Source organism: Triturus cristatus, chromosome 1_1 (genome assembly GCF_964204655.1).
Source record: "Triturus cristatus chromosome 1_1, aTriCri1.1, whole genome shotgun sequence".
Classification (NCBI taxonomy): Eukaryota; Metazoa; Chordata; class Amphibia; order Caudata; family Salamandridae; genus Triturus; species Triturus cristatus.
In genome coordinates this window covers 545,607,766-545,673,505 of record NC_140579.1, presented here as the reverse complement: position 1 = coordinate 545,673,505, position 65,740 = coordinate 545,607,766, and positions in this window count along the sequence as shown.

Genomic DNA, 65,740 nt, shown 5'->3' with positions numbered 1-65,740 from the left:
GGGCAGTGTAGAGGGTCGTGCTGGGGCTGGTGTTTCAGGGTTTAGGGCAGTGCAGTGGTGTTCAGGCAGTGTAGGGGGTCTGGCTGAGGGTGGTGTTTCAGGGTTTAAGGCAGTGCAGTGGTGTTTGGGCAGTGTAGGGGGTCACGCGGGGGTGGTGTTTCAGGGTTTAGGGCAGTGTAGTGGTGTTCAGGCAGTATAGGGGGTCATGCTGGGGGTGGTGTTTCAGGGTTTAGGGCTGTGCAGTGGTGTTCAGGCAGTGTAGGGGGTCGTGCTTGGGGTGGTGGTAAAGGGTTTAGGGCAGTGCAGTGGTGTTTGGGCAGTGTAGGGGGTCATGCTGGGGCTGGTGTTTTAGGGTTTAGGGCAGTGCGGTGGTGTTCAGGCAGTGTAGGGGGTCATGCTGGGGCTGGTGTTTCAGGGTTTAGGGCAGTATGGTTGTGTTCGGGCAGTGTAGGGGGTCGTGCTGGGGGTGGTGTTTCAGGGTTTAGGGCAGTGCAGTGGTGTTCGGGCAGTGTAGGGGCACATGCTGGGGCTGGTGTTTCAGGGTTTAGAGCAGTGCAGTGGTGTTCGGACAGTGTAGGGGATCGTGCTGGGGCTGGTGTTTCAGGGTTTAGGGCAGTACAGTGGTGTTCGGGCAGTGTAGGGGGTCGTGCTGGGGCTGGTGTTTCAGGGTCTAGGGCAGTGCAGTGTTGTTCGGGCAGTGTAGGGGGTCTTGCTGGGGGTGATTTTTCAGGGTTTAGGGCATTGGTTTTCGGGCAGTGTAGGGGGTTGTGCTGGGGGTGGTGTTTTAGGGTTTAGGGCAGTGCAGTGGTGTTCGGGCAGTGTAGGGGGTCATGCTGGGGCTAGTGTTTCAGGGTTTAGGGCAGTGCAATGGTGTTCGGGCAGTGTAGGGGGTCTTGTTAGGGGTCGTGTTTCAGGGTTTAGGGCAGTGCAGTGGTGTTTGGGCAGCGTAGGGGGTCATGCGGGGTTGGTGTTTCAGGGTTTATTGCAGTGGAATGGTGTTCGGGCACTGTAGGGGGTCATGGGGGTGGTGTTTCAGGGTTTAGGGCAGTGCAGTGGTGTTTAGGCAGTGTAGGAGGTAGTGCTGTGGGTAGTGTTTCAGGGTTTAGGGCAGTGCAGTGGTGTGCCGGTATTGTAGGGGTCATGCTGGGGGTAGTGTTTTAGGGTTTAGGGCAGTGCAGTGGTGTACGGGCAGTGTAGGGGGTCGTGCAGGGGGTGGTGTTTCAGGGTTTAGGCAATGCAGTGGTGTTCCAGCAGAGTAGGGGGTCGTGCTGGGGCTGTTTTTTCAGGATTTAGGGCAGTGCAGTGGTGTTCGGGCAGTGTAGGGGGTCGTGCTGGGGCTGGTGTTTCAGGGTTTAGGGCAGTGCAGTGGTGTTCGGGCAGTGTAGGGGGCCGTGCTGGGGGTGGTGTTTCAGGGTTTAGGGCACTGCACTGGTGTTCGGGCAGTGTAGGGGGTCATGCTGGGGGTAGTTTTTCAGGGTTTAGGGCAGTGCAGTGGTGTTCAGGCAAGGTAGGGGGTCTGGCTGAGGGTGGTGTTTCAGGGTTTAGGGCAGTGCAGTGGTGTTCGGGCAGTGTAGGGGGCCAAGCGGGGGTGGTGTTTCAGGGTTTAGGGCAGTGTAGTGGTGTTCAGGCAGTGTAGGGGGTCATGCTGGGGGTGGTGTTTCAGGGTTTAGGGCTGTGCAGTGGTGTTCAGGCAGTGTAGGGGGTCGTGCTTGGGGTGGTGTTAAAGGATTTAGGGCAGTGCAGTGGTGTTTGGGCAGTGTAGGGGGTCATGCTGGGGCTGGTGTTTTAGGGTTTAGGGCAGTGCGGTGGTGTTTGGGCAGTGTAGGGGGTCGTGCTGGGGCTGGTGTTTCAGGGTATAGGGCAGTATGGTTGTGTTTGGGCAGTGTAGGGGGTCGTGCTGGGGCTGGTGTTTCAGGGTTTAGGGCAGTGCAGTGGTGTTCGGGCAGTGTAGGGGGTCGTGCTGGGGCGGTGTTTCAGGTTGTAGGGCAGTGGAGTTGTGTTCGGGCAGTGTAGGGGGTCGTGCTGGGGCTGGTGTTTCAGGGTTTAAGGCAGCGCAGTGGTGTTCAGGCAGTGTATGGGGGTCATGCTGGGGGTTGTGTTTCAGGGTTTAGAGCAGTGCAGTGGTGTTCGGACAGTGTAGGGGATCGTGCTGGGGCTGATGTTTCAGGGTTAAGGGCAGTGCAGTGGTGTTCGGGCAGTGTAGGGGCTCGTGCTTGGGATGGTGTTTCAGGGTTTAGGGCAGTGCAGTGGTGTTCAGGCAGTGTAGGGGGTCGTGCTTGGCTGGTGCTTGGGCAGTGCAGTGGTGTTCAGGCAGTGTAGGGGCTCATGCTGGGGCTGGTGTGTCAGGGTTTAGGGCAGTGCAGTGGTGTTGGGGCAGTGTATGGGTTCCTGATGGGGCTCGTTTTTCAGGGTTCAGTGCAGTGGTGTCCAGGCAGTGCAGGGCATCGTGCTGGGGCTGGTCTTTCTGGGTTTTCGGCAGAGCAGTGGTGTTCCGGCACTGTAGGGTATTGTGCTGGGGCTGGTGTTTCAAGGTTCAGAGCAGTGCAGTGGGGTTCGGGCAGTGTAGGAGGTTTCGCTGGGAGTGGTGTTTCAGATTTTAGGGCAGTGGGGTTTGGGCAGTGTAGGGGGTATCGCTGGGAGTGGTGTTTCAGATTTTAGGGCAGTGGTGTTTGGGCAGTGTAGGGGGACTTACTGCAGATGCTGTTTCAGGGTTTAGGGCAGTGCAGTGGTGTTTGGGCAGTGTAGGGGGTATTGCTGTGGTAGTCTTTCAGGGTTTAGGGCAGTGCAGTGGTGTTCGGGCAGTGTAGGGGGTCGTGCTGGGGGTGGTGCTTCAGGGTTTAGGGCAGTTTAGTGGTGTTCAGGCAGTGTAGGGGGTCGTGCTGGGGTGGTGTTTCAGGGTTTAGGGCAGTGTAGTGGTGTTCGGACAGTGTAGGGTGTCGAGCTGGGTCTGGTGTTTCAGGGATTAGGGCAGTGCAGTGGTGTTCGGCCAGTGTAGGGGGTCATGCTGGGGCTGGTGTTTCAGGGTTTGCGGCAGTGCAGTGGGTCGTGCTGGGGCTGGTGTTTCAGGGTTTAGGGCAGTGCAGTGGTGTACGGGCAGTGTAGGGGGTCATGCTGGGGCTGGTGTTTAAGGGTTTAAGGGAGCGCAGTGGTGTTCGGGCAGTGTAGGGGGTCAGGCTGGGGGTGGTGTTTGAGGGTTTAGGGCATTGCAGTGGTGTTTGGGCAGTGTAGGGGGTCGTGATGGGGGTGGTGATTCAGGGTTTAGGGTAGTGCAGTGGTGTTCGGGCAGTGTAGGGGCGTGCTGGAGTGGTCTTTCAGGGTTTAGGGCATTTCTGTGGTGTTCGGGCAGTGTAGGGGCACATGCTGAAGCTGGTGTTTCAGGGTTTAGAGCAGTGCAGTGGTGTACGGGCAGTGTAGGGGGTCTTGCTGGGGGTGATGTTTCAGGGTTTAGGGCATTGGTTTTCGGGCAGTGTAGGGGGTTGTGCTGGGGTGGGGTTTTAGGGTTTAGGGCAATGCAGTGGTGTTCGGGCAGTGTAGAGGGTCGTGCTGGGGCTGGTGTTTCAGGGTTTAGGGCAGTGCAGTGGTGTTCAGGCAGTGTAGGGGGTCTGGCTGAGGGTGGTGTTTCAGGGTTTAAGGCAGTGCAGTGGTGTTTGGGCAGTGTAGGGGGTCACGCGGGGGTGGTGTTTCAGGGTTTAGGGCAGTGTAGTGGTGTTCAGGCAGTATAGGGGGTCATGCTGGGGGTGGTGTTTCAGGGTTTAGGGCTGTGCAGTGGTGTTCAGGCAGTGTAGGGGGTCGTGCTTGGGGTGGTGGTAAAGGGTTTAGGGCAGTGCAGTGGTGTTTGGGCAGTGTAGGGGGTCATGCTGGGGCTGGTGTTTTAGGGTTTAGGGCAGTGCGGTGGTGTTCAGGCAGTGTAGGGGGTCATGCTGGGGCTGGTGTTTCAGGGTTTAGGGCAGTATGGTTGTGTTCGGGCAGTGTAGGGGGTCGTGCTGGGGCTGGTGTTTCAGGGTTTAGGGCAGTGCAGTGGTGTTCGGGCAGTGTAGAGGGTTGTGCTGGGGCTGGTGTTTCAGGATTTATGGCAGTGCAGTGGTGTTCGAGCAGTGTAGGGGGTCGTGCTGGGGTGGTGTTTCAGGGTGTAGGGCAGTGGAGTTGTGTTCGGGCAGTGTAGGGGGTCGTGCTGAGGCTGGTGTTTCAGGGTTTAACGCAGCGCAGTGGTGTTCGGGCAGTGTATGGGGGTCGTGCTGGGGGTGGTGTTTCAGGGTTTAGGGCAGTGCAGTGGTGTTCGGGCAGTGTAGGGGGTCGTGCTGGGGGTGGTGTTTCAGGGTGTAGGGCAGTGGAGTTGTGTTCGGGCAGTGTAGGGGGTCGTGCTGAGGCTGGTGTTTCAGGGTTTAACGCAGTGCAGTGGTGTTCGGGCAGTGTATGGGGGTCGTGCTGGGGGTGGTGTTTCAGGGTTTAGGGCAGTGCAGTGGTGTTCGGGCAGTGTAGGGGGTCGTGCTGGGGGTGGTGTTTCAGGGTTTAGGGCAGTGCAGTGGTGTTCGGGCAGTGTAGGGGCACATGCTGGGGCTTGTGTTTCAGGGTTTAGAGCAGTGCAGTGGTGTTCGGACAGTGTAGGGGATCGTGCTGGGGCTGGTGTTTCAGGGTTTAGGGCAGTACAGTGGTGTTCGGGCAGTGTAGGGGGTCGTGCTGGGGCTGGTGTTTCAGGGTTTAGGGCAGTGCAGTGTTGTTCGGGCAGTGTAGGGGGTCTTGCTGGGGGTGATTTTTCAGGGTTTAGGGCATTGGTTTTCGGGCAGTGTAGGGGGTTGTGCTGGGGGTGGTGTTTTAGGGTTTAGGGCAGTGCAGTGGTGTTCGGGCAGTGTAGGGGGTCATGCTGGGGCTGGTGTTTCAGGGTTTAGGGCAGTGCAATGGTGTTCGGGCAGTGTAGGGGGTCTTGTTGGGGGTCGTGTTTCAGGGTTTAGGGCAGTGCAGTGGTGTTTGGGCAGCGTAGGGGGTCATGCGGGGTTGGTGTTTCAGGGTTTATTGCAGTGGAATGGTGTTCGGGCACTGTAGGGGGTCATGGGGGTGGTGTTTCAGGGTTTAGGGCAGTGCAGTGGTGTTTAGGCAGTGTAGGAGGTAGTGCTGTGGGTAGTGTTTCAGGGTTTAGGGCAGTGCAGTGGTGTTCGGGTATTGTAGGGGTCATGCTGGGGGTAGTGTTTTAGGGTTTAGGGCAGTGCAGTGGTGCACGGGCAGTGTAGGGGGTCGTGCAGGGGGTGGTGTTTCAGGGTTTAGGCAATGCAGTGGTGTTCCAGCAGAGTAGGGGGTCGTGCTGGGGCTGTTTTTTCAGGATTTAGGGCAGTGCAGTGGTGTTCGGGCAGTGTAGAGGGTCGTGCAGGGGCTGGTGTTTCAGGGTTTAGGGCAGTGCAGTGGTGTTCGGGCAGTGTAGGGGTTCGTGCTGGGGCTTGTGTTTCAGGGTTAAGGGCAGTGCAGTGGTGTTCGGGCAGTGTAGGGGCTCGTGCTTGGGATGGTGTTTCAGGGTTTAGGGCAGTGCAGTGGTGTTCAGGCAGTGTAGGGGGTCGTGCTTGGCTAGTGCTTGGGCAGTGCAGTGGTGTTCGTGCAGTGTAGGGGCTCATGCTGGGGCTGGTGTGTCAGGGTTTAGGGCAGTGCAGTGGTGTTGGGCAGTGTATGGGTTCCTGATGGGGCTCGTTTTTCAGGGTTCAGTGCAGTGGTGTCCAGGCAGTGCAGGGCATCGTGCTGGGGCTGGTCTTTCTGGGTTTTCGGCAGGGCAGTGGTGTTCCGGCACTGTAGGGTATTGTGCTGGGGCTGGTGTTTCAAGGTTCAGAGCAGTGCAGTGGGGTTCGGGCAGTGTAGGAGGTTTCGCTGGGAGTGGTGTTTCAGATTTTAGGGCAGTGGGGTTTGGGCAGTGTAGGGGGTATCGCTGGGAGTGGTGTTTCAGATTTTAGGGCAGTGGTGTTTGGGCAGTGTAGGGGGACTTACTGTAGATGCTGTTTCAGGGTTTAGGGCAGTGCAGTGGTGTTTGGGCAGTGTAGGGGGTATTGCTGTGGTAGTCTTTCAGGGTTTAGGGCAGTGCAGTGGTGTTCGGGCAGTGTAGGGGGTCGTGCTGGGGGTGGTGCTTCAGGGTTTAGGGCAGTTTAGTGGTGTTCAGGCAGTGTAGGGGGTCGTGCTGGGGTGGTGTTTCAGGGTTTAGGGCAGTGTAGTGGTGTTCGGGCAGTGTAGGGTGTCGAGCTGGGTCTGGTGTTTCAGGGATTAGGGCAGTGCAGTGGTGTTCGGCCAGAGTAGGGGGTCATGCTGGGGCTGGTGTTTAAGGGTTTAAGGGAGCGCATTGGTGTTCGGGCAGTGTAGGGGGTCATGCTGGGGCTGGTGTTTCAGGGTTTGCGGCAGTGCAGTGGGTCGTGCTGGGGCTGGTGTTTCAGGGTTTAGGGCAGTGCAGTGGTGTACGGGCAGTGTAGGGGGTCATGCTGGGGCTAGTGTTTAAGGGTTTAAGGGAGCGCATTGGTGTTCGGGCAGTGTAGGGGGTCAGGCTGGGGGTGGTGTTTGAGGGTTTAGGGCATTGCAGTGGTGTTTGGGCAGTGTAGGGGGTCGTGATGGGGGTGGTGATTCAGGGTTTAGGGTAGTGCAGTGGTGTTCGGGCAGTGTAGGGGCGTGCTGGAGTGGTCTTTCAGGATTTAGGGCATTTCTGTGGTGTTCGGGCAGTGTAGGGGCACATGCTGGGGCTGGTGTTTCAGGGTTTAGAGCAGTGGAGTGGTGTACGGGCAGTGTAGGGGGTCAGGCTGGGGGTGGTGTTTGAGGGTTTAGGGCATTGCAGTGGTGTTTGGGCAGTGTAGGGGGTCGTGATGGGGGTGGTGATTCAGGGTTTAGGGTAGTGCAGTGGTGTTCGGGCAGTGTAGGGGCGTGCTGGAGTGGTCTTTCAGGGTTTAGGGCATTTCTGTGGTGTTCGGGCAGTGTAGGGGCACATGCTGGGGCTGGTGTTTCAGGGTTTAGGGCAGTGATTTTCGGGCAGTGTAGGGGGTTGTGCTGGGGTGGGGTTTTAGGGTTTAGGGCAATGCAGTGGTGTTCGGGCAGTGTAGAGGGTCGTGCTGGGGCTGGTGTTTCAGGGTTTAGGGCAGTGCAGTGGTGTTCAGGCAGTGTAGGGGGTCTGGCTGAGGGTGGTGTTTCAGGGTTTAAGGCAGTGCAGTGGTGTTTGGGCAGTGTAGGGGGTCACACGGGGGTGGTGTTTCAGGGTTTAGTGCAGTGTAGTGGTGTTCAGGCAGTATAGGGGGTCATGATGGGGGTGGTGTTTCAGGGTTTAGGGCTGTGCAGTGGTGTTCAGGCAGTGTAGGGGGTCGTGCTTGGGGTGGTGGTAAAGGGTTTAGGGCAGTGCAGTGGTGTTTGGGCAGTGTAGGGGGTCATGCTGGGGCTGGTGTTTTAGGGTTTAGGGCAGTGCGGTGGTGTTCGGGCAGTGTAGGGGGTCATGCTGGGGCTGGTGTTTCAGGGTTTAGGGCAGTATGGTTGTGTTCGGGCAGTGTAGCGGGTCGTGCTGGGGCTGGTGTTTCAGGGTTTAGGGCAGTGCGGTGGTGTTCGGGCAGTGTAGAGGGTTGTGCTGGGGCTGGTGTTTCAGGATTTATGGCAGTGCAGTGGTGTTCGAGCAGTGTAGGGGGTCGTGCTGGGGCGGTGTTTCAGGGTGTAGGGCAGTGGAGTTGTGTTCGGGCAGTGTAGGGGGTCGTGCTGAGGCTGGTGTTTCAGGGTTTAACGCAGCGCAGTGGTGTTCGGGCAGTGTATGGGGGTCGTGCTGGGGGTGGTGTTTCAGGGTTTAGGGCAGTGCAGTGGTGTTCGGGCAGTGTAGGGGGTCGTGCTGGGGGTGGTGTTTCAGGGTGTAGGGCAGTGGAGTTGTGTTCGGGCAGTGTAGGGGGTCGTTCTGAGGCTGGTGTTTCAGGGTTTAACGCAGCGCAGTGGTGTTCGGGCAGTGTATGGGGGTCGTGCTGGGGGTGGTGTTTCAGGGTTTAGGGCAGTGCAGTGGTGTTCGGGCAGTGTAGGGGGTCGTGCTGGGGGTGGTGTTTCAGGGTTTAGGGCAGTGCAGTGGTGTTCGGGCAGTGTAGGGGCACATGCTGGGGCTGGTGTTTCAGGGTTTAGAGCAGTGCAGTGGTGTTCGGACAGTGTAGGGGATCGTGCTGGGGCTGGTGTTTCAGGGTTTAGGGCAGTACAGTGGTGTTCGGGCAGTGTAGGGGGTCGTGCTGGGGCTGGTGTTTCAGGGTCTAGGGCAGTGCAGTGTTGTTCGGGCAGTGTAGGGGGTCTTGCTGGGGGTGATTTTTCAGGGTTTAGGGCATTGGTTTTCGGGCAGTGTAGGGGGTTGTGCTGGGGGTGGTGTTTTAGGGTTTAGGGCAGTGCAGTGGTGTTCGGGCAGTGTAGGGGGTCATGCTGGGGCTAGTGTTTCAGGGTTTAGGGCAGTGCAATGGTGTTCGGGCAGTGTAGGGGGTCTTGTTAGGGGTCGTGTTTCAGGGTTTAGGGCAGTGCAGTGGTGTTTGGGCAGCGTAGGGGGTCATGCGGGGTTGGTGTTTCAGGGTTTATTGCAGTGGAATGGTGTTCGGGCACTGTAGGGGGTCATGGGGGTGGTGTTTCAGGGTTTAGGGCAGTGCAGTGGTGTTTAGGCAGTGTAGGAGGTAGTGCTGTGGGTAGTGTTTCAGGGTTTAGGGCAGTGCAGTGGTGTGCCGGTATTGTAGGGGTCATGCTGGGGGTAGTGTTTTAGGGTTTAGGGCAGTGCAGTGGTGTACGGGCAGTGTAGGGGGTCGTGCAGGGGGTGGTGTTTCAGGGTTTAGGCAATGCAGTGGTGTTCCAGCAGAGTAGGGGGTCGTGCTGGGGCTGTTTTTTCAGGATTTAGGGCAGTGCAGTGGTGTTCGGGCAGTGTAGGGGGTCGTGCTGGGGCTGGTGTTTCAGGGTTTAGGGCAGTGCAGTGGTGTTCGGGCAGTGTAGGGGGCCGTGCTGGGGGTGGTGTTTCAGGGTTTAGGGCACTGCACTGGTGTTCGGGCAGTGTAGGGGGTCATGCTGGGGGTAGTTTTTCAGGGTTTAGGGCAGTGCAGTGGTGTTCAGGCAAGGTAGGGGGTCTGGCTGAGGGTGGTGTTTCAGGGTTTAGGGCAGTGCAGTGGTGTTTGGGCAGTGTAGGGGGTCATGCGGGGGTGGTGTTTCAGGGTTTAGGGCAGTGTAGTGGTGTTCAGGCAGTGTAGGGGGTCATGCTGGGGGTGGTGTTTCAGGGTTTAGGGCTGTGCAGTGGTGTTCAGGCAGTGTAGGGGGTCGTGCTTGGGGTGGTGTTAAAGGGTTTAGGGCAGTGCAGTGGTGTTTGGGCAGTGTAGGGGGTCATGCTGGGGCTGGTGTTTTAGGGTTTAGGGCAGTGCGGTGGTGTTTGGGCAGTGTAGGGGGTCGTGCTGGGGCTGGTGTTTCAGGGTTTAGGGCAGTATGGTTGTGTTTGGGCAGTGTAGGGGGTCGTGCTGGGGCTGGTGTTTCAGGGTTTAGGGCAGTGCAGTGGTGTTCGGGCAGTGTAGGGGGTTGTGCTGGGGCTGGTGTTTCAGGATTTAGGGCAGTGCAGTGGTGTTCAGGCAGTGTAGGGGGTCGTGCTGGGGCGGTGTTTCAGGGTGTAGGGCAGTGGAGTTGTGTTCGGGCAGTGTAGGGGGTCGTGCTGGGGCTGGTGTTTCAGGGTTTAAGGCAGCGCAGTGGTGTTCAGGCAGTGTATGGGGGTCATGCTGGGGGTTGTGTTTCAGGGTTTAGAGCAGTGCAGTGGTGTTCGGACAGTGTAGGGGATCGTGCTGGGGCTGATGTTTCAGGGTTAAGGGCAGTGCAGTGGTGTTCGGGCAGTGTAGGGGCTCGTGCTTGGGATGGTGTTTCAGGGTTTAGGGCAGTGCAGTGGTGTTCAGGCAGTGTAGGGGGTCGTGCTTGGCTGGTGCTTGGGCAGTGCAGTGGTGTTCAGGCAGTGTAGGGGCTCATGCTGGGGCTGGTGTGTCAGGGTTTAGGGCAGTGCAGTGGTGTTGGGGCAGTGTATGGGTTCCTGATGGGGCTCGTTTTTCAGGGTTCAGTGCAGTGGTGTCCAGGCAGTGCAGGGCATCGTGCTGGGGCTGGTCTTTCTGGGTTTTCGGCAGAGCAGTGGTGTTCCGGCACTGTAGGGTATTGTGCTGGGGCTGGTGTTTCAAGGTTCAGAGCAGTGCAGTGGGGTTCGGGCAGTGTAGGAGGTTTCGCTGGGAGTGGTGTTTCAGATTTTAGGGCAGTGGGGTTTGGGCAGTGTAGGGGGTATCGCTGGGAGTGGTGTTTCAGATTTTAGGGCAGTGGTGTTTGGGCAGTGTAGGGGGACTTACTGCAGATGCTGTTTCAGGGTTTAGGGCAGTGCAGTGGTGTTTGGGCAGTGTAGGGGGTATTGCTGTGGTAGTCTTTCAGGGTTTAGGGCAGTGCAGTGGTGTTCGGGCAGTGTAGGGGGTCGTGCTGGGGGTGGTGCTTCAGGGTTTAGGGCAGTTTAGTGGTGTTCAGGCAGTGTAGGGGGTCGTGCTGGGGTGGTGTTTCAGGGTTTAGGGCAGTGTAGTGGTGTTCGGACAGTGTAGGGTGTCGAGCTGGGTCTGGTGTTTCAGGGATTAGGGCAGTGCAGTGGTGTTCGGCCAGTGTAGGGGGTCATGCTGGGGCTGGTGTTTCAGGGTTTGCGGCAGTGCAGTGGGTCGTGCTGGGGCTGGTGTTTCAGGGTTTAGGGCAGTGCAGTGGTGTACGGGCAGTGTAGGGGGTCATGCTGGGGCTGGTGTTTAAGGGTTTAAGGGAGCGCAGTGGTGTTCGGGCAGTGTAGGGGGTCAGGCTGGGGGTGGTGTTTGAGGGTTTAGGGCATTGCAGTGGTGTTTGGGCAGTGTAGGGGGTCGTGATGGGGGTGGTGATTCAGGGTTTAGGGTAGTGCAGTGGTGTTCGGGCAGTGTAGGGGCGTGCTGGAGTGGTCTTTCAGGGTTTAGGGCATTTCTGTGGTGTTCGGGCAGTGTAGGGGCACATGCTGAAGCTGGTGTTTCAGGGTTTAGAGCAGTGCAGTGGTGTACGGGCAGTGTAGGGGGTCTTGCTGGGGGTGATGTTTCAGGGTTTAGGGCAGTGGTTTTCGGGCAGTGTAGGGGGTTGTGCTGGGGTGGGGTTTTAGGGTTTAGGGCAATGCAGTGGTGTTCGGGCAGTGTAGAGGGTCGTGCTGGGGCTGGTGTTTCAGGGTTTAGGGCAGTGCAGTGGTGTTCAGGCAGTGTAGGGGGTCTGGCTGAGGGTGGTGTTTCAGGGTTTAAGGCAGTGCAGTGGTGTTTGGGCAGTGTAGGGGGTCACGCGGGGGTGGTGTTTCAGGGTTTAGGGCAGTGTAGTGGTGTTCAGGCAGTATAGGGGGTCATGCTGGGGGTGGTGTTTCAGGGTTTAGGGCTGTGCACTGGTGTTCAGGCAGTGTAGGGGGTCGAGCTTGGGGTGGTGGTTAAGGGTTTAGGGCAGTGCAGTGGTGTTTGGGCAGTGTAGGGGGTCATGCTGGGGCTGGTGTTTTAGGGTTTAGGGCAGTGCGGTGGTGTTCGGGCAGTGTAGGGGGTCATGCTGGGGCTGGTGTTTCAGGGTTTAGGGCAGTATGGTTGTGTTCGGGCAGTGTAGGGGGTCGTGCTGGGGCTGGTGTTTCAGGGTTTAGGGCAGTGCAGTGGTGTTCGGGCAGTGTAGAGGGTTGTGCTGGGGCTGGTGTTTCAGGATTTATGGCAGTGCAGTGGTGTTCGAGCAGTGTAGGGGGTCGTGCTGGGGCGGTGTTTCAGGGTGTAGGGCAGTGGAGTTGTGTTCGGGCAGTGTAGGGGGTCGTGCTGAGGCTGGTGTTTCAGGGTTTAACGCAGCGCAGTGGTGTTCGGGCAGTGTATGGGGGTCGTGCTGGGGGTGGTGTTTCAGGGTTTAGGGCAGTGCAGTGGTGTTCGGGCAGTGTAGGGGGTCGTGCTGGGGGTGGTGTTTCAGGGTGTAGGGCAGTGGAGTTGTGTTCGGGCAGTGTAGGGGGTCGTGCTGAGGCTGGTGTTTCAGGGTTTAACGCAGTGCAGTGGTGTTCGGGCAGTGTATGGGGGTCGTGCTGGGGGTGGTGTTTCAGGGTTTAGGGCAGTGCAGTGGTGTTCGGGCAGTGTAGGGGGTCGTGCTGGGGGTGGTGTTTCAGGGTTTAGGGCAGTGCAGTGGTGTTCGGGCAGTGTAGGGGCACATGCTGGGGCTGGTGTTTCAGGGTTTAGAGCAGTGCAGTGGTGTTCGGACAGTGTAGGGGATCGTGCTGGGGCTGGTGTTTCAGGGTTTAGGGCAGTACAGTGGTGTTCGGGCAGTGTAGGGGGTCGTGCTGGGGCTGGTGTTTCAGGGTTTAGGGCAGTGCAGTGTTGTTCGGGCAGTGTAGGGGGTCTTGCTGGGGGTGATTTTTCAGGGTTTAGGGCATTGGTTTTCGGGCAGTGTAGGGGGTTGTGCTGGGGGTGGTGTTTTAGGGTTTAGGGCAGTGCAGTGGTGTTCGGGCAGTGTAGGGGGTCATGCTGGGGCTGGTGTTTCAGGGTTTAGGGCAGTGCAATGGTGTTCGGGCAGTGTAGGGGGTCTTGTTGGGGGTCGTGTTTCAGGGTTTAGGGCAGTGCAGTGGTGTTTGGGCAGCGTAGGGGGTCAAGCGGGGTTGGTGTTTCAGGGTTTATTGCAGTGGAATGGTGTTCGGGCACTGTAGGGGGTCATGGGGGTGGTGTTTCAGGGTTTAGGGCAGTGCAGTGGTGTTTAGGCAGTGTAGGAGGTAGTGCTGTGGGTAGTGTTTCAGGGTTTAGGGCAGTGCAGTGGTGTTCGGGTATTGTAGGGGTCATGCTGGGGGTAGTGTTTTAGGGTTTAGGGCAGTGCAGTGGTGCACGGGCAGTGTAGGGGGTCGTGCAGGGGGTGGTGTTTCAGGGTTTAGGCAATGCAGTGGTGTTCCAGCAGAGTAGGGGGTCGTGCTGGGGCTGTTTTTTCAGGATTTAGGGCAGTGCAGTGGTGTTCGGGCAGTGTAGAGGGTCGTGCAGGGGCTGGTGTTTCAGGGTTTAGGGCAGTGCAGTGGTGTTCGGGCAGTGTAGGGGGCCGTGCTGGGGGTGGTGTTTCAGGGTTTAGGGCACTGCACTGGTGTTCGGGCAGTGTAGGGGGTCATGCTGGGGGTGGTGTTTCAGGGTTTAGGGCAGTGCAGTGGTGTTCAGGCAAGGTAGGGGGTCTGGCTGAGGGTGGTGTTTCAGGGTTTAGGGCAGTGCAGTGGTGTTTGGGCAGTGTAGGGGGTCATGCGGGGGTGGTGTTTCAGGGTTTAGGGCAGTGTAGTGGTGTTCAGGCAGTGTAGGGGGTCAGGATGGGGGTGGTGTTTCAGGGTTTAGGGCTGTGCAGTGGTGTTCAGGCAATGTAGGGGGTCGTGCTTGGGGTGGTGTTAAAGGGTTTAGGGCAGTGCAGTGGTGTTTGGGCAGTGTAGGGGGTCATGCTGGGGCTGGTGTTTTAGGGTTTAGGGCAGTGCGGTGGTGTTTGGGCAGTGTAGGGGGTCGTGCTGGGGCTGGTGTTTCAGGGTTTAGGGCAGTATGGTTGTGTTTGGGCAGTGTAGGGGGTAGTGCTGGGGCTGGTGTTTCAGGGTTTAGGGCAGTGCAGTGGTGTTCGGGCAGTGTAGGGGGTTGTGCTGGGGCTGGTGTTTCAGGATTTAGGGCAGTGCAGTGGTGTTCAGGCAGTGTAGGGGGTCGTGCTGGGGCGGTGTTTCAGGGTGTAGGGCAGTGGAGTTGTGTTCGGGAAGTGTAGGGGGTCGTGCTGGGGCTGGTGTTTCAGGGTTTAAGGCAGCGCAGTGGTGTTCAGGCAGTGTATGGGGGTCATGCTGGGGGTTGTGTTTCAGGGTTTAGAGCAGTGCAGTGGTGTTCGGACAGTGTAGGGGATCGTGCTGGGGCTGGTGTTTCAGGGTTTAGGGCAGTACAGTGGTGTTCGGGCAGTGTAGGGGGTCGTGCTGGGGCTGGTGTTTCAGGGTTTAGGGCAGTGCAGTGGTGTTCGGGCAGTGTAGGGGGTCTTGCTGGGGGTGATGTTTCAGGGTTTAGGGCATTGGTTTTCGGGCAGTGTAGGGGGTTGTGCTGGGGGTGGTGTTTTAGGGTTTAGGGCAGTGCAGTGGTGTTCGGGCAGTGTAGGGGGTCGTGCTGGGGCTGGTGTTTCAGGGTTTAGGGCAGTGCAATGGTGTTCGGGCAGTGTAGGGGGTCTTGTTGGGGGTTGTGTTTCAGGGTTTGGGGCAGTGGAATGGTGTTCGGGTACTGTAGGGGGTCATGGGGGTGGTGTTTCAGGGTTTAGGGCAGTGCAGTGGTGTTTAGGCAGTGTAGGAGGTAGTGCTGTGGGTAGTGTTTCAGGGTTTAGGGCAGTGCAGTGGTGTTCGGGTATTGTAGGGGTCATGCTGGGGGTAGTGTTTTAGGGTTTAGGGCAGTGCAGTGGTGTTTGGGCAGTGTAGGGGTCGTGCAGGGGGTGGTGATTCAGGGTTTAGGCAGTGCAGTGGTGTTCCAGCAGAGTAGGGAGTGGTGCTGGGGCTGTTTTTTCAGGATTTAGGGCAGTGCAGTGGTGTTCGGGCAGTATAGGGGGTCGTGCTGGGGCTGGTGTTTCAGGGTTTAGGGCAGCGCAGTGGTGTTCAGGCAGTGTAGGGGGCTGTGCTGGGGGTGGTGTTTCAGGGTTTAGGGCACTGCACTGGTGTTCGGGCAGTATAGGGGGTCATGCTGGGGTGGTGTTTTAGGGTTTAGGGCAGTGCAGTGGTGTTCGGGCAGTGTAGGGGGTCTTGCTGGGGCAGGTGTTTCAGGGTTTAGGGCAGTGCATTGGTATTCGGGCAGTGTAGCGGGTCGTGCTGGGGCTGGTGTAGCCGGGTTTAGGGCAGTGCAGTGGTGTTCGGGCAGTGTAGGGGTTCGTGCTGGGGCTGATGTTTCAGGGTTTAGGGCAGTGCAGTGGTGCTCGGGCAGTGTAGGTGGTTGTGCTGTGGCTGGTGTTTCAGGGTTTTGGGCAGAGCAGTTGTGTTCGAGCAGTTTAGGGGTTTGTGCTGGGGCTGGTGTTTCAGGGTTTAGGGCAGTGCAGTGGTGTTCGGTCAATGTAGGGGGTTGTGCTTGGGCTGGTGTTACAGGGTTTTTTGCACAGCAGTGGTGTTCGGGCAGTGTAGGGGGTCGTGCTGGGGCTGGTGTTTCAGGGTTTTGGGCAGTGGTGTTTTGGCAGTGTAGGTGGTCTTACTGGGGATGGTGTTTCAGGTTTTAGGGCAGTGCAGTGGTGTTCGCGCAGTGTAGGGGGTCTTGCTGGTGTAGTTTTTCACAGTTTAGGGCAGTGCAGTGGTGTTCTGGCAGTGTAGGGGGTCGTGCTGGGGGTGGTGTTTCAGGGTTTAGGGCAGTGGAGTGGTGTTCGGGCAGTGTAGGGGGTCCTGCTAGGGGTGGTGTTTCAGGGTTTAGGGCAGTGCAGTGGTGTTCGGGCAGTGTAAGGGGTCATACTGGGGTGGTGTTTCAGGGTTTAGGGCAGTGCAGTTGTGTTCAGGCAGTGTAGGGGGTCATGATGGGGGTGGGGATTCAGGGTTTAGGGTGGTGCAGTGGTGTTCGGGCAGTGTAGGGGCGTGCTGGAGTGGTCTTTCAGGGTTTAGGGCATTTCTGTGGTGTTCGGGCAGTGTAGGGGCACATGCTGGGGCTGGTGTTTCAGGGTTTAGAGCAGTGCAGTGGTATTCGGACAGTGTAGGGGATCATGCTGGGGCTGGTGTTTCAGGGTTTAGGGCAGTGCAGTGGTGTTCAGGCAGTGTAGGGGGTCATGCTGGGGCTGGTGTTTCAGTGTTTAGGGGAGTGCAGTGGTGTACGGGCAGTGTAGGGGTCTTGCTGGGGGTGAGGTTTCAGGGTTTAGGGCAGTGGTTTTCGGGCAGTGTAGAGGGTTCTGCTGGGGTGGCGTTTTAGGGTTGAGGGCAATGCAGTGGTGTTCGGGCAGTGTAGAGGGTCGTGCTGGGGCTGGTGTTTCAGGGTTTAGGGCAGTGCAGTGGTGTTCAGGCAGTGTAGGGTGTCTGGCTGAGGGTGGTGTTTCAGGGTTTAAGGCAGTGCAGTGGTGTTTGGGCAGTGTAGGGGGTCACGCGGGGGTGGTGTTTCAGGGTTTAGGGCAGTGTAGTGGTGTTCAGGCAGTATAGGGGGTCATGCTGGGGGTGGTGTTTCAGGGTTTAGGGCTGTGCAGTGGTGTTCAGGCAGTGTAGGGGGTCGAGCTTGGGGTGGTGGTTAAGGGTTTAGGGTAGTGCAGTGGTGTTTGGGCAGTGTAGGGGGTCATGCTGGGGCTGGTGTTTTAGGGTTTAGGGCAGTGCGGTGGTGTTCGGGCAGTGTAGGGGGTCATGCTGGGGCTGGTGTTTCAGGGTTTAGGGCAGTATGGTTGTGTTCGGGCAGTGTAGGGGGTCGTGCTGGGGCTGGTGTTTCAGGGTTTAGGGCAGTGCAGTGGTGTTCGGGCAGTGTAGAGGGTTGTGCTGGGGCTGGTGTTTCAGGATTTATGGCAGTGCAGTGGTGTTCGAGCAGTGTAGGGGGTCGTGCTGGGGCGGTGTTTCAGGGTGTAGGGCAGTGGAGTTGTGTTCGGGCAGTGTAGGGGGTCGTGCTGAGGCTGGTGTTTCAGGGTTTAACGCAGCGCAGTGGTGTTCGGGCAGTGTATGGGGGTCGTGCTGGGGGTGGTGTTTCAGGGTTTAGGGCAGTGCAGTGGTGTTCGGGCAGTGTAGGGGGTCGTGCTGGGGGTGGTGTTTCAGGGTGTAGGGCAGTGGAGTTGTGTTCGGGCAGTGTAGGGGGTCGTGCTGAGGCTGGTGTTTCAGGGTTTAACGCAGTGCAGTGGTGTTCGGGCAGTGTATGGGGGTCGTGCTGGGGGTGGTGTTTCAGGGTTTAGGGCAGTGCAGTGGTGTTCGGGCAGTGTAGGGGGTCGTGCTGGGGGTGGTGTTTCAGGGTTTAGGGCAGTGCAGTGGTGTTCGGGCAGTGTAGGGGCACATGCTGGGGCTGGTGTTTCAGGGTTTAGAGCAGTGCAGTGGTGTTCGGACAGTGTAGGGGATCGTGCTGGGGCTGGTGTTTCAGGGTTTAGGGCAGTACAGTGGTGTTCGGGCAGTGTAGGGGTCGTGCTGGGGCTGGTGTTTCAGGGTTTAGGGCAGTGCAGTGTTGTTCGGGCAGTGTAGGGGGTCTTGCTGGGGGTGATTTTTCAGGGTTTAGGGCATTGGTTTTCGGGCAGTGTAGGGGGTTGTGCTGGGGGTGGTGTTTTAGGGTTTAGGGCAGTGCAGTGGTGTTCGGGCAGTGTAGGGGGTCATGCTGGGGCTGGTGTTTCAGGGTTTAGGGCAGTGCAATGGTGTTCGGGCAGTGTAGGGGGTCTTGTTGGGGGTCGTGTTTCAGGGTTTAGGGCAGTGCAGTGGTGTTTGGGCAGCGTAGGGGGTCATGCGGGGTTGGTGTTTCAGGGTTTATTGCAGTGGAATGGTGTTCGGGCACTGTAGGGGGTCATGGGGGTGGTGTTTCAGGGTTTAGGGCAGTGCAGTGGTGTTTAGGCAGTGTAGGAGGTAGTGCTGTGGGTAGTGTTTCAGGGTTTAGGGCAGTGCAGTGGTGTTCGGGTATTGTAGGGGTCATGCTGGGGGTAGTGTTTTAGGGTTTAGGGCAGTGCAGTGGTGCACGGGCAGTGTAGGGGGTCGTGCAGGGGGTGGTGTTTCAGGGTTTAGGCAATGCAGTGGTGTTCCAGCAGAGTAGGGGGTCATGCTGGGGCTGTTTTTTCAGGATTTAGGGCAGTGCAGTGGTGTTCGGGCAGTGTAGAGGGTCGTGCAGGGGCTGGTGTTTCAGGGTTTAGGGCAGTGCAGTGGTGTTCGGGCAGTGTAGGGGGCCGTGCTGGGGGTGGTGTTTCAGGGTTTAGGGCACTGCACTGGTGTTCGGGCAGTGTAGGGGGTCATGCTGGGGGTGGTGTTTCAGGGTTTAGGGCAGTGCAGTGGTGTTCAGGCAAGGTAGGGGGTCTGGCTGAGGGTGGTGTTTCAGGGTTTAGGGCAGTGCAGTGGTGTTTGGGCAGTGTAGGGGGTCATGCGGGGGTGGTGTTTCAGGGTTTAGGGCAGTGTAGTGGTGTTCAGGCAGTGTAGGGGGTCATGATGGGGGTGGTGTTTCAGGGTTTAGGGCTGTGCAGTGGTGTTCAGGCAATGTAGGGGGTCGTGCTTGGGGTGGTGTTAAAGGGTTTAGGGCAGTGCAGTGGTGTTTGGGCAGTGTAGGGGGTCTTGCTGGGGGTGATGTTTCAGGGTTTAGGGCATTGGTTTTCGGGCAGTGTAGGGGGTTGTGCTGGGGGTGGTGTTTTAGGGTTTAGGGCAGTGCAGTGGTGTTCGGGCAGTGTAGGGGGTCGTGCTGGGGCTGGTGTTTCAGGGTTTAGGGCAGTGCAATGGTGTTCGGGCAGTGTAGGGGGTCTTGTTGGGGGTCGTGTTTCAGGGTTTAGGGCAGTGCAGTGGTGTTTGGGCAGCGTAGGGGGTCATGCGGGGTTGGTGTTTCAGGATTTAGGGCAGTGGAATGGTGTTCGGGCACTGTAGGGGGTCATGGGGTGGTGTTTCAGGGTTTAGGGCAGTGCAGTGGTGTTTAGGCAGTGTAGGAGGTAGTGCTGTGGGTAGTGTTTCAGGGTTTAGGGCAGTGCAGTGGTGTTCGGGTATTGTAGGGGTCATGCTGGGGGTAGTGTTTTAGGGTTTAGGGCAGTGCAGTGGTGTTCGGGCAGTGTAGGGGGTCGTGCTGGGGCTGGTGTTTCAGGGTTTAGGGCAGTGCAGTGGTGTTCGGGCAGTGTAGGGGGTCGTGCTGGGGCTGGTGTTTCAGGGTTTAGGGCAGTGCAGTGGTGTTCAGGCAATGTAGGGGGCCGTGCTGGGGGTGGTGTTTCAGGGTTTAGGGCACTGCACTGGTGTTCGGGCAGTGTAGGGGGTCATGCTGGGGGTGGTTTTTCAGGGTTTAGGGCAGTGCAGTGGTGTTCGGGCAGTGTAGGGGGTCTTGCCGGGGCAGGTGTTTCAGGGTTTAGGGCAGTGCAGTGGTATTCGGGCAGTGTAGCGGGTCGTGCTGGGGCTGGTGTACCCGGGTTTAGGGCAGTGCAGTGGTGTTCGGGCAGTGTAGGGGTTCGTGCTGGGGCTGATGTTTCAGGGTTTAGGGCAGTGCAGTGGTGCTCGGGCAGTGTAGGTGGTTGTGCTGGGGCTGGTGTTTCAGGGTTTTGGGCAGAGCAGTTGTGTTCGAGCAGTTTAGGGGTTTGTGCTGGGGCTGGTGTTTCAGGGTTTAGGGCAGTGCAGTGGTGTTCGGTCAGTGTAGGGGGTTGTGCTGGGGCTGGTGTTACAGGGTTTTGTGCACAGCAGTGGTGTTCGGGCAGTGTAGGGGGTCGTGCTGGGGCTGGTGTTTCAGGGTTTTGGGCAGCGGTGTTTTGGCAGTGTAGGGGGTCTTACTGGGGATGGTGTTTCAGGTTTTAGGGCAGTGCAGTGGTGTTCGCGCAGTGTAGGGGGTCTTGCTGGTGTAGTTTTTCACAGTTTAGGGCAGTGCAGTGGTGTTCTGGCAGTGTAAGGGGTCGTGCTGGGGGTGGTGTTTCAGGGTTTACGGCAGTGGAGTGGTGTTCGTGCAGTGTAGGGGGTCATGCTAGGGGTGGTGTTTCAGGGTTTAGGGCAGTGCAGTAGTGTTTGGGCAGTGTAAGGGGTCATACTGGGGTGGTGTTTCAGGGTTTAGGGCAGTGCAGTTGTGTTCGGGCAGTGTAGGGGGTCATGCTGGGGCTGGTGTTTAAGGGTTTAAGGGAGCGCAATGGTGTTCGGGCAGTGTAGGGGGTCATGCTGGGGGTGGTGTTTGAGGGTTTAGGGCATTGCAGTGGTGTTTGGGCAGTGTAGGGGGTCATGCTGGGTGTGGTGATTCAGGGTTTAGGGCAGTGCAGTGGTGTTCCAGCAGTGTAGGGTGTCGTGCTGGGGTGGTGTTTCAGGGTTTAGGGCAGTGCAGTTGTGTTCAGGCAGTGTAGGGGGTCGTGCTGGGGGTGTTGTTTCAGGGTTTAGGGCAGTGCAGTAGTGTATCAGCAGTGTAGGGGGTCATGCTGGGTGTGGTGTTTCAGGGTTTAGGGCAGTGGTGTGGTGTTCGGGCAGTGTAGGGGTCATGCTGGTGTGGTGTTTCAGGGTTTAGGGCAGTGCAGTGGACTTCGGGCAGTGTAGGGGTTCGTGTGGGGCTGGTGTTTCAGGGTTTAGGGCAGTGCAGTGGTGTTTGGGCAGTGTATGGGCTCGTGCTTGGGATGGTGTTTCAGGGTTTAGGGCAGTGCAGTGGTGTTCAGGCAGTGTAGGGGGTTGTGCTGGGCTGGTGTTTCAGGGTTTAGGGCAGTGCAGTGGTGTTCGGGCAGTGTAGGGGTTCGTGCTGGGGCTGGTGTTTCAGGGTTTAGGTCAGTGCAGTGGTGTTCGGGCAGTGTATGGGTTCCTGCTGGAGCTCGTGTTTCTGGGTTTAGGGCAGTGCAGTGGTGTTCGGGCAGTGTAGGAGGTCGTGCTGGGGCTGGTGTTTCAAGGTTCAGGGCAGTGCAGTGCAGTGGGGTTCGGGCAGTGTAGGGGTTCTCGCTGGGAGTGGTGTTTCAGATTTTAGGGCAGTGGTGTTCAGGCAGTGTAGGGGGTCTCACTGGGAGTGGTGTTTCAGATTTTAGGGCAGTGGTGTTCAGGCAGTGTAGGGGGTCTTACTGGGGGTGGTGTTTCAGGGTTTAGGGCAGTGTAGTGGTGTTCAGGCAGTGTAGTGGGTCGTGCTGGGGGTGGTGTTTGAGAGTTTAGGGCAGTGTAGTGGTGTTCGGGCAGTGTAGGGGGTTGTGCTGAGGCTGGTTTTTCAGGGTTTAGGGCAGTGCAGTGGTGTTCAGGCAGTGTAGGGGGTCGTGCTGGGGCTGGTGTATCAGAGTTTAGGGCAGTGCACTGCTGTTTGGGCAGTGTAGGGTGTTGTGCTGGGGGTGGTGTTTCAGGGTTTAGGGCACTGCACTGGTGTTTAGGCAGTCTAGGGGGTCATGCTGGGGCTGGTGTTTCAGGGTTCTGGGCAGAGCAGTAGTGTTCGGGCAGTGTAGGGGGTCGTGCGGGGGGTGGTGTTTCATGGTTTTCGGCAGTGCAATGGTGTTCGGGCAGTGTAGGGGGTCTGGCTGTGGGTGGTGTTTCAGGGTTTAGGGCAGTGCAGTGGTGTTCGGGCAGTGTAGGGGGTCTTTCTGGCGTAGTCTTTCAGGGTTTAGGGCAGTGCAGTGGTGCTTGGGCAGTGTAGGGGGTCGTGCTGGGGGTGGTGTTTCAGGGTTTAGGGCACTGCACTGGTGTTCAGGCAGTCTAGGGGGTCATGCTGGGGGTGGTGTTTCAGGGTTTAGGGTAGTGCAGTGGTGTTCGGGCAGTGTAGGGGGTCATGCTGGGGCTGGTGTTTCAGGGTTTAGCGCAGTGCAGTGGTGTTTGGGCAGTGTAGGGGGTCATGCTGGGGCTGGTGTTTCAGGGTTTAGAGCAGTGCGGTGGTGTTGGGGCAGTGTAGCGGATCGTGCTGGGGCTGGTGTTTCAAGGTTTAGGGCAGTGCAGTGGTGTTCGGGCAGTGTAGGGGTTCGTGCTGGGGCTGGTGTTTCAGGGTTTAGGGCAGTGCAGTGGTGTTCGGGCAGTGTAGAGGTTTGTGCTGGGGCTGGTGTTTCAGGGTTCTGGGCAGAGCAGTAGTGTTCGAGCAGTGTAGGGGTGCGTGCTGGGGCTGTTACTAAAACGTTTAGGGCAGTGCAGAGGTGTTTGGGCAGTGTAGGGGGTCATGCTGGGGGTGGTGTTTGAGGATTAGGGCAGTGCAGTGGTGTTTGGGCAGTGTAGGGGGTCGTGATGGGGTGCTGATTCAGGGTTTAGGGCAGTGCAGTGGTGTTCGGGCAGTGTAGGGGCATGCTGGAGTGGTCTTTCAGGGTTTAGGGCATTTCTGTGGTGTTCGGGCAGTGTAGGGGCAAATGCTTGGGTTGGTGTTTCAGGGTTTAGAGCAGTGCAATGGTGTTCGGACAGTGTAAGGGATCGGGCTGGGGCTGGTGCTTCAGGGTTTAGGGCAGTGCAGTGGTGTTCAGGCAGTGTAGGGGGTCGTGCTGGGGCTGGTGTTTCAGGGTTTAGGGCAGTGCAGTGGTGTTCGGGCAGTGTAGGGGTTCTTGCTGGGGGTGATGTTTCACGGTTTAGGGCAGGGGTTTCGGGCAGTGTAGGAGGTTGTGCTGGGGTGGTGTTTTAGGGTTTAGGGCAATGCAGTGGTGTTCGGGCAGTGTAGGGGGTCATGCTGGGGCTGCTGTTTCAGGGTATAGGGCAGTGCAGTGGTGTTGGAACAGTGTAGGGGGTCGTGTTGGTGCTGGTGTTTCAGGGTTTAGTGCAGTGCGGTGGTGTTCGGGCAGTGTAGGGGGTCGTGCGGGGGGTGGTGTTTCATGGTTTTCGGCAGTGCAATGGTGTTCGGGCAGTGTAGAGGGTCTGGCTGTGGGTGGTGTTTCAGGGTTTAGGGCATTGCAGTGGTGTTCGGGCAGTGTAGGGGGTCTTTCTGGGGTAGTCTTTCAGGGTTTAGGGCAGTGCAGTGGTGTTTGGGCAGTGTAGGGGGTCGTGCTCGGGCTGGTGTTTCAGGGTTTAGGGTAGTGTAGTGGTGTTCGGGCAGTGTAGGGGGTCATGGGGGGCTGGAGTTTCAGGGTTTAGGGCAGGGCAGTGGTGTTTGGGCAGTGTAGGGGCACATGCTGGGGCTGGTGTTTCAGGGTTTAGAGCAGTGCAGTGGTGTTCGGACAGTGTAGGGGATCGTTCTGGGGCTGGTGTTTCAAGGTTTAGGGCAGTGCAGTGGTGTTCGGGCAGTGTAGGGGGTCGTGCTGGGGCTGGTGTTTCAGGGTTTAGGGCAGTGCAGTGGTGTTCGGGCAGTGTAGGGGTCTTGCTGGGGGTTATGTTTCAGGGTTTAGGGCAGTGGTTTTCGGGCAGTGTAGGGGGTTGTGCTGGGGGTCGTGTTTTAGGGTTTAGGGCAGTGCAGTGGTGTTTGGGCAGTGTAGGGGGTTGTGCTGGTGTTTCAGGGTTTAGGGCAGTGCAATGGTGTTGGAACAGTGTAGGGGGTCGTGCTGGGTTGGTGTTTCAGGGTTTAGAGCAGTGCAATGGTGTTCGGACAGTGTAAGGGATCGGGCTGGGGCTGGTGCTTCAGGGTTTAGGGCAGTGCAGTGGTGTTCAGGCAGTGTAGGGGGTCGTGCTGGGGCTGGTGTTTCAGGGTTTAGGGCAGTGCAGTGGTGTTCGGGCAGTGTAGGGGTTCTTGCTGGGGGTGGTGTTTCATGGTTTTCGGCAGTGCAATGGTGTTCGGGCAGTGTAGGGGGTCTGGCTGTGGGTGGTGTTTCAGGGTTTAGGGCATTGCAGTGGTGTTCGGGCAGTGTAGGGGGTCTTTCTGGGGTAGTCTTTCAGGGTTTAGGGCAGTGCAGTGGTGTTGGAACAGTGTAGGGGGTCGTGTTGGTGCTGGTGTTTCAGGGTTTAGTGCAGTGCGGTGGTGTTCGGGCAGTGTAGGGGGTCGTGCGGGGGGTGGTGTTTCATGGTTTTCGGCAGTGCAATGGTGTTCGGGCAGTGTAGGGGGTCTGGCTGTGGGTGGTGTTTCAGGGTTTAGGGCATTGCAGTGGTGTTCGGGCAGTGTAGGGGGTCTTTCTGGGGTAGTCTTTCAGGGTTTAGGGCAGTGCAGTGGTGTTTGGGCAGTGTAGGGGGTCGTGCTCGGGCTGGTGTTTCAGGGTTTAGGGTAGTGTAGTGGTGTTCGGGCAGTGTAGGGGGTCATGGGGGGCTGGAGTTTCAGGGTTTAGGGCAGGGCAGTGGTGTTTGGGCAGTGTAGGGGCACATGCTGGGGCTGGTGTTTCAGGGTTTAGAGCAGTGCAGTGGTGTTCGGACAGTGTAGGGGATCGTTCTGGGGCTGGTGTTTCAAGGTTTAGGGCAGTGCAGTGGTGTTCGGGCAGTGTAGGGGGTCGTGCTGGGGCTGGTGTTTCAGGGTTTAGGGCAGTGCAGTGGTGTTCGGGCAGTGTAGGGGTCTTGCTGGGGGTTATGTTTCAGGGTTTAGGGCAGTGGTTTTCGGGCAGTGTAGGGGGTTGTGCTGGGGGTTGTGTTTTAGGGTTTAGGGCAGTGCAGTGGTGTTTGGGCAGTGTAGGGGGTTGTGCTGGTGTTTCAGGGTTTAGGGCAGTGCAATGGTGTTGGAACAGTGTAGGGGGTCGTGCTGGGGCTGGTGTTTCAGGGTGTAGTGCAGTGCAGTGGTGTTGGGGCAGTGTAGGGGGTCATGCGGGGGTGGTGTTTCATGGTTTTGGGCAGTGCAATGGTGTTCGAGCAGTGTAGGGGGTCCTGCTGGGGGTAGTGTTTCAGGGTTTAGGGCAGTGCAGTGGTGTTTGGGCAGTATAGGGGGTCATGGGGGGTGGTGTTTCAGGGTTTAGGGCAGTCAGTGGTGTTCAGGCAGTGTAGGAGGTTGTGCTGTGGGTAGTATTTCAGGCTTTAGGGCAGTGCAGTGGTGTTCGGGTATTGTAGGGGTCATGCTGGGGGTAGTGTTTAGGGTTTAGGGCAGTGCAGTGGTGTTCGGGTAGTGTAGGGGGTCGTGCAGGGGGTGATGTTTCAGGGTTTAGGCAGTGCAGTGGTGTTCCAGCAGAGTAGGGAGACGTACTGGGGCTGGTTTTTCAGGATATAGGGCTGTGCAGTGGTGTTCGGGCAGTTTAGGGGGTCGTGCTGGGGCTGGTGTATCAGAGTTTAGGGCACTGCACTGGTGTTCGGGCAGTGTAGGGGGTCGTGCTGGGGGTGAAATTTCAGGGTTTAGGGCACTACACTGGTGTTCAGGCAGTCTAGGGGGTCATGCTGGTGGGGGTGTTTCAGGGTTTAGGGTAGTGCAGTGGTGTTCGGGCAGTGTAGGGGGTCATGCTGGGGCTGGTGTTTTAGGGTTTAGGGCAGTGCAGTGGTGTTTGGGCAGTGCAGGGGGTCATGCTGGGCTAGTGTTTCAGGGTTTAGGGCAGTGCAGTGGTGTTGGGGCAGTGTAGCGGATCGTGCTGGGGCTGGTGTTTCAGTGTTTATGGCAGTGCAGTGGTGTTCGGGCATTGTAGGGGTTCGTGCTGGGGCTGGTGTTTCAGGGTTTAGGGCAGTGCAGTGGTGTTCGGGCAGTGTAGAGGTTTGTGCTGGGGCTGGTGTTTCAGGGTTCTGGGCAGAGCAGTGGTGTTCGAGCAGTGTAGGGGTTCGTGCTCGGGCTGTTACCAAAGGGTTTAGGGCAGTGCAGAGGTGTTCGGGCAATGTAGGGGGTCATGCTGGGGGTGGTGTTTGAGGGTTTTGGGCAGTGCATTGGTGTTTGGGCAGTGTAGGGGGTCGTGATGGGGGTGGTGATTCAGGGTTTAGGGCAGTGCAGTGGTGTTCGGGCAGTGTAGGGGCATGCTGGAGTGGTCTTTCAGGGTTTAGGGCATTTCTGTGGTGTTCGGGCAGTGTAGGGGCAAATGCTGGGGCTGGTGTTTCAGGGTTTAGAGCAGTGCAGTGGTGTTCGGACAGTGTAGGGGATCGGGCTGGGGCTGGTGTTTCAGGGTTTAGGTCTGTGCAGTTGTGTTCGGGCAGTGTAAGGGGTCGTGCTGGGGTGGTGTTTCAGGGTATAGGGTAGTGCAGCTGTGTTTGGGCAGTGTAGGGGATCGTGCTGGGGGTTGTGTTTCAGGGTTTAGGGCAGTGCAGTGGTGTTCCAGCAGAGTAGGGGGTCATGCTGGGGGTGGTGTTTCAGGGTTTAGGGCAGTGTTGTGGTGTTCGGACAGTGTAGGGGTCGTGCTGTTGTGGTGTTTCAGGGTTTAGGGCAGTGCAGTGGTCTTCGGGCAGTGTAGGGGTTCATGCTGGGGCTTGTGTTTCAGGGTTTAGGGCAGTGCAGTGGTGTTCGGGCAGTGCAGGGCATCATGCTGGGGCTGGTCTTACAGGGTTTTCGGCAGAGCAGTGGTGTTCGGACAGTGTAGGGGATCGGGGTAGGGTGTCGTGCTGGGGCTGGTGTTTCAAGGTTCAGGGCAGTGCAGTGGGGTTCGGGCAGTGTAGGGGGTCTCGCTTCGAGTGGTGTTTCAGATTTTAGGGCAGTGGGGTTTGGGCAGTGTAGGGGGTATCGCTGGGAGTGGTGTTTCTGATTTTAGGGCAGTGGTGTTCGGGCAGTGTAGGGGGACTTACTGCAGATGGTGTTTCAGGGTTTAGGGGAGTGCAGTGGTGTTCGGGCAGTGTAGGGGGCATTGCTGTGGTAGTCTTTCAGGGTTTAGGGCAGTGCAGTGGTATTCGGGCAGTGTAGGGGTCGTGCTGGGGGTGGTGCTTCAGGGTTTAGGGCAGTTTAGTGGTGTTCAGGCAGTGTAGGTGGTTGTGCTGGGGGTGGTGTTTCAGGGTTTAGGGCAGTGTAGTGGTGTTCGGGCAGTGTAGGGTGTCGAGCTGGGTCTGGTGTTTCAGGGATTAGGGCAGTGCAGTGGTGTTCGGCCAGTGTAGGGGTCATGCTGGGGCTGGTGTTTCAGGGTTTGCGGCAGTGCAGTGGGTCGTGCTGGGGCTGGTGTTTCAGGGTTTAGGGCAGTGCAGTGGTGTACGGGCAGTGTAGGGGGTCATGCTGGGGCTGGTGTTTAAGGGTTTAAGGGAGCGCAGTGGTGTTCGGGCAGTGTAGGGGGTCATGCTGGGGGTGGTGTTTGAGGGTTTAGGGCAGTGCAGTGGTGTTTGGGCAGTGTAGGGGGTCGTGATGGGGGTGGTGATTCAGGGTTTAGGGCAGTGCAGTGGTGTTCAGGCAGTGTAGGGGCGTACTGGAGTGGTCTTTCAGGGTTTAGGGTATTTCTGTGGTGTTCGGGCAGTGTAGGGGCACATGCTGGGGCTGGTGTTTCAGGGTTTAGAGCAGTGCAGTGGTGTTCGGACAGTGTAGGGGTTCGGGCTGGGGCTGGTGTTTCAGGGTTTAGGTCTGTGCAGTTGTGTTCGGGCAGTGTAAGGGGTCGTGCTGGGGTGGTGTTTCAGGGTATAGGGCAGTGCAGTGGTGTTCGGGCAGTGTAGGGGCAAATGCTGGGGCTGGTGTTTCAGGGTTTAGAGCAGTGCAGTGGTGTTCGGACAGTGTAGGGGATCGGGCTGGGGCTGGTGTTTCAGGGTTTAGGTCTGTGCAGTTGTGTTCGGGCAGTGTAAGGGGTCGTGCTGGGGTGGTGTTTCAGGGTATAGGGCAGTGCAGCTGTGTTTGGGCAGTGTAGGGGATCGTGCTGGGGGTGGTGTTTCAGGGTTTAGGGCAGTGTTGTGGTGTTCGGACAGTGTAGGGGTCGTGCTGTTGTGGTGTTTCAGGGTTTAGGGCAGTGCAGTGGTCTTCGGGCAGTGTAGGGGTTCGTGCTGGGGCTTGTGTTTCAGGGTTTAGGGCAGTGCAGTGGTGTTCGGGCAGTGTAGGGGCTCGTGCTTGGGATGCTGTTTCAGGGTTTAGGGCAGTACAGTGGTGTTCGGGCAGTGTAGGGGGTCTTGCTGAGCTGGTGCTTTATGCAGTGCAGTGGTGTTCGGGCAGTGTAGGGGCTCATGCTGGGGCTGGTGTGTCAGGGTTTAGGGCAGTGCAGTGGTGTTGGGGCAGTGTATGGGTTCCTGATGGGGCTCGTTTTTCAGGGTTCAGTGCAGTGGTGTCCGGGCAGTGCAGGGCATCATGCTGGGGCTGGTCTTACAGGGTTTTCGGCAGAGCAGTGGTGTTCCGGCACTGTAGGGTGTTGTGCTGGGGCTGGTGTTTCAAGGTTCAGGGCAGTGCAGTGGGGTTCGGGCAGTGTAGGGGGTCTCGCTGGGAGTGGTGTTTCAGATTTTAGGGCAGTGGGGTTTGGGCAGTGTAGGGGGTATCGCTGGGAGTGGTGTTTCTGATTTTAGGGCAGTGGTGTTCGGGCAGTGTAGGGGGACTTACTGCAGATGGTGTTTCAGGGTTTAGGGCAGTGCAGTGGTGTTCGGGCAGTGTAGGGGGCATTGCTGTGGTAGTCTTTCAGGGTTTAGGGCAGTGCAGTGGTGTTCGGGCAGTGTAGGGGTCGTGCTGGGGGTGGTGCTTCAGGGTTTAGGGCAGTTTAGTGGTGTTCAGGCAGTGTAGGGGGTCGTGCTGGGGGTGGTGTTTCAGGGTTTAGGGCAGTGTAGTGGTGTTCGGGCAGTGTAGGGTGTCGAGCTGGGTCTGGTGTTTCAGGGATTAGGGCAGTGCAGTGGTGTTCGGCCAGTGTAGGGGGTCATGCTGGGGCTGGTGTTTCAGGGTTTGCGGCAGTGCAGTGGGTCGTGCTGGGGCTGGTGTTTCAGGGTTTAGGGCAGTGCAGTGGTGTACGGGCAGTGTAGGGGGTCATGCTGGGGCTGGTGTTTAAGGGTTTAGGGCAGTGCAGTGGTGTTTGGGCAGTGTAGGGGGTCGTGATGGGGGTGGTGATTCAGGGTTTAGGGCAGTGCAGTGGTGTTCAGGCAGTGTAGGGGTTCGTGCTGGGGCTGGTGTTTCAGGGTTTAGAGCAGTGCAGTGGTGTTCGGACAGTGTAGGGGTTCGTGCTGGGGCTGTTGTTTCAGGGTTTAGGGCAGTGCAGTGGTGTTCAGGCAGTGTAGGGGATCATGCTGGGGCTAATGTTTCAGGGTTTAGGGGAGTGCAGTGGTGTTCGGGCAGTGTAGGGGGTCTTGCTGGGGGTGATGTTTCGAGCTTTAGGGCAGTGGTTTTCGGGCAGTGTAGGGGGTTGTGCTGGGGTGGCGTTTTAGGGTTTAGGGCAATGCAGTGGTGTTCGGGCAGTGTAGGGGGTCTTGCTGGGGCTGGTGTTTCAGGGTTTAGGGCAGTTCAGTGGTGTTCAGGCAGTGTAGGGGGTCTGGCTGAGGGTGGTGTTTCAGGGTTTAGGGCAGTGCAGTGCTGTTTGGGCAGTGTAGGGGGTCATGCGGGGGTGGTGTTTCAGGGTTTAGGGCAGTGTAGTGGTGTTCAGGCAGTATAGGGGGTCATGCTGGAGGTGGTGTTTCAGGGTTTAGGGCTGTGCAGTGGCGTTCAGGCAGTGTATGGGGTCGTGCTTGGGGTGGTTTTAAAGGGTTTAGGGCAGTGCAGTGGTGTTTGGGCAGTGTAGGGGGTCATGCTGGGGCTGGTGTTTTAGGGTTTAGGGCAGTGCGGTGGTGTTCGGGCAGTGTAGGGGGTTGTGCTGGGGCTGGTGTTTCAGGGTTTAGGGCAGTACAGCTGTGTTCGGGCAGTGTAGGGGGTCGTGCTGGGGCTGGTGTTTCAGGGTTTAGGGCAGTGCAGTGGTGTTCGGGCAGTGTAGGGGGTTGTGCTGGGGCTGGTGTTTCAGGATTTAGGGCAGTGCAGTGGTGTTTGGGCAGTGTAGGGGGTCGTGCTGGGGCGGTGTTTCAGGGTTTTACTGCAGTGGAGTTGTGTTCGGGCAGTGTAGGGGGTTGTGCTGGGGCTGGTGTTTCAGGGTTTAAGAAAGCGCAGTGGTGTTCGGGCAGTGTATGGGGATTGAGCTGGGGGTGGTGTTTCAGGGTTTAGGGCAGTGCAGTGGTTTTCGGGCAGTGTAGGGGGTCGTGCTGGGGGTGGTGTTTCAGGGTTTAGGGCAGTGCAGTGGTGTTCGGGCAGTGTAGGGGCACATGCTGGGGCTGGTGTTTTAGGGTTTAGAGCAGTGCAGTGGTGTTCGGATAGTGTAGGCGATCGTGCTGGGGCTGGTGTTTCAGGGTTTAGGGCAGTGCAGTGGTGTTCGGGCAGTGTAAGGGGTCGTGCTGGGGTTGGTGTTTCAGTGTTTAGGGCAGTGCAGTGGTGTTCAGGCAGTGTAGGGGGTCTTGCTGGGGGTGATGTTTCAAGGTTTAGGGCATTGGTTTTCGGGCAGTGTAGGGGGTTGTGCTGGGGGTGGTGTTTTAGGGTTTAGGGCAGTGCAGTGGTGTTCAGAAAGTGTAGGGGGTCGTGCTGGGGCTGGTGTTTCAGGGTTTAGGGCAGTGCAATGGTGTTCGGGCAGTGTAGGGGGTCTTGTTGGGGGTCGTGTTTTAGGGTTTAGGGCAGTGCAGTGGTGTTTGGGCAGCGTAGGGGGTCATGCGGGGTTGGTGTTTCAGGGTTTAGGGCAGTGGAATGGTATTCGGGCACTGTAGGGGGTAATGGGGGTGGTGTTTCAGGGTTTAGGGCAGTGCAGTGGTGTTCAGGCAGTGTAGGAGGTAGTGCTGTGGGTAGTGTTTCAGGGTTTAGGGCAGTGCAGTGGTGTTCGGGTATTGTAGGGGTCATGCTGGGGGTAGTGTTTTAGGGTTTAGGGCAGTGCAGTGGTGTTCGGGCAGTGTAGGGGGTCGTGCAGGGGGTGGTGTTTCAGGGTTTAGGCAGTGCAGTGGTGTTCCAGCAGAGTAGGGGGTCGTGCTGGTGCTGTTTTTCCAGGATTTAGGGCAGTGCTGTGGTGTTCGGGCAGTGTAGGGGGTCGTGCTGGGGCTGGTGTTTCAGGGTTTAGGGCAGTGCAGTGGTGTTCGGGCAGTGTAGGGGATCGTGCTGGGACTGGTGTTTCAGGGTTTAGGGCAGTGCAGTGGTGTTCGGGCAGTGTAGGGGTCGTGCTGGGGCTGGTGTTTCAGGGTTTAGGGCAATGCAGTGGTGTTCGGGCAGTGTAGGGGGTCTTGCTGGGGGTGATGTTTCAGGGTTTATGGCATTGGTTTTCGGGCAGTGTAGGGGGTTTTGCTGGGGCTGTTGTTTTAGGGTTTAGGGCAGTGCAGTGGTGTTCGGGCAGTGTAGGGGGTCTTGCTGGGGCTGGTGTTTCAGGGTTTAGGGCGGTGCAATGGTGTTCGGGCAGTGTATGGGGTCTTGTTGGGGGTCGTGTTTCAGGGTTTAGGGCAGTGCAGTGGTGTTTGGGCAGCGTAGGGGGTCATGCGGGGTTGGTGTTTCAGGGTTTAGGGCAGTGGAATGGTGTTCAGGCACTGTAGGGGGTCATGGGGGTGGTGTTTCAGGGTTTAGGGCAGTGCAGTGGTGTTCAGGCAGTGTAGGAGGTAGTGCTGTGGGTAGTGTTTCAGGGTTTAGGGCAGTGCAGTGGTGTTCGGGTATTGTAGGGGTCATGCTGGGGGTTGTGTTTTAGGGTTTAGGGCAGTGCAGTGGTGTTCGGGCAGTGTAGGGGGTCGTGCAGGGGGTGGTGTTTCAGGGTTTAGGCTGTGCAGTGGTGTTCCAGCAGAGTAGGGGGTCGTGCTGGGGCTGTTTTTTCAGGATTTAGGGCAGTGCAGTGGTGTTCGGGCAGTGTAGGGGGTCATGCTGGGGCTGGTGTTTCAGGGTTTAGGGCAGTGCAGTGGTGTTCGGGCAGTGTAGGGGGCCGTACTGGGGGTGGTGTTTCAGGGATTAGGGCACTGCACTGGTGTTCCAGCAGTGTAGGGGGTCATGCTGGGGGTGGTGTTTCAGGGTTTAGTGCAGTGCAGAGGTGTTCGGGTAGTGTAGGGGGTCGTGCTGGAGCTGGTGTTTCAGGGTTTAGGGCAGTGTAGTGGTGTTCGGGCAGTGTAGGGGGTCGTACTGGGGGTGGAGTTTTATGGTTTAGGGCAGTGCAGTGGTGTTCGGGCAGTGTAGGAGTTCGTGCTGGGGCTGGTGTTTCAGGGTTTAGGGCAGTGCAGTGGTGCTCAGGCAGTGTACGTGGTTGTGCTGGGGCTGGTGTTTCAGGGTTTTGGGCAGAGCAGTTGTGTTTGAGCAGTTTAGGGGTTTGTGCTGGGGCTGGTGTTTCAGGGATTAGGGCACTGCACTGGTGTTCGGGCAGTGTAGGGGGTCATGCTGGGGGTGGTGTTTCAGGGTTTAGGGCAGTGCAGTGGTGTTCGGGCAGTGTAGGGGGTCTTGCCGGGGCAGGTGTTTCAGGGTATAGGGCAGTGCAGTGGTCTTCGGGCAGTGTAGCGGGTCGTGCTGGGGCTGGTGTACCCTGGTTTAGGGCAGTGCAGTGATGTTCGGGCAGTGTAGGAGTTCGTGCTGGGGCTGGTGTTTCAGGGTTTAGGGCAGTGCAGTGGTGCTCGGGCAGTGTAGGTGGTTGTGCTGGGGCTGGTGTTTCAGGGTTTTGGGCAGAGCAGTTGTGTTTGAGCAGTTTAGGGGTTTGTGCTGGGGCTGGTGTTTCAGGGTTTAGGGCAGTGCAGTGGTGTTCGGGCAGTGTAGGGGGTTGTGCTGGGGCTGGTGTTACAGGGTTTTGTGCACAGCAGTGGTGTTCGGGCAGTGTAGGGGGTCGTGCTGGGGCTGGTGTTTCAGGGTTTTGGGCAGTGGTGTTTTGGCAGTGTAGGGGGTCTTACTGGGGATGGTGTTTCAGGTTTTACGGCAGTGGTGTTCGCGCAGTGTAGGGGGTCTTGCTGGGGTAGTTTTTCACAGTTTAGGGCAGTGCAGTGGTGTTCGGGTATTGTAGGGGTCATGCTGGGTGTAGTGTTTAGGGTTTAGGGCAGTGAAGTGGTGTTCGGGCAGTGTAGGGGGTCGTGCAGGGGGTGGTGTTTCAGGGTTTAGGCAGTGCAGTGGTGTTCCAGCAGAGTAGGGGGTCGTGCTGGGGCTGGTTTTTCAGGATATAGGGCAGTGCAGTGGTGTTCGGGCAGTTTAGGGGTCGTGCTGGGGCTGCTGTATCAGAGTTTAGGGCAGTGCACTGGTGTTCGGGCAGTGTAGGGGGTCGTGCTGGGGGTAGTGTTTCAGGGTTTAGGGCACTGCACTGGTGTTCAGGCAGTTTAGGGGGTCATGCTGGGGGTGGTGTTTCAGGGTTTAGGGTAGTGCAGTGGTGTTCGGGCAGAGTAGGGGGTCATGCTGGGGCTGGTGTTTTATTGTTTAGGGCAGTGCAGTGGTGTTTGGGCAGTGTGGGGGGTCATGCTGGGGCTAGTGTTTCAGGGTTTAGGGCAGTGCAGTGGTGTTGGGGCAGTGTAGCGGATCGTGCTGGGGCTGGTGTTTCAGGGTTTAGGGCAGTGCAGTGGTGTTCGGGCAGTGTAGGGGTTCGTGCTGGGGCTGTTACCAAAGGGTTTAGGGCAGTGAAGAGGTGTTCGGGCAGTGTAGGGGGTCATGCTGGGGGTGGTGTTTGAGGGTTTAGGGCAGTGCAGTGGTGTTTGGGCAGTGTAGTGGGTCATGATGGGGGTGGTGATTCAGGGTTTAGGGCAGTGCAGTGGTGTTCGGGCAGTGTAGGGGCATGCTGGAGTGGTCTTTCAGCGTTTAGGGCATTTCTGTGGTGTTCGGACAGTGTAGGGGCAAATGCTGGGGCTGGTGTTTCAGGGTTTAGAGCAGTGCAGTGGTGTTCGGACAGTGTAGGGGATCGGGCTGGGGCTGGTGTTTCAGGGTTTAGGGCAGTGCAGTGGTGTTCAGGCAGTGTAGGGGGTCATGCTGGGGCTGGTGTTTCAGGGTTTAGGGCAGTGCAGTGGTGTTCGGGCAGTGTAGGGGTCTTGCTGGGGGTGATGTTTCATGGTTTAGGGCAGTGGTTTCTGGCAGTGTAGGAGGTTGGGCTGGGGTGGTGTTTTAGGGTTTAGGGCAATGCAGTGGTGTTCGGGCAGTGTAGGGGGTCATGCTGGGGCTGCTGTTTCAGGGTTTAGGGCAGTGCAATGGTGTTGGAACAGTGTAGGGGGTCGTGCTGGGGCTGATGTTTCAGGGTGTAGTGCAGTGCAGTGGTGTTGGGGCAGTGTAGGGGGTTGTGCTGGGGGTGGTGTTTCAGGGTTTAGGGCACTGCACTGGTGTTCAGGCAGTCTAGGGGGTCATGCTGGGGGTGGTGTTTCAGGGTTTAGGGTAGTGCAGTGGTGTTCGGGCAGTGTAGGGGGTCATGCTGGGGCTGGTGTTTTAGGGTTTAGGGCAGTGCAGCGGTGTTTGGGCAGTGTAGGGGGTCATGCTGGGGCTAGTGTTTCACGATTTAGGGCAGTGCAGTGGTGTTGGGGCAGTGTAGCGGATCGTGCTGGGGCTGGTGTTTCAGGGTTTAGGGCAGTGCAGTGGTGTTCGGGCAGTGTAGGGGTTCGTGCTGGGGCTGGTGTTTCAGGGTTTAGGGCAGTGCAGTGGTGTTCGGGCAGTGTAGAGGTTTGTGCTGGGGCTGGTGTTTCAGGGTTTAGGGCAGAGCAGTGGTGTTCGAGCAGTGTAGGGGTTCGTGCTGGGGCTGTTACCAAAGGGTTTATGGCAGTGCAGAGGTGTTCGGGCAGTGTAGAGGGTCATGCTGGGGGTGGTGTTTGAGGGTTTAGGGCAGTGCAGTGATGTTTGGGCAGTGTAGGGGGTCGTGATGGGGGTGGTGATTCAGGGTTTAGGGCAGTGCAGTGGTGTTCGGGCAGTGTAGGGGCATGCTGGAGTGGTCTTTCAGCGTTTAGGGCATTTCTGTGGTGTTCGGACAGTGTAGGGGCAAATGCTGGGGCTGGTGTTTCAGGGTTTAGAGCAGTGCAGTGGTGTTCGGACAGTGTAGGGGATCGGGCTGGGGCTGGTGTTTCAGGGTTTAGGGCAGTGCAGTGGTGTTCAGGCAGTGTAGGGGGTCGTGCTGGGGCTGGTGTTTCAGGGTTTAGGGCAGTGCAGTGGTGTTCGGGCAGTGTAGGGGGTCTTGCTGGGGGTGATGTTTCACGGTTTAGGGCAGTGGTTTCGTGCAGTGTAGGAGGTTGTGCTGGGGTGGTGTTTTAGGGTTTAGGGCAATGCAGTGGTGTTTGGGCAGTGTAGGGGGTCATGCTGGGGCTGCTGTTTCAGGGTATAGGGCAGTGCAGTGGTGTTGGAACAGTGTAGGAGGTCGTGCTGGTGCTGGTGTTTCAGGGTTTAGTGCAGTGCGGTGGTGTTCGGGCAGTGTAGGGGGTCGTGCGGGGGGTTGTGTTTCATGGTTTTCGGCAGTGCAATGGTGTTCGGGCAGTGAAGGGGGTCTGGCTGTGGGTGGTGTTTCAGGGTTTAGGGCAGTGCAGTGGTGTTCGGGCAGCGTAGGGGGTCTTGCTGGGGCTGGTGTTTCAGGGTTTAGGGCAGTGCAGTGGTGTTTGGGCAGTATAGGGGCACATGCTGGGGCTGGTGTTTCAGGGTTTAGGGCAGTGCAGTGGTGTTCGGGCAGTGTAGGGGGTCGTGTTGGGGCTGGTGTTTCAGGGTTTAGGGCAGTGCACTGGTTTTCGGGCAGTGTAGGGGGTCTTGCTGGGGGTGACGTTTCAGGGTTTAGGGTAGTGGTTTTCGGGCAGTGTAGGGGGTTGTGCTGGGGGTGGTGTTTTAGGGTTTAGGGCAGTGCAGTGGTGTTCAGGCAGTGTAGGGGGTCGTGCTGCGGCTGGTGTTTCAGGGTTTAGGGCAGTGCAATGGTGTTGGAACAGTGTAGGGGGTCGTGCTGGGGCTGATGTTTCAGGGTGTAGTGCAGTGCAGTAGTGTTGGGGCAGTGTAGGGGGTCGTGCTGGTGGTGGTGTTTCAGGGTTTAGGGCACTGCACTGGTGTTCAGGCAGTCTAGGGGGTCATGCTGGGGGTGGTGTTTCAGGGTTTAGGGCAGTGCAGCGGTGTTCGGGCAGTGTAGGGGGTCATGCTGGGGGTGGTGTTTCAGGGTTTAGGGCAGTGCAGCGGTGTTCGGGCAGTGTAGGGGGTCATGCTGGGGGTGGTGTTTCAGGGTTTAGGGCAGTGCAGTGGTGTTCGGCCAGTGTAGGGGGTCATGCTGGGGCTGGTGTTTCAGGGTTTGCGGCAGTGCAGTGGGTCGTGCTGGGGCTGGTGTTTCAGGGTTTAGGGCAGTGCAGTGGTGTACGGGCAGTGTAGGGGGTAATGCTGGGGCTGGTGTTTAAGGGTTTAAGGGAGCGCAGTGGTGTTCGGGCAGTCTAGGGGGTCATGCTGGGGGTGGTGTTTGAGGGTTTAGGGCAGTGCAGTGGTGTTTGGGCAGTGTAGGGGGTCGTGATGGGGGTGGTGATTCAGGGTTTAGGGCAGTGCAGTGGTGTTCAGGCAGTGTAGGGGCGTACTGGAGTGGTCTTTCAGGGTTTAGGGTATTTCTGTGGTGTTCGGGCAGTGTAGGGGCACATGCTGGGGCTGGTGTTTCAGGGTTTAGAGCAGTGCAGTGGTGTTCGGACAGTGTAGGGGTTCGAGCTGGGGCTGTTGTTTCAGGGTTTAGGGCAGTGCAGTGGTGTTCAGGCAGTGTAGGGGATCATGCTGGGGCTAATGTTTCAGGGTTTAGGGGAGTGCAGTGGTGTTCGGGCAGTGTGGGGGGTCTTGCTGGGGGTGATGTTTCGAGGTTTAGGGCAGTGGTTTTCGGGCAGTGTAGGGGGTTGTGCTGGGGTGGCGTTTTAGGGTTTGGGGCAATGCAGTGGTGTTCGGGCAGTGTAGGGGGTCTTGCTGGGGCTGGTGTTTCAGGGTTTAGGGCAGTTCAGTGGTGTTCAGGCAGTGTAGGGGGTCTGGCTGAGGGTGGTGTTTCAGGGTTTAGGGCAGTGCAGTGCTGTTTGGGCAGTGTAGGGGGTCATGCGGGGGTGGTGTTTCAGGGTTTAGGGCAGTGTAGTGGTGTTCAGGCAGTATAGGGGGTCATGCTGGAGGTGGTGTTTCAGGGTTTAGGGCTGTGCAGTGGTGTTCAGGCAGTGTATGGGGTCGTGCTTGGGGTGGTTTTAAAGGGTTTAGGGCAGTGCAGTGGTGTTTGGGCAGTGTAGGGGGTCATGCTGGGGCTGGTGTTTTAGGGTTTAGGGCAGTGCGGTGGTGTTCGGGCAGTGTAGGGGGTTGTGCTGGGGCTGGTGTTTCAGGGTTTAGGGCAGTACTGTTGTGTTCGGGCAGTGTAGGGGATCGTGCTGGGGCTGGTGTTTCAGGGTTTAGGGCAGTGCAGTGGTGTTCGGGCAGTGTAGGGGGTTGTGCTGGGGCTGGTGTTTCAGGATTTAGGGCAGTGCAGTGGTGTTCGGGCAGTGTAGGGGGTCGTGCTGGGGCGGTGTTTCAGGGTTTTACTGCAGTGGAGTTGTGTTCGGGCAGTGTAGGGGGTTGTGCTGGGGCTGGTGTTTCAGGGTTTAAGGAAGCGCAGTGGTGTTCGGGCAGTGTATGGGGATTGAGCTGGGGGTGGTGTTTCAGGGTTTAGGGCAGTGCAGTGGTTTTCGGGCAGTGTAGGGGGTCGTGCTGGGGCTGGTGTTTCAGGGTTTAGGGCAGTGCAGTGGTGTTCGGGCAGTGTAGGGGCACATGCTGGGGCTGGTGTTTTAGGGTTTAGAGCAGTGCAGTGGTGTTCGGATAGTGTAGGCGATCGTGCTGGGGCTGGTGTTTCAGGGTTTAGGGCAGTGCAGTGGTGTTCGGGCAGTGTAAGGGGTCGTGCTGGGGTTGGTGTTTCAGTGTTTAGGGCAGTGCAGTGGTGTTCGGGCAGTGTAGGGGGTCTTGCTGGGGGTGATGTTTCAGGGTTTAGGGCATTGGTTTTCGGGCAGTGTAGGGGGTTGTGCTGGGGGTGGTGTTTTAGGGTTTAGGGCAGTGCAGTGGTGTTCAGAAAGTGTAGGGGGTCGTGCTGGGGCTGGTGTTTCAGGGTTTAGGGCAGTGCAATGGTGTTCGGGCAGTGTAGGGGGTCTTGTTGGGGGTCGTGTTTTAGGGTTTAGGGCAGTGCAGTGGTGTTTGGGCAGCGTAGGGGGTCATGCGGGGTTGGTGTTTCAGGGTTTAGGGCAGTGGAATGGTGTTCGGGCACTGTAGGGGGTAATGGGGGTGGGGTTTCAGGGTTTAGGGCAGTGCAGTGGTGTTCAGGCAGTGTAGGAGGTAGTGCTGTGGGTAGTGTTTCAGGGTTTAGGGCAGTGCAGTGGTGTTCGGGTATTGTAGGGGTCATGCTGGGGGTAGTGTTTTAGGGTTTAGGGCAGTGCAGTGGTGTTTGGGCAGTGTAGGGGGTCGTGCAGGGGGTGGTGTTTCAGGGTTTAGGCAGTGCAGTGGTGTTCCAGCAGAGTAGGGGGTCGTGCTGGTGCTGTTTTTTCAGGATTTAGGGCAGTGCTGTGGTGTTCGGGCAGTGTAGGGGGTCGTGCTGGGGCTGGTGTTTCAGGGTTTAGGGCAGTGCAGTGGTGTTCGGGCAGTGTAGGGGATCGTGCTGGGACTGGTGTTTCAGGGTTTAGGGCAGTGCAGTGGTGTTCGGGCAGTATAGGGGGTCGTGCTGGGGCTGGTGTTTCAGGGTTTAGGGCAGTGCAGTGGTGTTCGGGCAGTGTAGGGGGTCTTGCTGGGGGTGATGTTTCAGGGTTTAGGGCATTGGTTTTCGGGCAGTGTAGGGGGTTTTGCTGGGGCTGTTGTTTTAGGGTTTAGGGCAGTGCAGTGGTGTTCGGGCAGTGTAGGGGGTCTTGCTGGGGTTGGTGTTTCAGGGTTTAGGGCGGTGCAATGGTGTTCGGGCAGTGTATGGGGTCTTGTTGGGGGTCGTGTTTCAGGGTTTAGGGCAGTGCAGTGGTGTTTGGGCAGCGTAGGGGGTCATGCGGGGTTGGTGTTTCAGGGTTTAGGGCAGTGGAATGGTGTTCGGGCACTGTAGGGGGTCATGGGGGTGGTGTTTCAGGGTTTAGGGCAGTGCAGTGGTGTTCAGGCAGTATAGGAGGTAGTGCTGTGGGTAGTGTTTCAGGGTTTAGGGCAGTGCAGTGGTGTTCGGGTATTGTAAGGGTCATGCTGGGGGTTGTGTTTTAGGGTTTAGGGCAGTGCAGTGGTGTTCGGGCAGTGTAGGGGGTCGTGCAGGGGGTGGTGTTTCAGGGTTTAGGCAGTGCAGTGGTGTTCCAGCAGAGTAGGGGGTCATGCTGGGGCTGTTTTTTCAGGATTTAGGGCAGTGCAGTGGTGTTCGGGCAGTGTAGGGGGTCATGCTGGGGCTGGTGTTTCAGGGTTTAGGGCAGTGCAGTGGTGTTCGGGCAGTGTAGGGGGCCGTACTGGGGGTGGTGTTTCAGGGATTAGGGCACTGCACTGGTGTTCGGGCAGTGTAGGGGGTCATGCTGGGGGTGGTGTTTCAGGGTTTAGGGCAGTGCAGTGGTGTTCGGGTAGTGTAGGGGGTCGTGCTGGAGCTGGTGTTTCAGGGTTTAGGGCAGTGTAGTGGTGTTCGGGCAGTGTAGGGGGTCGTACTGGGGGTGGTGTTTCAGGGTTTAGGGCAGTGCAGTGGTGTTCGGGCAGTGTAGGAGTTCGTGCTGGGGCTGGTGTTTCAGGGTTTAGGGCAGTGCAGTGGTGCTCAGGCAGTGTAGGTGGTTCTGCTGGGGCTGGTGTTTCAGGGTTTTGGGCAGAGCAGTTGTGTTTGAGCAGTTTAGGGGTTTGTGCTGGGGCTGGTGTTTCAGGGTTTAGGGCAGTGCAGTGGTGTTCGGGCAGTGTAGGGGGTCTTGCCGGGGCAGGTGTTTCAGGGTTTAGGGCAGTGCAGTGGTATTCGGGCAGTGTAGCAGGTCGTGCTGGGGCTGGTGTACCCTGGTTTAGGGCAGTGCAGTGGTGTTCGGGCAGTGTAGGAGTTCGTGCTGGGGCTGGTGTTTCAGGGTTTAGGGCAGTGCAGTGGTGCTCGGGCAGTGTAGGTGGTTGTGCTGGGGCTGGTGTTTCAGGGTTTTGGGCAGAGCAGTTGTGTTTGAGCAGTTTAGGGGTTTGTGCTGGGGCTGGTGTTTCAGGGTTTAGGGCAGTGCAGTGGTGTTCGGGCAGTGTAGGGGGTTGTGCTGGGGCTGGTGTTACAGGGTTTTGTGCACAGCAGTGGTGTTCGGGCAGTGTAGGGGGTCGTGCTGGGGCTGGTGTTTCAGGGTTTTGGGCAGTGGTGTTTTGGCAGTGTAGGGGGTCTTACTGGGGATGGTGTTTCAGGTTTTACGGCAGTGGTGTTCGCGCAGTGTAGGGGGTCTTGCTGGGGTAGTTTTTCACAGTTTAGGGCAGTGCAGTGGTGTTCGGGTATTGTAGGGGTCATGCTGGGTGTAGTGTTTAGGGTTTAGGGCAGTGAAGTGGTGTTCGGGCAGTGTAGGGGGTCGTGCAGGGGGTGGTGTTTCAGGGTTTAGGCAGTGCAGTGGTGTTCCAGCAGAGTAGGGGGTCGTGCTGGGGCTGGTTTTTCAGGATATAGGGCAGTGCAGTGGTGTTCGGGCAGTTTAGGGGTCGTGCTGGGGCTGCTGTATCAGAGTTTAGGGCAGTGCACTGGTGTTCGGGCAGTGTAGGGGGTCGTGCTGGGGGTAGTGTTTCAGGGTTTAGGGCACTGCACTGGTGTTCAGGCAGTTTAGGGGGTCATGCTGGGGGTGGTGTTTCAGGGTTTAGGGTAGTGCAGTGGTGTTCGGGCAGTGTAGGGGGTCATGCTGGGGCTGGTGTTTTATTGTTTAGGGCAGTGCAGTGGTGTTTGGGCAGTGTGGGGGGTCATGCTGGGGCTAGTGTTTCAGGGTTTAGGGCAGTGCAGTGGTGTTGGGGCAGTGTAGCGGATCGTGCTGGGGCTGGTGTTTCAGGGTTTAGGGCAGTGCAGTGGTGTTCGGGCAGTGTAGGGGTTCGTGCTGGGGCTGGTGTTTCATGGTTTAGGGCAGTGCAGTGATGTTCGGGCAGTATGGAGGTTTGTGCTGGGGCTGGTGTTTCAGGGTTCTGGGCAGAGCAGTGGTGTTCGAGCAGTGTAGGGGTTCGTGCTGGGGCTGTTACCAAAGGGTTTAGGGCAGTGAAGAGGTGTTCGGGCAGTGTAGGGGGTCATGCTGGGGGTGGTGTTTGAGGGTTTAGGGCAGTGCAGTGGTGTTTGGGCAGTGTAGTGGGTCATGATGGGGGTGGTGATTCAGGGTTTAGGGCAGTGCAGTGGTGTTCGGGCAGTGTAGGGGCATGCTGGAGTGGTCTTTCAGCGTTTAGGGCATTTCTGTGGTGTTCGGACAGTGTAGGGGCAAATGCTGGGGCTGGTGTTTCAGGGTTTAGAGCAGTGCAGTAGTGTTCGGACAGTGTAGGGGATCGGGCTGGGGCTGGTGTTTCAGGGTTTAGGGCAGTGCAGTGGTGTTCAGGCAGTGTAGGGGGTCATGCTGGGGCTGGTGTTTCAGGGTTTAGGGCAGTGCAGTGGTGTTCGGGCAGTGTAGGGGTCTTGCTGGGGGTGATGTTTCATGGTTTAGGGCAGTGGTTTCTGGCAGTGTAGGAGGTTGGGCTGGGGTGGTGTTTTAGGGTTTAGGGCAATGCAGTGGTGTTCGGGCAGTGTAGGGGGTCATGCTGGGGCTGCTGTTTCAGGGTTTAGGGCAGTGCAATGGTGTTGGAACAGTGTAGGGGGTCGTGCTGGGGCTGATGTTTCAGGGTGTAGTGCAGTGCAGTGGTGTTGGGGCAGTGTAGGGGGTTGTGCTGGGGGTGGTGTTTCAGGGTTTAGGGCACTGCACTGGTGTTCAGGCAGTCTAGGGGGTCATGCTGGGGGTGGTGTTTCAGGGTTTAGGGTAGTGCAGTGGTGTTCGGGCAGTGTAGGGGGTCATGCTGGGGCTGGTGTTTTAGGGTTTAGGGCAGTGCAGCGGTGTTTGGGCAGTGTAGGGGGTCATGCTGGGGCTAGTGTTTCACGGTTTAGGGCAGTGCAGTGGTGTTGGGGCAGTGTAGCGGATCGTGCTGGGGCTGGTGTTTCAGGGTTTAGGGCAGTGCAGTGGTGTTCGGGCAGTGTAGGGGTTCGTGCTGGGGCTGGTGTTTCAGGGTTTAGGGCAGAGCAGTGGTGTTCGAGCAGTGTAGGGGTTCGTGCTGGGGCTGTTACCAAAGGGTTTAGGGCAGTGCAGAGGTGTTCGGGCAGTGTAGAGGGTCATGCTGGGGGTGGTGTTTGAGGGTTTAGGGCAGTGCAGTGATGTTTGGGCAGTGTAGGGGGTCGTGATGGGGGTGGTGATTCAGGGTTTAGGGCAGTGCAGTGGTGTTCGGGCAGTGTAGGGGCATGCTGGAGTGGTCTTTCAGCGTTTAGGGCATTTCTGTGGTGTTCGGACAGTGTAGGGGCAAATGCTGGGGCTGGTGTTTCAGGGTTTAGAGCAGTGCAGTGGTGTTCGGACAGTGTAGGGGATCGGGCAGGGGCTGGTGTTTCAGGGTTTAGGGCAGTGCAGTGGTGTTCAGGCAGTGTAGGGGGTCGTGCTGGGGCTGGTGTTTCAGGGTTTAGGGCAGTGCAGTGGTGTTCGGGCAGTGTAGGGGGTCTTGCTGGGGGTGATGTTTCACGGTTTAGGGCAGTGGTTTCGTGCAGTGTAGGAGGTTGTGCTGGGGTGGTGTTTTAGGGTTTAGGGCAATGCAGTGGTGTTTGGGCAGTGTAGGGGGTCATGCTGGGGCTGCTGTTTCAGGGTATAGGGCAGTGCAGTGGTGTTGGAACAGTGTAGGAGGTCGTGCTGGTGCTGGTGTTTCAGGGTTTAGTGCAGTGCGGTGGTGTTCGGGCAGTGTAGGGGGTCATGCGGGGGGTTGTGTTTCATGGTTTTCGGCAGTGCAATGGTGTTCGGGCAGTGTAGGGGGTCTGGCTGTGGGTGGTGTTTCAGGGTTTAGGGCAGTGCAGTGGTGTTCGGGCAGTGTAGGGGGTCTTGCTGGGGCTGGTGTTTCAGGGTTTAGGGCAGTGCAGTGGTGTTTGGGCAGTATAGGGGCACATGCTGGGGCTGGTGTTTCAGGGTTTAGGGCAGTGCAGTGGTGTTCGGGCAGTGTAGGGGGTCGTGTTGGGGCTGGTGTTTCAGGGTTTAGGGCAGTGCACTGGTTTTCGGGCAGTGTAGGGGGTCTTGCTGGGGGTGATGTTTCAGGGTTTAGGGTAGTGGTTTTCGGGCAGTGTAGGGGGTTGTGCTTGGGGTGGTGTTTTAGGGTTTAGGGCAGTGCAGTGGTGTTCAGGCAGTGTAGGGGGTCGTGCTGCGGCTGGTGTTTCAGGGTTTAGGGCAGTGCAATGGTGTTGGAACAGTGTAGGGGGTCGTGCTGGGGCTGATGTTTCAGGGTGTAGTGCAGTGCAGTGGTGTTGGGGCAGTGTAGGGGGTCGTGCTGGTGGTGGTGTTTCAGGGTTTAGGGCACTGCACTGGTGTTCAGGCAGTCTAGGGAGTCATGCTGGGGGTGGTGTTTCAGGGTTTAGGGCACTGCAGCGGTGTTCGGGCAGTGTAGGGGGTCATGCTGGGGGTGGTGTTTCAGGGTTTAGGGCAGTGCAGCGGTGTTCGGGCAGTGTATGGGGTCATGCTGGGGGTGGTGTTTCAGGGTTTAGGGCAGTGCAGTGGTGTTCGGCCAGTGTAGGGGGTCATGCTGGGGCTGGTGTTTCAGGGTTTGCGGCAGTGCAGTGGGTCGTGCTGGGGCTGGTGTTTCAGGGTTTAGGGCAGTGCAGTGGTGTACGGGCAGTGTAGGGGGTAATGCTGGGGCTGGTGTTTAAAGGTTTAAGGGAGCGCAGTGGTGTTCGGGCAGTGTAGGGGGTCATGCTGGGGGTGGTGTTTGAGGGTTTAGGGCAGTGCAGTGGTGTTTGGGCAGGGTAGGGGGTCGTGATGGGGGTGGTGATTCAGGGTTTAGGGCAGTGCAGTGGTGTTCAGGCAGTGTAGGGGCATACTGGAGTGGTCTTTCAGGGTTTAGGGTATTTCTGTGGTGTTCGGGCAGTGTAGGGGCACATGCTGGGGCTGGTGTTTCAGGGTTTAGAGCAGTGCAGTGGTGTTCGGACAGTGTAGGGGTTCGAGCTGGGCTGTTGTTTCAGGGTTTAGGGCAGTGCAGTGGTGTTCAGGCAGTGTAGGGGATCATGCTGGGGCTAATGTTTCAGGGTTTAGGGGAGTGCAGTGGTGTTCGGGCAGTGTGGGGGGTCTTGCTGGGGGTGATGTTTCGAGGTTTAGGGCAGTGGTTTTCGGGCAGTGTAGGGGGTTGTGCTGGGGTGGCGTTTTAGGGTTTAGGGCAATGCAGTGGTGTTCGGGCAGTGTAGGGGGTCTTGCTGGGGCTGGTGTTTCAGGGTTTAGGGCAGTTCAGTGGTGTTCAGGCAGTGTAGGGGGTCTGGCTGAGTGTGGTGTTTCAGGGTTTAGGGCAGTGCAGTGCTGTTTGGGCAGTGTAGGGGGTCATGCGGGGGTGGTGTTTCAGGGTTTAGGGCAGTGTAGTGGTGTTCAGGCAGTATAGGGGGTCATGCTGGAGGTGGTGTTTCAGGGTTTAGGGCTGTGCAGTGGTGTTCAGGCAGTGTATGGGGTCGTGCTTGGGGTGGTTTTAAAGGGTTTAGGGCAGTGCAGTGGTGTTTGGGCAGTGTAGGGGGTCATGCTGGGGCTGGTGTTTTAGGGTTTAGGGCAGTGCGGGGGTGTTCGGGCAGTGTAGGGGGTTGTGCTGGGGCTGGTGTTTCAGGGTTTAGGGCAGTACAGTTGTGTTCGGGCAGTGTAGGGGATCGTGCTGGGGCTGGTGTTTCAGGGTTTAGGGCAGTGCAGTGGTGTTCGGGCAGTGTAGGGGGTTGTGCTGGGGCTGGTGTTTCAGGATTTAGGGCAGTGCAGTGGTGTTCGGGCAGTGTAGGGGGTCGTGCTGGGGCGGTGTTTCAGGGTTTTACTGCAGTGGAGTTGTGTTCGGGCAGTGTAGGGGGTTGTGCTGGGGCTAGTGTTTCAGGGTGTAAGGAAGCGCAGTGGTGTTCGGGCAGTGTATGGGGATTGAGCTGGGGGTGGTGTTTCAGGGTTTAGGGCAGTGCAGTGGTTTTCGGGCAGTGTAGGGGGTCGTGCTGGGGGTGGTGTTTCAGGGTTTAGGGCAGTGCAGTGGTGTTCGGGCAGTGTAGGGGCACATGCTGGGGCTGGTGTTTTAGGGTTTAGAGCAGTGCAGTGGTGTTCGGATAGTGTAGGCGATCGTGCTGGGGCTGGTGTTTCAGGGTTTAGGGCAGTGCAGTGGTGTTCGGGCAGTGTAAGGGGTCGTGCTGGGGTTGGTGTTTCAGTGTTTAGGGCAGTGCAGTGGTGTTCGGGCAGTGTAGGGGGTCTTGCTGGGGGTGATGTTTCAGGGTTTAGGGCATTGGTTTTCGGGCAGTGTAGGGGGTTGTGCTGGGGGTGGTGTTTTAGGGTTTAGGGCAGTGCAGTGGTGTTCAGAAAGTGTAGGGGGTCGTGCTGGGGCTGGTGTTTCAGGGTTTAGGGCAGTGCAATGGTGTTCGGGCAGTGTAGGGGGTCTTGTTGGGGGTCGTGTTTTAGGGTTTAGGGCAGTGCAGTGGTGTTTGGGCAGCGTAGGGGGTCATGCGGGGTTGGTGTTTCAGGGTTTAGGGCAGTGGAATGGTGTTCGGGCACTGTAGGGGGTAATGGGGGTGGGGTTTCAGGGTTTAGGGCAGTGCAGTGGTGTTCAGGCAGTGTAGGAGGTAGTGCTGTGGGTAGTGTTTCAGGGTTTAGGGCAGTGCAGTGGTGTTCGGGTATTGTAGGGGTCATGCTGGGGGTAGTGTTTTAGGGTTTAGGGCAGTGCAGTGGTGTTTGGGCAGTGTAGGGGGTCGTGCAGGGGGTGGTGTTTCAGGGTTTAGGCAGTGCAGTGGTGTTCCAGCAGAGTAGGGGGTCGTGCTGGTGCTGTTTTTTCAGGATTTAGGGCAGTGCTGTGGTGTTCGGGCAGTGTAGGGGGTCGTGCTGGGGCTGGTGTTTCAGGGTTTAGGGCAGTGCAGTGGTGTTCGGGCAGTGTAGGGGATCGTGCTGGGACTGGTGTTTCAGGGTTTAGGGCAGTGCAGTGGTGTTCGGGCAGTATAGGGGGTCGTGCTGGGGCTGGTGTTTCAGGGTTTAGGGCAGTGCAGTGGTGTTCGGGCAGTGTAGGGGGTCTTGCTGGGGGTGATGTTTCAGGGTTTAGGGCATTGGTTTTCGGGCAGTGTAGGGGGTTTTGCTGGGGCTGTTGTTTTAGGGTTTAGGGCAGTGCAGTGGTGTTCGAGCAGTGTAGGGGGTCTTGCTGGGGCTGGTGTTTCAGGGTTTAGGGCGGTGCAATGGTGTTCGGGCAGTGTATGGGGTCTTGTTGGGGGTCGTGTTTCAGGGTTTAGGGCAGTGCAGTGGTGTTTGGGCAGCGTAGGGGGTCATGCGGGGTTGGTGTTTCAGGGTTTAGGGCAGTGGAATGGTGTTCGGGCACTGTAGGGGGTCATGGGGGTGGTGTTTCAGGGTTTAGGGCAGTGCAGTGGTGTTCAGGCAGTATAGGAGGTAGTGCTGTGGGTAGTGTTTCAGGGTTTAGGGCAGTGCAGTGGTGTTCGGGTATTGTAGGGGTCATGCTGGGGGTTGTGTTTTAGGGTTTAGGGCAGTGCAGTGGTGTTCGGGCAGTGTAGGGGGTCGTGCAGGGGGTGGTGTTTCAGGGTTTAGGCAGTGCAGTGGTGTTCCAGCAGAGTAGGGGGTCGTGCTGGGGCTGTTTTTTCAGGATTTAGGGCAGTGCAGTGGTGTTCGGGCAGTGTAGGGGGTCATGCTGGGGCTGGTGTTTCAGGGTTTAGGGCAGTGCAGTGGTGTTCGGGCAGTGTAGGGGGCCGTACTGGGGGTGGTGTTTCAGGGATTAGGGCACTGCACTGGTGTTCGGGCAGTGTAGGGGGTCATGCTGGGGGTGGTGTTTCAGGGTTTAGGGCAGTGCAGTGGTGTTCGGGTAGTGTAGGGGGTCGTGCTGGAGCTGGTGTTTCAGGGTTTAGGGCAGTGTAGTGGTGTTCGGGCAGTGTAGGGGGTCGTACTGGGGGTGGTGTTTCAGTGTTTAGGGCAGTGCAGTGGTGTTCGGGCAGTGTAGGAGTTCGTGCTGGGGCTGGTGTTTCAGGGTTTAGGGCAGTGCAGTGGTGCTCAGGCAGTGTAGGTGGTTCTGCTGGGGCTCTTGTTTCAGGGTTTTGGGCAGAGCAGTTGTGTTTGAGCAGTTTAGGGGTTTGTGCTGGGGCTGGTGTTTCAGGGTTTAGGGCAGTGCAGTGGTGTTCGGGCAGTGTAGGGGGTCTTGCCGGGGCAGGTGTTTCAGGGTTTAGGGCAGTGCAGTGGTATTCGGGCAGTGTAGCAGGTCGTGCTGGGGCTGGTGTACCCTGGTTTAGGGCAGTGCAGTGGTGTTCGGGCAGTGTAGGAGTTCGTGCTGGGGCTGGTGTTTCAGGGTTTAGGGCAGTGCAGTGGTGCTCGGGCAGTGTAGGTGGTTGTGCTGGGGCTGGTGTTTCAGGGTTTTGGGCAGAGCAGTTGTGTTTGAGCAGTTTAGGGGTTTGTGCTGGGGCTGGTGTTTCAGGGTTTAGGGCAGTGCAGTGGTGTTCGGGCAGTGTAGGGGGTTGTGCTGGGGCTGGTGTTACAGGGTTTTGTGCACAGCAGTGGTGTTCGGGCAGTGTAGGGGGTCGTGCTGGGGCTGGTGTTTCAGGGTTTTGGGCAGTGGTGTTTTGGCAGTGTAGGGGGTCTTACTGGGGATGGTGTTTCAGGTTTTACGGCAGTGGTGTTCGCGCAGTGTAGGGGGTCTTGCTGGGGTAGTTTTTCACAGTTTAGGGCAGTGCAGTGGTGTTCGGGTATTGTAGGGGTCATGCTGGGTGTAGTGTTTAGGGTTTAGGGTTTAGGGCAGTGAAGTGGTGTTCGGGCAGTGTAGGGGGTCGTGCAGGGGGTGGTGTTTCAGGGTTTAGGCAGTGCAGTGGTGTTCCAGCAGAGTAGGGGGTCGTGCTGGGGCTGGTTTTTCAGGATATAGGGCAGTGCAGTGGTGTTCGGGCAGTTTAGGGGTCGTGCTGGGGCTGCTGTATCAGAGTTTAGGGCAGTGCACTGGTGTTCGGGCAGTGTAGGGGGTCGTGCTGGGGGTGGTGTTTCAGGGTTTAGGGCACTGCACTGGTGTTCAGGCAGTTTAGGGGGTCATGCTGGGGGTGGTGTTTCAGGGTTTAGGGTAGTGCAGTGGTGTTCGGGCAGTGTAGGGGGTCATGCTGGGGCTGGTGTTTTATTGTTTAGGGCAGTGCAGTGGTGTTTGGGCAGTGTGGGGGGTCATGCTGGGGCTAGTGTTTCAGGGTTTAGGGCAGTGCAGTGGTGTTGGGGCAGTGTAGCGGAACGTGCTGGGGCTGGTGTTTCAGGGTTTAGGGCAGTGCAGTGGTGTTCGGGCAGTGTAGGGGTTCGTGCTGGGGCTGGTGTTTCATGGTTTAGGGCAGTGCAGTGATGTTCGGGCAGTATAGAGGTTTGTGCTGGGGCTGGTGTTTCAGGGTTCTGGGCAGAGCAGTGGTGTTCGAGCAGTGTAGGGGTTCGTGCTGGGGCTGTTACCAAAGGGTTTAGGGCAGTGAAGAGGTGTTCGGGCAGTGTAGGGGGTCATGCTGGGGGTGGTGTTTGAGGGTTTAGGGCAGTGCAGTGGTGTTTGGGCAGTGTAGTGGGTCATGATGGGGGTGGTGATTCAGGGTTTAGGGCAGTGCAGTGGTGTTCGGGCAGTGTAGGGGCATGCTGGAGTGGTCTTTCAGCGTTTAGGGCATTTCTGTGGTGTTCGGACAGTGTAGGGGCAAATGCTGGGGCTGGTGTTTCAGGGTTTAGAGCAGTGCAGTGGTGTTCGGACAGTGTAGGGGATCGGGCTGGGGCTGGTGTTTCAGGGTTTAGGGCAGTGCAGTGGTGTTCAGGCAGTGTAGGGGGTCGTGCTGGGGCTGGTGTTTCAGGGTTTAGGGCAGTGCAGTGGTGTTCGGGCAGTGTAGGGGTCTTGCTGGGGGTGATGTTTCATGGTTTAGGGCAGTGGTTTCTGGCAGTGTAGGAGGTTGGGCTGGGGTGGTGTTTTAGGGTTTAGGGCAATGCAGTGGTGTTCGGGCAGTGTAGGGGGTCATGCTGGGGCTGCTGTTTCAGGGTTTAGGGCAGTGCAATGGTGTTGGAACAGTGTAGGGGGTCGTGCTGGGGCTGATGTTTCAGGGTGTAGTGCAGTGCAGTGGTGTTGGGGCAGTGTAGGGGGTTGTGCTGGGGGTGGTGTTTCAGGGTTTAGGGCACTGCACTGGTGTTCAGGCAGTCTAGGGGGTCATGCTGGGGGTGGTGTTTCAGGGTTTAGAGTAGTGCAGTGGTGTTCGGGCAGTGTAGGGGGTCATGCTGGGGCTGGTGTTTTAGGGTTTAGGGCAGTGCAGCGGTGTTTGGGCAGTGTAGGGGGTCATGCTGGGGCTAGGGTTTCACGGTTTAGGGCAGTGCAGTGGTGTTGGGGCAGTGTAGCGGATCGTGCTGGGGCTGGTGTTTCAGGGTTCAGGGCAGTGCAGTGGGGTTCGGGCAGTGTAAGGGGTTTCGCTGGGCGAGGTGTTTCAGGGTTTAGGGCAGTGCAGAGGTGTTCGGGCAGTGTAGAGGGTCATGCTGGGGGTGGTGTTTGAGGGTTTAGGGCAGTGCAGTGATGTTTGGGCAGTGTAGGGGGTCGTGATGGGGGTGGTGATTCAGGGTTTAGGGCAGTGCAGTGGTGTTCGGGCAGTGTAGGGGCATGCTGGAGTGGTCTTTCAGCATTTAGGGCATTTCTGTGGTGTTCGGACAGTGTAGGAGCAAATGCTGGGGCTGGTGTTTCAGGGTTTAGAGCAGTGCAGTGGTGTTCGGACAGTGTAGGGGATCGGGCTGGGGCTGGTGTTTCAGGGTTTAGGGCAGTGCAGTGGTGTTCAGGCAGTGTAGGGGGTCGTGCTGGGGCTGGTGTTTCAGGGTTTAGGGCAGTGCAGTGGTGTTCGGGCAGTGTAGGGGGTCTTGCTGGGGGTGATGTTTCACGGTTTAGGGCAGTGGTTTCGTGCAGTATAGGAGGTTGTGCTGGGGTGGTGTTTTAGGGTTTAGGGCAATGCAGTGGTGTTCGGGCAGTGTAGGGGGTCATGCTGGGGCTGCTGTTTCAGGGTATAGGGCAGTGCAGTGGTGTTGGAACAGTGTAGGAGGTCGTGCTGGTGCTGGTGTTTCAGGGTTTAGTGCAGTGCGGTGGTGTTTGGGCAGTGTAGGGGGTCGTGCGGGGGGTTGTGTTTCATGGTTTTCGGCAGTGCAATGGTGTTCGGGCAGTGTAGGGGGTCTGGCTGTGGGTGGTGTTTCAGGGTTTAGGGCAGTGCAGTGGTGTTCGGGCAGTGTAGGGGGTCTTGCTGGGGCTAGTGTTTCAGGGTTTAGGGCAGTGCAGTGGTGTTTGGGCAGTATAGGGGCACATGCTGGGGCTGGTGTTTCAGGGTTTAGGGCAGTGCAGTGGTGTTCGGGCAGTGTAGGGGGTCGTGTTGGGGCTGGTGTTTCAGGGTTTAGGGCAGTGCACTGATTTTCGGGCAGTGTAGGGGGTCTTGCTGGGGGTGATGTTTCAGGGTTTAGGGTAGTGGTTTTCGGGCAGTGTAGGGGGTTGTGCTGGGGGTGGTGTTTTAGGGTTTAGGGCAGTGCAGTGGTGTTCAGGCAGTGTAGGGGGTCGTGCTGCGGCTGGTGTTTCAGGGTTTAGGGCAGTGCAATGGTGTTGGAACAGTGTAGGGGGTCGTGCTGGGGCTGATGTTTCAGGGTGTAGTGCAGTGCAGTGGTGTTGGGGCAGTGTAGGGGGTCGTGCTGGTGGTGGTGTTTCAGGGTTTAGGGCACTGCACTGGTGTTCAGGCAGTCTAGGGGGTCATGCTGGGGGTGGTGTTTCAGGGTTTAGGGCAGTGCAGCGGTGTTCGGGCAGTGTAGGGGGTCATGCTGGGGGTGGTGTTTCAGGGTTTAGGGCAGTGCAGCGGTGTTCGGGCAGTGTAGGGGGTCATGCTGGGGGTGGTGTTTCAGGGTTTAGGGCAGTGCAGCGGTGTTCGGGCAGTGTAGGGGGTCATGCTGGGGCTGGTGTTTTAGGGTTTAGGTCAGTGCAGCGGTGTTTGGGCAGTGTAGGGGGTCATGCTGGGGCTAGTGTTTCAGGGTTTAGGGCAGTGCAGTGGTGTTGGGGCAGTGTAGCGGATCGTGCTGGGGCTGGTGTTTCAGGGTTTAGGGCAGTGCAGTGGTGTTCGGGCAGTGTAGGGGTTTGTGCTGGGGCTGGTGTTTCAGGGTTTAGGGCAGTGCAGTGGTGTTCGGGCAGTGTAGAGGTTTGTGCTGGGGCTGGTGTTTCAGGGTTCTGGGCAGAGCAGTGGTGTTCGAGCAGTGTAAGGGTTCATGCTGGGGCTGTTACCAAAGGGTTTAGGGCAGTTCAGAGGTGTTCGGGCAGTGTAGAGGGTCATGCTGGGGGTGGTGTTTGAGGGTTTAGGGCAGTGCAGTGGTGTTTGGGCAGTGTAGGGGGTCGTGATGGGGGTGGTGATTCAGGGTTTAGGGCAGTGCAGTGGTGTTCGGGCAGTGTAGGGGCATGCTGGAGTGGTCTTTCAGCGTTTAGGGCATTTCTGTGGTGTTCGGACAGTGTAGGGGCAAATGCTGGGGCTGGTGTTTCAGGGTTTAGAGCAGTGCAGTGGTGTTCGGACAGTGTAGGGGATCGGGCTGGGGCTGGTGTTTCAGGGTTTAGGGCAGTGCAGTGGTGTTCAGGCAGTGTAGCGGGTCGTGCTGGGGCTGGTGTTTCAGGGTTTAGGGCAGTGCAGTGGTGTTCGGGCAGTGTAGGGGGTCTTGCTGGGGGTGATGTTTCACGGTTTAGGGCAGTGGTTTCGGGCAGTGTAGGAGGTTGTGCTGGGGTGGTGTTTTAGGGTTTAGGGCAATGCAGTGGTGTTCGGGCAGTGTAGGGGGTCATGCTGGGGCTGCTGTTTCAGGGTATAGGGCAGTGCAGTGGTGTTGGAACAGTGTAGGAGGTCGTGCTGGTGCTGGTGTTTCAGGGTTTAGTGCAGTGCGGTGGTGTTCGGGCAGTGTAGGGGGTCATGCGGGGGGTTGTGTTTCATGGTTTTTGGCAGTGCAATGGTGTTCGGGCAGTGTAGGGGGTCTGGCTGTGGGTGGTGTTTCAGGGTTTAGGGCAGTGCAGTGGTGTTCGGGCAGTGTAGGGGGTCTTGCTGGGGCTGGTGTTTCAGGGTTTAGGGCAGTGCAGTGGTGTTTGGGCAGTATAGGGGCACATGCTGGGGCTGGTGTTTCAGGGTTTAGGGCAGTGCAGTGGTGTTCGGGCAGTGTAGGGGCATGCTGGAGTGGTCTTTCAGCGTTTAGGGCATTTCTGTGGTGTTCGGACAGTGTAGGGGCAAATGCTGGGGCTGGTGTTTCAGGGTTTAGAGCAGTGCAGTGGTGTTCGGACAGTGTAGGGGATCGGGCTGGGGCTGGTGTTTCAGGGTTTAGGGCAGTGCAGTGGTGTTCAGGCAGTGTAGGGGGTCGTGCTGGGGCTGGTGTTTCAGGGTTTAGGGCAGTGCAGTGGTGTTCGGGCAGTGTAGGGGGTCTTGCTGGGGGTGATGTTTCACAGTTTAGGGCAGTGGTTTCTGGCAGTGTAGGAGGTTGGGCTGGGGTGGTGTTTTAGGGTTTAGGGCAATGCAGTGGTGTTCGGGCAGTGTAGGGGTAATGCTGGGGCTGCTGTTTCAGGGTTTAGGGCAGTGCAATAGTGTTGGAACAGTGTAGAGGGTCGTGCTGGGGCTGATGTTTCAGGGTGTAGTGCAGTGCAGTGGTGTTGGGGCAGTGTAGGGGGTCGTGCTGGGGGTGGTGTTTCAGGGTTTAGGGCACTGCACTGGTGTTCAGGCAGTCTAGGGGGTCATGCTGGGGGTGGTGTTTCAGGGTTTAGGGTAGTGCAGTGGTGTTCGGGCAGTGTAGGGGGTCATGCTGGGGCTGGTGTTTTAGGGTTTAGGGCAGTGCAGCGGTGTTTGGGCAGTGTAGGGGGTCATGCTGGGGCTAGTGTTTCAGGGTTTAGGGCAGTGCAGTGGTGTTGGGGCAGTGTAGCGGATCGTGCTGGGGCTGGTGTTTCAGGGTTTAGGGCAGTGCAGTGGTGTTCGGGCAGTGTAGGGGTTCGTGCTGGGGCTGGTGTTTCAGGGTTTAGGGCAGTGCAGTGGTGTTCGGGCAGTGTAGAGGTTTGTGCTGGGGCTGGTGTTTCAGGGTTCTGGGCAGAGCAGTGGTGTTCGAGCAGTGTAGGGGTTCGTGCTGGGGCTGTTACCAAAGGGTTTAGGGCAGTGCAGAGGTGTTCGGGCAGTGTAGAGGGTCATGCTGGGGGTGGTGTTTGAGGGTTTAGGGCAGTGCAGTGATGTTTGGGCAGTGTAGGGGGTCGTGATGGGGGTGGTGATTCAGGGTTTAGGGCAGTGCAGTGGTGTTCGGGCAGTGTAGGGGCATGCTGGAGTGGCCTTTCAGCGTTTAGGGCATTTCTGTGGTGTTCGGACAGTGTAGGGGCAAATGCTGGGGCTGGTGTTTCGGGGTTTAGAGCAGTGCAGTGGTGTTCAGACAGTGTAGGGGATCGGGCTGGGGCTGGTGTTTCAGGGTTTAGGGCAGTGCAGTGGTGTTCAGGCAGTGTAGGGGGTCGTGCTGGGGCTGGTGTTTCAGGGTTTGGGGCAGTGCAGTGGTGTTCGGGCAGTGTAGGGGGTCTTGCTGGGGGTGATGTTTCACGGTTTAGGGCAGTGGTTTCGGGCAGTGTAGGAGGTTGTGCTGGGGTGGTGTTTTAGGGTTTAGGGCAATGCAGTGGTGTTCGGGCAGTGTAGGGGGTCATGCTGGGGCTGCTGTTTCAGGGTATAGGGCAGTGCAGTGGTGTTGGAACAGTGTAGGAGGTCGTGCTGGTGCTGGTGTTTCAGGGTTTAGTGCAGTGCGGTGGTGTTCGGGCAGTGTAGGGGGTCGTGCGGGGGGTTGTGTTTCATGGTTTTCGGCAGTGCAATGGTGTTCGGGCAGTGTAGGGGGTCTGGCTGTGGGTGGTGTTTCAGGGTTTAGGGCAGTGCAGTGTGTTCGGGCAGTGTAGGGGGTCTTGCTGGGGCTGGTGTTTCAGGGTTTAGGGCAGTGCAGTGGTGTTTGGGCAGTATAGGGGCACATGCTGGGGCTGGTGTTTCAGGGTTTAGGGCAGTGCAGTGGTGTTCGGGCAGTGTAGGGGGTCGTGTTGGGGCTGGTGTTTCAGGGTTTAGGGCAGTGCACTGGTTTTCGGGCAGTGTAGGGGGTCTTGCTGGGGGTGATGTTTCAGGGTTTAGGGTAGTGGTTTTCGGGCAGTGTAGGGGGTTGTGCTGGGGGTGGTGTTTTAGGGTTTAGGGTTTAGGGCAGTGCAGTGGTGTTCAGGCAGTGTAAGGGGTCATGCTGCGGCTGGTGTTTCAGGGTTTAGGGCAGTGCAATGGTGTTGGAACAGTGTAGGGGGTCGTGCTGGGGCTGATGTTTCAGGGTGTAGTGCAGTGCAGTGGTGTTGGGGCAGTGTAGGGGGTCGTGCTGGGGGTGGTGTTTCAGGGTTTAGGGCACTGCACTGATGTTCAGGCAGTCTAGGGGGTCATGCTGGGGGTGGTGTTTCAGGGTTTAGGGCAGTGCAGCGGTGTTCGGGCAGTGTAGGGGGTCATGCTGGGGCAGTTGTTTTAGGGTTTATGGCAGTGCAGTGGTGTTTGGGCAGTGTAGGGGGTCATGCTGGGGCTAGTGTTTCAGGGTTTAGGGCAGTGCAGTGGTGTTGGGGCAGTGTAGCGGATCGTGCTTGGGCTGGTGTTTCAGGGTTTAGGGTAGTGCAGTGGTGTTCGGGCAGTGTAAGGGGTCATGCTGGGGCTGGTGTTTTAGGGTTTAGGGCAGTGCAGCGGTGTTTGGGCAGTGTAGGGGGTCATGCTGGGGCTAGTGTTTCAGGGTTTAGGGCAGTGCAGTGGTGTTGGGGCAGTGTAGCGGATCGTGCTGGGGCTGGTGTTTCAGGGTTTAGGGCAGTGCAGTGGTGTTCGGGCAGTGTAGGGGTTCGTGCTGGGGCTGGTGTTTCAGGGTTTAGGCAAGTGCAGTGGTGTTCGGGCAGTGTAGAGGTTTGTGCTGGGGCTGGTGTTTCAGGGTTCTGGGCAGAGCAGTGGTGTTCGAGCAGTGTAAGGGTTCATGCTGGGGCTGTTACCAAAGGGTTTAGGGCAGTGCAGAGGTGTTCGGGCAGTGTAGAGGGTCATACTGGGGGTGGTGTTTGAGGGTTTAGGGCAGTGCAGTGGTGTTTGGGCAGTGTAGGGGGTCGTGATGGGGGTGGTGATTCAGGGTTTAGGGCAGTGCAGTGGTGTTCGGGCGGTGTAGGGGCATGCTGGAGTGGTCTTTCAGTGTTTAGGGCATTTCTGTGGTGTTCGGACAGTGTAGGGGCAAATGCTGGGGATGGTGTTTCAGGGTTTAGAGCAGTGCAGTGGTGTTCGGACAGTGTAGGGGATCGGGCGGGGGCTGGTGTTTCAGGGTTTAGGGCAGTGCAGTGGTGTTCGGGCAGTGTAGGGGGTCGTCCTGGGGCTGGTGTTTCAGGCGTTTAGGGCAGTGCAGTGGTGTTCGGGCATTGTAGGGGTCTTGCTGGGGGTGATGTTTCAGGGTTTAGGGCAGTGGTGTTCGGGCAGTGTAGGGGGTCGTGCAGGGGGTGGTGTTTCAGGGTTTAGCCAGTGCAGTGGTGTTGCAGCAGAGTAGGGGGTCGTGCTGGGGCTGGTTTTTCAGGATTTAGGGCAGTGCAGTGGTGTTCGGGCAGTTTAGGGGGTCGTGCTGGGGCTGGTGTATCAGAGTTTAGGGCAGTGCACTGGTGTTCGGGCAGTGTAGGGGGTCGTGCTGGGGGTGGTGTTTCAGGGTTTAGGGCACTGCACTGGTGTTCGGGCAGTGTAGGGGGTCATGCTGGGGTGGGGTTTCAGGGTTTAGGGCAGTGCAGTGGTGTTCGGGCAGTGTAGGGGGTCTTGCCGGGGCAGGTGTTTCAGGGTTTAGGGCGGTGCAGTGGTGTTCGGGCAGTGTAGCGGGTCGTGCTGGGGCTGGTGTTTCCGGGTTTAAGGCAGTGCAGTGGTGTTCGGGCAGTGTAGGGGTTCATGCTGGGGCTGGTGTTTCAGGGTTTAGGGAAGTGCAGTGGTGCTCGGGCAGTGTAGGGGGTTGTGTTGGGGCTGGTGTTTCAGGGTTTTGGGCAGAGCAGTGGTGTTCGAGCAATGTAGGGGTTCGTGCTGGGGCTGTTATTTCAGGGTTTAAGGCAGTGCAGTGGTGTTCGGGCAGTGCAGGGGGTCGTGCGGGGGGTGGTGTTTCATGGTTTTGGGCAGTGCAATGGTGTTCGGGCAGTGTAGGGGGCTTGGCTGTGGTTGGTCTTTCAGGGTTTAGGGCAGTGCAGTGGTGTTCGGGCAGTGTAGGGGGTCTTTCTGGGGTAGTCTTTCAGGGTTTAGGGCAGTGCAGTGGTGTTTGGGCAGTGTAGGGGGTCGTGCTGGGGATGGTGTTTCAGGGCTTAGGGTAGTGTAGTGGTGTTTGGGCAGTGTAGGGGGTCATGCTGGGCCTGGTGTTTCAGGGTTTAGGGCAGTGCAGTGGTGTTTGGGCAGTGTAGGGGGTCATGCTGGGGCTGGTGTTTCAGTGTTTAGGGCAGTGCAGTGGTGTTTGGGCAGTGTAGGGGGTCGTGCTGGGACTGGTGTTTCAGGATTTAGGGCAGTGCAGTGGTGTTCGGGCAGTGTAGGGGGTCATGCTGGGGCTGGTGTTTCAGGGTTTAGGGCAGTGTAGTTGTGTTTGGGGTAGTGTAGGGGGTCGTGCTGCGGCTGGTGTTTCAGGGTTTAAGGCAGCGCAGTGGTGTTTGGGCAGTGTATGGCGTCATGCTGGGGTCGGTGTTTCAGGGTTTAGGGCAGTGCAGTGGTGTTCGGGCAGTGTAGGGGGTCGTGCTGGGGGTGGTGTTTCAGGGTTTAGGGCAGTGCAGTAGTGTTCGGGCAGTGTAGGGGCACATGCTGGGGCTGGTGTTTCAGGGTTTAGAGCAGTGCAGTGGTGTTCGGACAGTGTAGGGGATCGTGCTGGGGCTGGTGTTTCAAGGTTTATGGCAGTGCAGTGGTGTTCAGGCAGTGTAGGGGGTCGTGCTGGGGCTGGTGTTTCAGGGTTTAGGGCAGTGCAGTGGTGTTCGGGCAGTGTAGGGGGTCTTGCTGGGGGTGATGATTCAGGGATTAGGGCAGTGGTTTTCGGGCAGTGTAGGGGGTTGTGCTGGGGGTGGTGTTTTAGGGTTTGGGCAGTGCAGTGGTGTTCGGGCAGTGTAGGGCGTCGTGCTTTGGCTGGTGTTTCAGGGTTTAGGGCAGTGCAATGGTGTTGGGGAAGTGTAGGGGGTCGTGCAGGGGGTGGTGTTTCATGGTTTTGGGCAGTGCAATGGTGTTCGGGCAGTGTAGGGGGTCTTGCTGGGGGTGGTGTTTCAGGGTTTAGGGAATTGCAGTGGTGTTTGGGCAGTATAGGGGGTCATGCGTGGTTGGTGATTCAGGGTTTAGGGCAGTGTAGTGGTGTTCGGGCAGTATAGGGGTGGTGCAGGGGGTGGTGTTTCAAGGTTTAGGCAGTGCAGTGGTGTTCCAGCAGAGTAGGGGGTCGTGCTGGGGCTGGTTTTTCAGGATTTAGGGCAGTGCAGTGGTGTTCGGGCAGTTTAGGTGGTCGTTCTGGGGCTGGTGTATCAGAGTTTAGGGCAGTGCACTGGTGTTCGGGCAGTGTAGGGGGTTGTGCTGGGGGTGGTGTTTCAGGGTTTAGGGCACTGCACTGGTGTTCGGGCAGTGTAGGGGGTCATGCTGGGGGTGGTGTTTCAGGGTTTAGGGCAGTGCAGTGGTGTTCGGGCAGTGTAGGGGGTCTTGCCGGGGCAGGTGTTTCAGGGTTTAGGGCAGTGCAGTGGTGTTCGGGCAGTGTAGTGGGTCTTGCTGGGGCTGGTGTTTCCGGGTTTAAGGCAGTGCAGTGGTGTTCGGGCAGTGTAGGGGTGCGTGCTGGGGCTGGGGTTTCAGGGTTTAGGGAAGTGCAGTGGTGCTCGGGCAGTGTAGGGGGTTGTGCTGGGGCTGGTGTTTCAGGGTTTACGGCAGAGCAGTGGTGTTCGAGTAGTGTAGGGGTTTGTGCTGGGGCTGTTATTTCAGGGTTTAAGTTAAGGCAGTGCAGTGGTTTTTGGGCAGTGTAGGGGTTCGTGCTGGGGCTGGTGTTTCAGGGTTTAGGGCAGTGCAGTGGTGTTCGGGCAGTGTAGGGGGTTGTGCTGGGGCTGGTGTTTCAGGGTTTTGTGCAGAGCAGTGGTGTTCGGGCAGTGTAGGGGGTCGTGCTGGGGCTGGTGTTTCAGGGTTTTGGGCAGTGGTGTTTTGGCAGTGTAGGGGGTCTTACTGGGGGTGGTGTTTCATGTTTTAGGGCAGTGTAGGGGGTCTTGCTGGGGTAGTTTTTCACGATTTAGGGCAGTGCAGTGGTGTTCGGGCAGTGTAGGGGGTCGTGCTGGGGGTGGTGTTTCAAGGTTTAGGGCAGTGGAGTTGTGTTCGGGCAGTGTAGGGGGTCGTACTGTGGGTGGTGTTTCAGGGTTTAGGGCAGTGCAGTGGTGTTCGGGCAGTGTAAGGGGCCGTGCTGGGGTGGTGTTTCAGGGTTTAGGGCAGTGCAGTTGTGTTCGGGCAGTGTAGGGGGTCATGCTGGGTGTGGTGATTCAGGGTTTAGGGCAGTGTTGTGGTGTTTGGGCAGTGTAGGGGTTGTGCTGGGGTGGTGTTCCAGGGTTTAGGGCAGTGCAGTGGTCTTAGGGCAGTGTAGCGGTTCGTGCTGGGGCTGGTGTTTCAGGGTTTAGGGCAGTGCAGTGGTGTTCGGGCAGTGTAGGGGGTCGTGCTGGGGCTGGTGTTTCAGGGCTTTGGGCAGAGCAGTGGTGTTCGGGCACTGTAGGTGGTCGTGCTGGGGCTGGTGTTTCAAGTTTGTGGCCAGTGCAGTGGGGTTCGGGCTGTGTAGGGGGTCTCGCTGGGAGTGGTGTTTCAGATTTTAGGGCAGTGGTGTTCGGGCAGTGTAGTGGGTCTCACTGGGAGTGGTGTTTCAGATTTTAGGGCAGTGGTGTTCGGGCAGTGTAGGGGGTCTTACTGGGGGTGGTGTTTCAGGGTTTAGGGCAGTGTAGTGGTGTTCAGGCAGGGTAGGGGGTCGTACTGGGGCTTGTTTTTCAGGGTTTAGGGCAGTTCAGTGGTGTTCGGGCAGTATAGGGGGTCGTGCTCTGGCTGGTGTAGCAGAGTTTAGGGCAGTGCACTGGTGTTCGGGCAGTGTAGGGGGTCATGCTGGGGGTGTTGTTTCAGGGTTTAGGGCACTGCACTGGTGTTCGGGCAGTGTAGGGGGTCATGCTGGGGGTGGTGTTTCTGGGTTTAGGGCAGTGCAGTGGTGTTCAGGCAGTGTAGGGGGTCTTGCTGGGGCTGGTGCTTCAGGGTTTAGGGCAGTGCAGTGGTGTTCGGGCAGTGTAGGGGGTAATGCTGGGGCTGCTGTTTCAGGGTTTAGGGCAGTGCAGTGGTGTTCGGGCAGTGTAGGGGTTCGTGCTGGGGCTGGTGTTTCAGGGTTTAGGGCAGTGCAGTGGTGTTCGGGCAGTGTAGCGGTTTGTGCTGGGGCTGGTGTTTCAGGGTTTTGGGCAGAGCAGTGGTGTTCGAGCAGTGAAGGGGTTCGTGCTGGGGCTGTTACTTCAGGGTTTAGGGCAGTGCAGTGGTGTACGGGCAGTGTAGGGGGTCATGCTGGGGTTGGTGTGTCAGGGTTTAGGGCAGTGCAGTGGTGTTCGGGCAGTGTAAGGGGTCTTGCTGGGGTTGGTGTTTCAGGGTTTACGGCAGTGGTGTTTGGGCAGTGTAGGGGGTCTTGCTGAGGTAGTCTTTCAGGGTTTAGGGCAGTGCAGTGGTGTTCGGACAGTGTAGGGGGTCGTGCTGGGGGTGGTGTTTCAGGGTTTAAGGCAGTGCAGTGGTGTTCGGGCAGTTTAGGGGGTCTTGCGTGGGGTGGTGTTTCAGGGTTTAGGGCAGTGGTGTTCGGGCAGTGTAGGGGGTCTTACTGCAGATGGTGTTTCAGGGTTTAGGGCAGTGCAGTGGTGTTTGGGCATTGTAGGGGGTCTTGTTGTGGTAGTCTTTCAGGGTTTAGGGCAGTGCAGTGGTGTTCGGGCAGTGTAAGCGGTCATGCTGGGGGTGGTGTTACAGGGTTTAGGGCAGTGCAGTGGTATTCAGGCAGTGTAGGGGGTCATGCTGGGGGTGGTGTTTCAGGGTTTAGGGCAGTGTAGTGGTGTTTGGGCAGTGTAGGGTGTCGAGCTGGGTCTGGTGTTTCAGGGATTAGGGCAGTGCAGTGGTGTTTGGGCAGTGTAGGGGGTCGTGCTGGGGCTGGTGTTTCATGGTTTAGGGTGGTGCATTGGTGTTCGGGCAGTGTAGTGGGTCATGCTGGGGCTGGTGTTCCAGAGTTTAGGGCAGTGCAGTGGTGTTCGGCCAGTGTAGGGGGTTGTGCTGGGGCTGATGTTTCAGGGTTTAGGGCAGTGCAGTGGTGTACGGGCAGTGTAGGGGGTCATGCTGGGGCTGGTGTTTCAGGGTTTAAGGCAGTGCAGTGGTGTTCGGGCAGTGTAGGGGGTCATGCTGGGGGTGATGGTTGAGGGTTTAGGGCAGTGCAGTGGTGTTTGGGCAGTGTAGGGGTTCGTGCTGGGGGTGGTGTTTGAGGGTTTAGGGCAGTGCAGTGGTGTATGGGCAGTGTAGGGGCGTGCTGGAGTGGTCTTTCAGGGTTTCGGGCATTTCTGTGGTGTTCGGGCAGTGTAGGGGCACATTCTGGGGCTGTTGTTTCAGGGTTTAGAGTAGTCCATTGGTGTTCGGACAGTGTAGGGGGTTGTGCTGGGGCTGGTGTTTCAGGGTTTAGGACAGTGCAGTGGTGTTTGGGCAGTGTAGGGGATCTTGCTGGGGGTGATGTTTCAGGGTTTTGGGCAGTGGTTTTTGGGCAGTGTAGGGGGTTGTGCTGGGTGATGTTTTAGGGTTTAGGGCAGTGCAGTGATGTTCGGCCAGTGTAGGGAGTCGTGCTGGGGCCGGTGTTTCAGGGTTTAGGGCAGTGCAGTGGTTTTGGAACAGTGTAGGGGGTCGTGGTGGTGCTGGTGTTTCAGGGTTTAGTGCAGTGCCTTGGTGTTCCGGCAGTGTAGGGGGTCGTGCGGGGGGTAATGTTTCATGGTTTTAGGCAGTGCAATGGTGTTCGGGCAGTTTAGGGGGTCTTGCTGGGGGTGGTATTTCAGGGTTTAGGGCAGTGCAGCAGTGTTCAGGCAGTGTAGGGGGTCATGCGGTGGTGGTGTTTCAGGGTTTAGGGCAGTGCAGTGGTGTTCGGGCAGTGTAGGCGGTTGTGCTGGGGTGGTGTTTCAGGGTCTAGGGCAGTGCAGTGGTGTACGGGCAGTGTAGGGGGTCGTGCTGGGGGTGTGTTAGTATCCGGGGTCTCTGGTTGGCGCAGGTATGCACTTGCGACAAGCAGGGACCCTTTCCTCTAAGTCAGGGCGTAGGATTACTTCTTTAAAAATAACCCCTGCTCACCCTCTAGGTAACGTGGCGCGAGCAGTCAGGCTAGATTGCAGTGGGCATTAGGTTAAGCATTCAAGGTGTCCCACACAATAACCACCAACCCACCACACAGAGACACAAGGCTGTATTTAGGAAAATAAAGTTCTTTATATAAACTCTTATGCAGGCTTCAAATACAGTTTTCTCTCTTTAAATAAGGTTCCAGTTACCTTCAATGCTTTGAGGCAGTCCACAGTTCTTAAAATGGCACTTTTCTATTAAAAACAAGCTTCTTTTGGGTATTGTGCGCTTCCTAGCGCCTCCGGTACGCTTCGTACCGCTGTTTGGTCGTGTCGTGCCGTTCATCACGCTTCTCGCGTGAGCACGCGTACTTGGGACGTGAACTGTACGGACCGTACTCTCGTAGGTACGTGTCGTACACGTTCTGTACGCCTCTTTCCAAACCTCACGCTTCCCGCGTGAGCACCGGCAATGTATTTGATGCTGGACGGGCCACACAGAGACAGGGACGCGCCGTACACGGACGACAGTGCAGGTTCGGCTCGTACGGAGTGAAGTACGTGTCGCACCAAGGCGGGCAGTTCACAATACCTTTGGTCTTGTGCAAGGATGGTCGTCGCAGTCTCAGAGGTCCGTAGAGGGGCGTCTCACGTCGCGTTGTCGTCCCTCCTGGTCAGCGGGCGGCGATGTTTCGTGGGGCGCTTCAGGGTGGTCCCAGGCACACGACCAAGTTCAGAAGCAGGAGGGGCAGCTCGGGGGCAATTTCTTCAGCTCGTCGTGCTGTCCGCTTCACGTAGAGGACGAACAGTGCCTCGCAGGTCCTCATAGGGGGCTTCTAGGGCCAGGGGGGTCGCAGAGGCTCGGCGTTCGGAGCCTGATCAGTTTCTTCTTTGCTGTGCGAGCTACGACTCGGGGAGCAGTTGCTTGCGGTGCTTGGGCTCGGTAGACAGGCCCTTGCGGTGCTCACAGTAGCCCTGGTAGCAGATGTCGCGGTGCTCAGATGAGGGGCACAAGGTCCTCTGGGGTCAGCGTTACAGGATCGCCTCCAGCAGCTTCTCTTCTTCTTGGGGAAAGGTAGCGCCCACTGTTCCTGGGGTGCAGTTCAGGGGGCAAGTTCACCAGCAAGCCCTTGGAGATTGTTGGATAAGCACAAGTTGAATTTCAAAGTCTTTCAGTCTTTTCCTCCTCTCCTTCAGCAGCAAGGCACCCATCACAGGCCAGTCTCTCAGGCTTAGAGACAGTACTCCTCCATGCAGCTTTCCCAGGTCCTTCTCTTCGGGCAGAGGTTCTTCTTGGAGCAAACAGGATCTGATTTCTTAGGCTCAGGGCTCCTTCTTTTATAGCAAGTTTCTTTTGTCCTTTGTCGCCAGGGAGCGTGGGCCTGGCTCAGCCCAGTTTTGGAGCACTTTGTTGTGGTGACTCTGCTCTTTCCTTTCAGCAGCAGGGCAGAGACATCAGCCGCTCCACAGGGGGCGGAGCCGGCATTGTGGTGGCAGGGCACAGGTCTATTCAGAGTCAAGGTGTACTCCTCCCACTCATCCTGGTGTAATCTCTCTACCCACCACCTGGCAGCCAGCCTGTCTCCTGGAATTCCCCAGCCCTGCTCCTTTACTGTTACTAGGCAGAACACACACACACAGCAGAGGCGGACTGAAATGGCCAGGTCAGTAAATACTAACTTTCTAAAAGTAGTATTTACAAACACAGGATATTAAAATAAACTTTACTAAAAGAAGTATTTTATTATTCTGAGTTCAGGCATACTAAACTTGACTTTCTACCATGCTCTCTGAGTCCACTGGGATTACAGCGTGTAGTAATTCCAGCAGCCCATTCTGTCCTATGGAGAGCAGGTTGCCTTCAATAGTGAGAAACGAAAATGGCTGTAATTCACTATTAGGACATGCCACACACATCAGGGCATGTCCTACCTTATACCTACAATGCACCCTGCCCTTGGGCCTACCAGAGGGGTGACTAATATGTAGTTAAATGAAGGTTTGGGGACTGGCAAGTAGGTGCACTTGCGCAATCAGCGTGACAGTACCAGACCGCGCGCAGGTTCTGCAGTGGCAGACCTTAGACACATTTTACTAGGCCGCTTCTGTGGGTGTCACAACCAGTGCTGCAAGCCCACCAGCAGCATTTGTATTTACAAGCCCTGGCACTCCTGGTGCACTTTACTAGGGGCTGATAGTAAACCAAATAAGCCAAACATGGACACCAATCAATGTATACACTTTTCAAAAGGGAGCACTTGCACTGTGGCACTGATTAGCAGTGGCACAGTGCCCTGAGCAGCTAACACCAACAAAACACAATGAGGCACATCAGCAAAAAGTGTAAGGGAAACTCACGCCAAGGTGCCAGGTCTAACACGTGTCCCCTCCAGCTGAAATGTGGGGGGAACTACCCTACCCCAGGGAGTTCCTCTTCACTAAGGCGGAAAAACCTGGACAGACCGTCAGCATTGGCGTGATCTGTGCCAGGGCGATGCTCCACCGTAAAGTCCATACCCTGTAGGGAGATGGACCACCTCAACAGTTTTGGGTTCTCACCCCTCATTTGCATCAACCATCTGAGGGGCCTGTGGTCGGTCTGAACCCGGAAGTGAGTCCCAAACAAGTAGGGCCTCAGCTTCTTCAGCGCCCAGACCACAGCAAATGCTTCTCGCTCTATCGCACTCCACCTTTGTTCCCGTGGAAGTAACCTCCTACTTATGAAGGCTACAGGTTGGTCCCAGCCCTCCTCAGTCATCTGTGAGAGAACAGCCCCTACACCATGCTCTGATGCGTCTGTCTGCACTAGGAATTCTTCGGAGAAGTCAGGAACCAAGAGCACGGGCGCCGTGCACATGGCAGTTTTCAGGGTGTCAAAGGCCTTCTGACAGGTGTCAGTCCATATCACTTTTCTGGGCTGCTACTTCGAAGTCAGCTCTGTCAAGGGGGCAACGATGCTGCCATACCCCTTGACAAACCTCCTGTAGTACCCTGTGAGTCCTAAAAAGGCCCTCACCTCCGTCTGGGTCTTTGGGGGCTCCCAAGCCAGGATGGTTTTGATCTTGGGTTGTAGGGGCGCCACCTGGCCGCTCCCTACTTGGTGTCCCAAGTACACCACGGAACCCTGCCCGATCTGACACTTGCTTGCCTTGATCGTGAGGCCTGCCTTGCGCAGTGCCATCAACACTTCCCAGAGGTGTTGCAGGTGTTCTTTCCATGTGCCACTGAACACTGCGATATCATCCAGGTATGCTGCGCTGAACTCGGTCAGCCCAGCCAACACCTGGTGGACCAACCTCTGGAAGGTGGCAGGGGCATTCTTCATCCCAAATGGCATAACCCGGAACTGGAAATGCCCATCTGGTGTGGAGAATGCGGACCTCTCTTTGGCCCCATCAGTCAAGGCGATCTGCCAGTACCCAGACGTTAAATCAAACGTGCTGAGGTACCGTGCAGCCCCTAACCGATCGATGAGCTCATCAGCTCTGGGGATGGGGTGCGCGTCAGTCTTCGTGACTGAATTGAGTCCTATGTAGTCCACACAGAACCGGAGTTCGGGTGTGGCTGCAGCCTTTGGGACCAAGACCACTGGGCTGGCCCAAGGACTGCTGGAGGACTCAACCACCCCAAGAGCAAGCATCTTTGAGACCTCCTCTTTGATGCAGGCTCTGACCCTGTCAGTTACCCTGTAAGCCTTGTGCTTCACAGGTAAGCTGTCTCCTGTATCCACATCATGGACGCACCAATCTGTGATACCAGGAACCAGGGAGAACAGGTCAGGAAACTGCCCCAGCAGCTGGCGGCAGTCATCCTGTTGCTCAGGGGTCAGGGTGGGTGAGAGGCTAACTCCAACCACTGACCCGTCTCGCTCTGAGGCTACCAAGAGGTCAGGAAGAGGCTCAGACTCCTCCTCTGTCCCATCATCGGTGGCCAAGAGCATGCCCACTTCGGACCTCTCCAAGTGGGGCTTCAGTCGATTGACATGGAGGACCCTCAAGGGGTTCCTAGGAGACTGCAAATCCACCAAGTAGGTGACAGAACTTTTGCGCTCCACAATCTCAAAGGGTCCTGTCCACTTGTCCTGGAGTGCACAAGGCTCCACAGGGGCCCGGACCCATACCTTTTGACCAGGTTGAAGCTCAACCAGAGTGGCATTCTGGTCGTACCACCGCTTCATTTCCTCCTGGCTGGCTTCCAGATTTGTCTCAGCAAGTTGCCTGAAACGCCTAGTCTGGTTCCGGAAGGTCAGCATGTAACTGTATACATTCTGGGGAGGTTTCCTGGGAGATTGCTCCCAGCCTTCCTTGACCAGACTAAGAGGTCCTCGTACTGGGTGGCCATACAGAAGCTCAAAGGGACTGAACCCCAGAGACTTCTGTGGCACCTCACGGTACGCAAAGAGAAGGCATGGTAAGAGGACGTCCCACTTACGCCTCATGGGTTCCTCAAGACCCATAATCATGCCTTTTAGGGTTCAGTTGAATCTCTCAACCAACCCGTTTCCTTGGGGATGGTAAGGGGTGGTGAACTTGTATGTCACACCACACTCTTGCCAAAGGGATTTCATATATTTCGATATGAAATTGGTCCCCCTGTCAGACACCACCTCTAGAGGGAATCCTACTCGTGAGAAAATTCCCATCAGTGCCCGTCCCACCACGGGGGCCGTCACTGTCCTCAGAGGGATGGCTTCAGGGTACCGGGTGGCATGGTCCACCAAGACCAGGATAAACCTGTTGCCCATGGCTGTCTTGGGGTCCAGTGGCCCCACAATGTCAATTCCCACTCGCTGGAATGGGGTACTGACCGCCGGGAAAGGTTGGAGTGGAGCCTTCAGCTTCCTTCCACTCTTGCCACTTGCCTGGCAAGTCTGGCATGTCCTGCAGTGAGTGTCAGAACTCCTGCGCATTTGAGGCCAATAAAAGTGGGTGACAAGCCTTTCGAAGGACCTGTCCTGCCCCAAATGCCCTGCTAACGGAACATCGTGAGCCAGCCCCAGTAGGAATGCTCTGAACTTCTGGGGAACCACCAGCGCACGGGCTGACCCAGGTTCAGCAACCTTAGTCTCTGAGTACAGGAGGTCGTTCTCCCAGTAGATTAAGTGAGTACCGGACTGATCACCATTGGCCTGGGCTGCAGCCTGCTGCCGCATACCCACTAGAGAGGGGCACTCTTTCTGCTCCCTGCAGAATTCCTCCCTGGTGGGGCCTCCTTCTTGCTGCCAATGGGTCAGCTCAGGCAGGTCCCCCAGTTCGTCTATCTGTTCCCCG